General features: G+C 32.3%; 1 protein-coding gene and 1 non-coding gene across 2 annotated transcripts; both read left to right on the plus strand.

Moving 5' to 3' along the window:
* Positions 1-26317: 26317 nt before the first annotated feature.
* Positions 26318-28303, plus strand: LOC139904551 (LOB domain-containing protein 19-like). The gene is made up of 2 exons (XM_071886474.1): positions 26318-26623; positions 28022-28303. The coding sequence occupies exons 1-2, from the start codon at positions 26318-26320 to the stop codon at positions 28301-28303; spliced, it is 588 nt and encodes a 195-aa protein (XP_071742575.1).
* A 15217-nt stretch (positions 28304-43520) lies between these two features.
* Positions 43521-43627, plus strand: LOC139887367 (small nucleolar RNA R71). Its single transcript, XR_011773202.1, has one exon. It is a non-coding gene; the product is annotated as a small nucleolar RNA R71 (small nucleolar RNA).
* The last annotated feature ends 17321 nt before the right edge of the window (positions 43628-60948 follow it).

Below are 60948 nucleotides of genomic sequence, written 5' to 3' on the forward strand. Positions count from 1 at the left end.
AGAACGCTTGTTTAGTACTTCGAGGTTAACGGAACGCACTTGATTCGGTGCACATATTATTATAACCCAGGGGTACACACTCTTGTTAAGGCTAGTTACCGGGTGCCCACTGCTTGGAATGCTTTTCATACACTTGCGAGTGTTTTATGTTTTTAAATATGAAATCTTGTGGTCCATGTTATTACGCTGCTAGCATCAAACCTATATATCTCACCAACTTTATGTTGACTATTTAAAGCATGTTTATTCTCAGGTACGAATTAAGTCTTCCGCTGTGCATATGCTCATTTATGGATATTTTTGGAGTCGATCATCGCAATGGGACCAAATGTTGAACATTTCGTCCAGATGGATAAGGACGGGTCTTTACATAGACGGTCTTAATGACCAAAAGTTGATGATAAAAGGAGGAAGTGTTAGAAACGCTCGATAGAAAATTTGGTACTGAAAACCGGATTGAGCAAACCGTGAAGGAGACTCTGAATAAATTACAAGAACTAAACTTGTACATAAAGAATCATGACGATTCTGTAGCAAACACCTTGCTTCTGAATCTAAACCCTTACGGGGCAATCTTCATCATCATCCTTCGACATTAGAAATTCCAAGATATTATCATATCTTTCATTATAAATATCCTCAATATTTCTGAAGATGTTTTTACAACTATCCTTATCTGAAATCATTTATTCCTCCGTAATATCCGCGTTACGATATAAAAGAAACTGTGTTAGTTTATAGGTTCTGAAACCTTCGAGTTTAAAATAGGAATGTTTTGAAGTAGTGTTGGGAACTGATACATGAATTAGTATAATATAATGAAACTTGATCAACTTCATTATATTACAGTAAGTCATGTTAAGTTTCTAATGGAATATGATGATTCACAGTACCATCATCATGTGCCATGTTACACGGCTCTTACACTCTATCCAATCTCCAAACATATTAGGAATATATCATCTTGATAGTTCTATTCTTCCAGGGTATTCTGGTAATTTAACAAATCAAAATCATTCCATTACCATTTCTTTCTTAGAACATTAGCTATGCTCATTTTGAATTTCATACCTACGAATTTCGAATCATTGCTCGCTTGATTTGAAGATGGGAAGAAGAAACGAAGAGACAAAACCCCAAAATAGAAATTGGAATATAAAACACAGCAAATAAAAAAGAGTATTAATTATGGATGACAATGATTATGGAAGTAAGGAAGGGAAAGAGGTGGATTTATAGTATCCGACAGAGAAATCGAAACAGATTCCCGTATTAAATCAAAGAGGATCTTGATTGCCAAAGAAGCAAATCTTATTACGTAAGATTTTCTTTAAATCCCTTAAATTCCGGAAATCAATCCTAACCACATCATTGGTTAAAACGATTCCATACTTACTCATTTCACTCTTTTGTGATAGCTTCACTCGTACGCTTCACATGATCAAATGTTTTATCTATATCTTCCAATAATGATAAAACTCTATTATTACCTCATATTCGTCATAAAAATATTTCTATTGTTATTTATGACAACCTCTACCAAATTTCGGGGACGAAATTTCTTTAACGAGTGGGTACTGTAACGACTCGGAAATTTCCGACCAAATTTAAACCTTAAACTCTATATGTTTCCGACACGATAAGCAAAAACTTTAACATTGAGTCTAGAAAGTTCGAAATCTATATTTGGATAATCAGATACCCTTTGACCATGCCGACGATTCACGAACAACTATTTGTAAATAGATATGTGTGTATATATATATAATTAATTATTGAAAATATAATCTGGTATCTGTAACTTATATTATCTTGATTATTAGTTGTATCATCATTGGATATTATTATTACCTTTATCATTAATAAGTATTATTTTTATTATTTTCATTATTAATAATAATTATCACCTTTAAAATTATAATTAAGAATATTAATAAAAATATTATTATAATTATTTTCTTTATTAATAATTAATGATTATCATAATATTTGATGTTAACATTATTAGTATTATTTTCAATATTAATGAAAGTGTTATTATTATTATTATTTGTATTACTTTGGTAATATTATTATCATTATAATTTATATTACTAGTATTTGTATTAGTATTATTAACTATACTATTATTAATTATATATTTAGATTTAGCCATTATTAATAACAATTATAGTTATAACCATATAATAGAAAACAGATTTATATAAATACATATAATTTATATATATAGATAAATTCAGATATAAATAAAAATTTTTAAAAAAAAAACTAATTATATAAATGTAACAACCGATATTTCACGCATAGGATCTTTTTCTTATCACAAGTCCTTATCATTTCTTTATTTAATTTTTTTGTAGTTGTCTGCCTGTTTCTGTTTATCTGTGAGTGGTGGTCGGCCCATACTCAGTTATAAAAATCGAATTCCTTCGTGTGTTGAATGAGGGATCGAATTCACTATTAGATATCAACAAATACGTTTGCAATTTTCCCTGAATGATTTAAAAATAAATAATTAAATAAATAATATAGAGAAACAGATTCATGACCTGTTCGGAAACTCAATTCACCATGAATTGATTTCGAAATTAGTTTGAAAAAGTAAGATTGCAGTGTGGCTAGCAATCCCTTATGTAAATTTCCTGTAAACTATCAAAGTCCAATTCTTCCTAACAAAGTTAAATTTGTGATTCAAAGTTAATTTTTGTAAAAAGTTAACATTTGTTCTTGAGTCAAATTCGATTGTTCTGTTTTGAGTTGAGTTAAATTGAGGTTTCTAATAGCTTTTACTATTGATTTGTAATGAGATTCATGTTATAAGCATAGTCTAAAACAGCTTCGATATTCGGAAGTAATGTTGAGTTCAAAACGGGTTCGAAGTTCAAACGGTATCTGCTACTGCAATTGTTCTGTTCTAATTTTTTTTTAAAAACACCTCGAATGGTTTCTGTTTTAATCTAAAAAAAAAAGAAAACAAACCAATTATGAAAATTATCACTTTGAAGATGGGATAAAACTCTGGTCGAATCAAATGGAGCTGAAGAAGAAGAAAATGGAAACATAAATAATACGGGGTATATTGTTAATGTTGGGTTTTAGTCAGTAAAAAACGAGGCAGATCAATGGTTGGGTACTTGAAGGTTTAGCGGGAGGTCGGGGGTTCGAGCCTCACACAAGATTTTTTTTTTTAAATCTTTTTCTAAGGTAGCTATCTATTTTATTATTATTATTATTTTTGTGTTATTTTTATTATTAAAATTTTTGATATTGTCATTAGTGTTATTGTTAGTATTAAGATTAACAATATAAGAATTATTATGTAGCATTTTAAGTGAAAGTACTATAATGATTAAGATTAATAATATATCATTATTACAAATAACATTTTTATAAAATTATCATTAGGATTATTATTGTTATTAGTATTATAGACATATTTTTTTTCTTACTAATATTATTACTACTAAATTATTATTATCATCTGTATGAGTATTATCATTATTATTATTATTATTATTATTATTATTATTATTATTATTATTATTATTATTATTATTATTATTATTACTATTATTATTATAATCAAACACAACTTTTATTACTATTGACGTAAAAATATATTTTTAAGTAACATGATATATGAAATATTTTTTTTATCTTTAAATAAATATTCATATATATATATATATATATATAATCAACTAGGTACTTTAAGAAATATATAATATATATAAAAAAAAGTTATAATATATGAAATTGTTTGACTACGCGTACAGTTTCTAATAAATATATGAATAATGTAGGTTCGTGAATCCGAGGCCAACCTTATATACTTGATCAAAGATGTTATATATATTTTTACTACAAAATACAGTATGGTGAGTATATAGTCCCTTTTTGAAAGGATCCGAAACTAATCATCCGGACGTTGTCCATATTGATTACAAACGAATTACAATAGTTGATAACATTGCGAGGTACTTGCCCTCTATATGATACATCTTACAAACGTTGCATTTATTCTTAAAAGGCAATCTATAGTTACATCCAGATTTGACATATTCGCCTGACATTTCATAATATTCAAATGACCTAAACCGCCATTTACTTAATAATAGTTTCTATGAACTTCAATAACTCGAATGCAACGCCTTATGATATAAGTCCTTAATGGCCTCAAGTAGTATCCTTAGTACGAGCTAATGCACAGCGGAAGACTTAATTCATACCTGAGAATAACATGCTTTAAAATGTCAACATAAAGTTGGTGAGATATAGGTTTAATGCCGGCAGCGATATAAATATAGACCACAAGATTTCATATATAAACATTTTCATAAAAATATTCTAAGCGGTTGAGCACTTGGTAACCATACTTAACATTTAATCACGTCGCATATTCCCTTTAATATGAAATCTTACTACACTGTACCAAGTGTAGTCACGAAACGAAGTACTGTGCAACCGTTGAATACTGGTCGTCCAGTCCGGTTGGGGTTGTCAGGCCCGATAGATCTATCAACAGGATTCGCGTTTACAATACCGCTGTAAATATTAGTTACCAAGCTACAGGGAAGTATGCCAGTGGTACAACTCAACGTAGAATATATTTTTCAGTTACTTGTGTCCATAACGTAAATCATTTATAAAAACAGCGCATGTATTCTCATCCCAAAATATTTAGAGTTTAAAAATGGGACTATATACTCACTTTCGTCTTGAAGATATATATAATTTGACTTGGTCTCCGGTTGATATCACGAACCTATCCATATATTATATATCAATATATTTTCATTTTTAAACAATCGTCACATATATATACTTATAATACTTTTAATACTTTGAATAATTCCTTAGTCCGTAGTTAGCAGTTCGATGTTAGTAATTCTATTTTAATGGTTCATTTTTAGATGTTTAATAAACCCCCAACGAAATAATAAAACCCCCATCGTATATGTATTGGTCGAGATTAATCTTGACCCACGGTACCGGTGTTGTCAAATGACGTGTTGCGTACATAAAGTACCGGTGTTGTCAAATGACGTGTTGCGTACAATCATGGGATCTTATGATTAATCTTCTCGTATTGTTTACGGGTGATCCTGAACCATATAAAATTGAATTATAAGTACATATATATAAAATATCATGTTATCTTAGAAATATGTGATTTATTTAATTTTTCCCAATTAATCCCGAAGTTAAACAAGTCTAGGATAACCAATTTTGTTTCGGTCATAGTTTCTTCGTTACAAATCCGTTTTCGTTGATTCAACTTGCCATCTCCTTGGATCGAGTCCCTCTTTAAGACTATGAACTGAAAATACCTTGGTTTGTATTCAAAATCACACGGCATAGGTGAAACTTTAGTGAAACTTATGAAGTTAAACATTTTTGTTACAAAAAAATAATACTTAATGACCATTTTTCTAAAAATACTTATACTTTGAATTAAATCATGAAATTTTTATGTGTTAACATATTTATAGTAAAAATCATTTTTCCAGAACATAAACCTCCAATTCAAAGTTTAAGATAGTTTTTAATTATCCAACCCAAAACAGTCCCCGGTTACACTCCGACGTCGTAAAAACAGTTTTTAAGATATTCTTTGAAAAACCAAGTTATACCTTGTTAAGTTAGCATATATTTAAGTTATATTACAGGTCTTGAAGTATTTTAAAAGTTAAGTTAGAAGGATCTATTTAGTTTGCAAACAAGTTTGAAAACTTTCAAACTATGTTCTTGTTGTTAAAATTGTATACCACAAAATATGATAGCTATATATATGAATCGAATAAGGTTATGAACATAGATACTACCTCAAGTTCCTTGGACAAGGTTGCTGTAAAAGAGGAGTAAAAAGCTAGAACCAAAAGGGTGATGGAATTGGATGAAAGATTGGAAGTAAGTTTGTGTTCTTGGAAGGATTTCTTGAAGTGTTTTTGTATGGTTTTCTTATGGTGTTTAAGTAAGGTTTTTGAAGCTAAATGATGGGGAAAATGCTTGGAGATGATCAAGTATGAAGTTAAGAGTATTTTGAGAGAGAAATGGAAGTGTAAGTATGAGAAAATGGGGTGAAGAAATGGTGTGCATGCATAAAAACGTTTTTAGGTTATAAAGGAAAAAAAAGATACCTAACTTTGTTTTCTTGCTAAATAATTCATGCTACTTGACAAATGGTTGGTTCCACATGTTTCTTAATCATTTAAGGCTGCTAAGGAGCAGATTTTTATTGGTATATACCAATAGTAAATACATCTAGAAGCTGCGTATGATACGGGTATATATACCCTAGGTATACGTATAGAAATCTTTGAGAAAACGGAACGAGGATTCAAATATAGCTATCTTTTGTAAATATACTTATATTGTTTTATGTATTTAAGTTTTTAAAAGTGATTAAATACATTACTTATACGATATATGTATAAACATTATAGGTCATAAGTATTTAAGTCAAATAACGTTACGTATGGTTATCGTTTTGAAAACTTAAGTTAGTAGTTTCAAAATATACTTATAACTTATTGTTATTAATACAAAATGAGATATTAAAACATTCTTAGATCATGTTAAATATGTATATATACATATATATACACAAACGTATAATTATCATATATTGTATAGTTCGTGATATCATCGGTCAAACTAGACGGTCAAACGTTGTGTAAAACTCTTTTCGAAAACATAAGTCTCAACAATTTGGATTGCTTATCATGTTGGTAAGGTTTAATTTATGTAAATATTAATCTTATAAGTATAGAACGATCGAAAAAGTGCGGGTCAACTTTAGGGTTTTTGCTTATCGTGTCGGAACCATATAGAGATTAGAGTTTAAATTTGGTCGGAAATTTCCGGGTCGTTACAGTACCCACCCGTTAAAGAAATTTCGTCCTCGAAATTTGGTAGAGGTTGTCATAAATAACAATAGGAATGTTTTCATGACGAATATGAGGTAATAATGAAATTTTATCATTATTGAAAGATTTAGATAAAACGATTCGGTTATGTGAGACACACGAGCGAAGCTATCACAAAAGAGTGAAATGAGTAAATATAGAATTGTTGTAACCGATGACGTGATTATGATCGATTTTCGGGATTTAAGGGTTTTAAAGAAAATCTTATGTAATAAGATTTAGTTTTGCGGCGATCAGGATCTTCTTTGATTTAACGCGGCAATCTGTTTTGATTTCTTTGTCGAATATTTCACTATAAATTTACCTCCTTCCCTTTCTTTCTTCCCACATCTTCTATTCTTTCTCTTTAGTTCCTACTTTAAGACATTCGCTAATATGCTCCATCCCATTCTAATCCTTGTTATATTTCTAACTTTCATATCTTTCATTCTTCTTTTTCATCTATCACCAGAAGAATCTATTCTCTTTTATCCTTTCCTTGGAATTATAATGTTTTTAATTCTCCCGTGCCTTTACGTTGCAATACGTATTGATATGCACGGTTTGTAGTTTCGGGGTTGTTGTTAGGTTTTATACCTTCCCTTATATTTCGATGTTCCTACTCCCGTCCCTTAAAATCATTGTCATCCACAGTTAATGCTCTCTCTTATTTGCTGTGGTTTATGTTCCTATTTCTATTCTGAGGTTTTGTCCCTTCATTTCTTCTTCCCGTCCTCGAGCCAAGCGAACAATGGTCCGAAATTCGTAGGTAGGAAATTTGGAATGAACCTAGCTATTGGTTTTAGAATGAAATTGTAATGGCACGATCTTGATTCGTTAAATTACTCGAATATTCCGAAAAAATAGAACTATCAAGGTGATACGTTCTAATATGTTTGGAGACTTGATAGAAGGTAAGAGCCGTGTAACATGGCACATGATGACGGTACTGTGAATCATCACATTCCATTAGAAACTTAACATGACTTACTGTAATATAATGAAGTTGATCAAGTTTCATTATATTATACTAATTCATGCATCAGTTCCCAACACTACTTTAAAACATTCATATTTTAAACTTGGAGGTTTCAAAATTTAGAAATTGACACAGTTTCTTTTATGTTGTAATGCAGATATTACGGAGAGATAAATATTCTCAGATAAGAATAGTTGTGAAAATATCTCCAGAAATATGGAGAATATGTATAACGGAAGATATGAAGATATCTTATAATATCTAAGATAAGATGATGATGAAGAATATCATCGGGAGAGGTTTAGAATAAGGGGTAGGGTTTTTACTAATGGTTTCAGCAGGCACTGAATCGTTTGAATCCTTTGAAAGCAGATTCAGTTCTTGTTATTTATCCACAACCTCTTTCATACTTTGCTCAAACCGTTTTCCGGTTCCAACTCTTCTCTTTTTCTGAGTTTTATCGACACACTGTGCTTCTTCATCAAACTTTTGACTGTTTAAAATCGTTTACAATTTTCGCTGCTTCATCAGCATTTAAAGAACTACTTCATAATTCAGGGTGTTTTTCAGAAACTTCACCTTCGGAGTATGAAATCCTTAGGAATAGACGTTATAGGTATGACTGAGAAGTTTTGCGAGATTTTTAAAATACTAATTGCGGATTCTGCCAAAAAGATGACAAGCTGCTGGTACATGATGTCGTGGAATATGGAAGGTTCTCCGGTAACAATGGTGAAAGGACAAGGTATATATATCGAGGTTATAATAAGAGTGGTCCTACTGAGAAATCAAAGTGGAGCTGTGACAAAATTGACTTATATTGAAAAGAGAAATGTAAGGTTGTTTAAGGAATTTGACGCGGATAAGTTTTAACGATAACTTCGGTTTTGAAAGTTTCAGGTGTATAACTGTATGCATAAATCTTTCTTCCTTAAACGAGGTGCGGCTGGTTCAACTTCTCGATTGAAGTGTTTTCAAGAATCATGAAAATATTTGAACGAGGATTATAATTGTCGAAGTACAAATGAGGTTTAGGATGAAATCAAGTGGCAAACTTGAAGAATTATTTAGTTTCATATGTTATAATCAATATTTTAATTTAATTCATTTTAATTGTCTAAAGTTAGCAGTCCAATAGTCCGATGGTTCAATGATTCATATATAATTTAATATATAATATTCGAATTAAATAATACGTATCGTAACCCGTATACCGGTCTCGGTGTCGATCACAACTCAAAGTATATATATTTTGAAATCAACTCCGACCCTGTATAGCCAACTCCCGCCTTCACATATAGAGTGTCTACGGTTGTTCCGAAATATATATATAGATAGGTCGATATGATAAGTCGAAACCTTGCATACGTGTCCCGTTATTTAAAGTGCGTAAAAGTAAATAACAGAAATTAAATGATGATAAATAAAATTGCGAGAATGCAAATTGCGATAAATTAAATGTTAATCAGTTAACTGGGAACAGTTAGCCGGAACAGTTAGCGTGAAATCCTATCACAATTTCAATTAATTAATTCGTTTGTTTCTAACACTTTTTATTTTTGTCCAATGTTTTCTTCATTATGCCACTTGTTGGATTCTGATAGATCAAAATCCAAATATGAAATTTGAATAGAAATGGTTATTCGGTGGTGAACGGATACGTATATCGGTAGTTGTAAGTAGGATAGTAAATGACCGTTGAATCAGATTTAGAGAATGTACAACGTAACTTATTAATGTGAATTCTAAATATTCCTCGGGTACTACCCACCCGTTAAAATATTTTCATCATTAACAGTTTGTACGAAAGAATTTTTAATTACAATCTTTATAAAAATATACTTGCATATATATTTTCTTCAGATGTAATCATAGATTCAATGAGTCAATGAAGTATTAAACTCATTTGATTTATCGTTAATACTAGATTACATAACTTCTAAAGCATTAGAGATTACATAATCGCCAGGTCGAACGAAGATAAATGAGGTAAAACGATACGTAAAGCGAAGATAATCGATGTAGAACGATATATAGAACGAAGATCATACTCGAAGTTCCGATGAGGTTTTTGAGGTATGTGATGTTGATATCCAAGATACAGTTTGTGATGTTGAGATTTTGGGGGTGACAAGAGTACTGTCGGCATTATTGATAGTGATACAGATTATGCTGCTGGTGCTGCTGCTGGTGTTTGTAACCTTCGCACCGTATTTTCTAAAGCCACTACCCGAGCGCGAAGCTCGTTGACTTCTTCTATTATACCGGGATGATTGACAGTTGGAACGAGCGAATGAACAAGATTCGAAATATGGGATAGTATGTAGTCATGACGAGATACTCTAGAAATGAGCGAGAAAATGGTGTTTCGAATAGGTTCGCCGGTAAGTGCTTCAGGTTCATCGTTAAGAGGACAATTTGGTGGATGGAATGGATCACCTTCTTCTTGCCTCCAGAAATTTAGTATATTACGAACCCATCCCCAATTCATCCAGAATAGATGATGGGAAATTGGTTGATCCATTCCGGTAACGCTGTTCTCGGAGCTCGAATGGAAATCCATATCGGCGAAGCTATCGAAGTCGGAGGAATTTGAGCTGGATGAAGAATCCATCTTGTATGGTCGGAGAAATGAATTTTTGGTTTGGAATAGATTATAGGAGTTGGGTTTGGTACTCTTCAATACATAATTTACATATGTATATATAATATCAAAATCCCATGAATTACGGAGAATCTTTGAAATACGTCAGGCAATGTCTATAGTAACAGATACGCTAGGATATGAATTTTGTCTATACACTATCGATGCACTAAATGCAGTAAGACGTGTCTAGACTTAAGAATGATAAGCAGGCAGTTCCCTAAGGATGATAAGCAGATGATTTTCGACTAGGATTGATAAGCAAAACTTTTGACAGGCAGACACGGTCAAAGTCCAGACTCACTTAATGTATCCTAACAACTACTAGTTAGACACACTAATGCAAGGCCTGGTTCGCTAAGACCAACGCTCTGATACCAACTGAAAGGATCCGAAACTAATCATCCGGACGTTGTCCATATTGATTACAAACGAATTACAATAGTTGATAACATTGCGAGGTACTTGCCCTCTATATGATACATCTTACAAACGTTGCATTTATTCTTAAAAGGCAATCTATAGTTACATCCAGATTTGACATATTCGCCTGACATTTCATAATATTCAAATGACCTAAACCGCCATTTACTTAATAATAGTTTCTATGAACTTCAATAACTCGAATGCAACGCCTTATGATATAAGTCCTTAATGGCCTCAAGTAGTATCCTTAGTACGAGCTAATGCACAGCGGAAGACTTAATTCATACCTGAGAATAACATGCTTTAAAATGTCAACATAAAGTTGGTGAGATATAGGTTTAATGCCGGCAGCGATATAAATATAGACCACAAGATTTCATATATAAACATTTTCATAAAAATATTCTAAGCGGTTGAGCACTTGGTAACCATACTTAACATTTAATCACGTCGCATATTCCTTTTAATATGAAATCTTACTACACTGTACCAAGTGTAGTCACGAAACGAAGTACTGTGCAACCGTTGAATACTGGTCGTCCAGTCCGGTTGGGGTTGTCAGGCCCGATAGATCTATCAACAGGATTCGCGTTTACAATACCGCTGTAAATATTAGTTACCAAGCTACAGGGAAGTATGCCAGTGGTACAACTCAACGTAGAATATATTTTTCAGTTACTTGTGTCCATAACGTAAATCATTTATAAAAACAGCGCATGTATTCTCATCCCAAAATATTTAGAGTTTAAAAATGGGACTATATACTCACTTTCGTCTTGAAGATATATATAATTTGACTTGGTCTCCGGTTGATATCACGAACCTATCCATATATAATATATCAATATATTTTCATTTTTAAACAATCGTCACATATATATACTTATAATACTTTTAATACTTTGAATAATTCCTTAGTCCGTAGTTAGCAGTTCGATGTTAGTAATTCAATTTTAATGGTTCATTTTTAGATGTTTAATAAACCCCCAACGAAATAATAAAACCCCCATCGTATATGTATTGGTCGAGATTAATCTTGACCCACGGTACCGGTGTTGTCAAATGACGTGTTGCGTACATAAAGTACCGGTGTTGTCAAATGACGTGTTGCGTACAATCATGGGATCTTATGATTAATCTTCTCGTATTGTTTACGGGTGATCCTGAACCATATAAAATTGAATTATAAGTACATATATATAAAATATCATGTTATCTTAGAAATATGTGATTTATTTAATTTTTCCCAATTAATCCCGAAGTTAAACAAGTCTAGGATAACCAATTTTGTTTCGGTCATAGTTTCTTCGTTACAAATCCGTTTTCGTTGATTCAACTTGCCATCTCCTTGGATCGAGTCCCTCTTTAAGACTATGAACTGAAAATACCTTGGTTTGTATTCAAAATCACACGGCATAGGTGAAACTTTAGTGAAACTTATGAAGTTAAACATTTTTGTTACAAAAAAATAATACTTAATGACCATTTTTCTAAAAATACTTATACTTTGAATTAAATCATGAAATTTTTATGTGTTAACATATTTATAGTAAAAATCATTTTTCCAGAACATAAACCTCCAATTCAAAGTTTAAGATAGTTTTTAATTATCCAACCCAAAACAGTCCCCGGTTACACTCCGACGTCGTAAAAACAGTTTTTAAGATATTCTTTGAAAAACCAAGTTATACCTTGTTAAGTTAGCATATATTTAAGTTATATTACAGGTCTTGAAGTATTTTAAAAGTTAAGTTAGAAGGATCTATTTAGTTTGCAAACAAGTTTGAAAACTTTCAAACTATGTTCTTGTTGTTAAAATTGTATACCACAAAATATGATAGCTATATATATGAATCGAATAAGGTTATGAACATAGATACTACCTCAAGTTCCTTGGACAAGGTTGCTGTAAAAGAGGAGTAAAAAGCTAGAACCAAAAGGGTGATGGAATTGGATGAAAGATTGGAAGTAAGTTTGTGTTCTTGGAAGGATTTCTTGAAGTGTTTTTGTATGGTTTTCTTATGGTGTTTAAGTAAGGTTTTTGAAGCTAAATGATGGGGAAAATGCTTGGAGATGATCAAGTATGAAGTTAAGAGTATTTTGAGAGAGAAATGGAAGTGTAAGTATGAGAAAATGGGGTAAAGAAATGGTGTGCATGCATAAAAACGTTTTTAGGTTATAAAGGAAAAAAAAGATACCTAACTTTGTTTTCTTGCTAAATAATTCATGCTACTTGACAAATAGTTGGTTCCACATATTTCTTAATCATTTAAGGCTGCTAAGGAGTAGATTTTTATTGGTATATACCAATAGTAAATACATCTAGAAGCTGCGTATGATACGGGTATATATACCCTAGGTATACGTATAAAAAATCTTTGAGAAAACGGAACGAGGATTCAAATATAGCTATCTTTTGTAAATATACTTATATTGTTTTATGTATTTAAGTTTTTAAAAGTGATTAAATACATTACTTATACGATATATGTATAAACATTATAGGTCATAAGTATTTAAGTCAAATAACGTTACGTATGGTTATCGTTTTGAAAACTTAAGTTAGTAGTTTCAAAATATACTTATAACTTATTGTTATTAATACAAAATGAGATATTAAAACATTCTTAGATCATGTTAAATATGTATATATACATATATATACACAAACGTATAATTATCATATATTGTATAGTTCGTGATATCATCGGTCAAACTAGACGGTCAAACGTTGTGTAAAACTCTTTTCGAAAACATAAGTCTCAACAATTTGGATTGCTTATCATGTTGGTAAGGTTTAATTTATGTAAATATTAATCTTATAAGTATAGAACGATCGAAAAAGTGCGGGTCAACTTTAGGGTTTTTGCTTATCGTGTCGGAACCATATAGAGATTAGAGTTTAAATTTGGTCGGAAATTTCCGGGTCGTTACACTTTTAAACTTTAAATATTTTTGGGCTGAGAATACATGCGCTATTTTTATAAATGATTTACGTTATGGACACAAGTGACTAAAATCACGTTCTACATGGGTTTGAATCAAAAATCCCCTAGCTTGGTAACTTTAACTATTGGTTTATGAACTGGTAGGCGCGAATCCTAAAGATAGATCTATCGGGTTTTACACCCCCACCCAGATGTTGTTCTAGTCACTACTAAACTAGAAGAACGGGTGTTTAGTACTTCGAGGTTAACGGAACGCACTTGATTCGGTGCACATATTATTATAACTCAGGGGTACACACTCTTGTTAAGGCTAGTTACCGGGTGCCCACTGCTTGGAATGCTTTTTATACACTTGCGAGTGTATTATGTTTATAAATATGAAATCTTGTGGTCCATAGTTATAACGCTGTTAGCATCAAACCTATATATCTCACCAACTTTATGTTGACATTTTAAAGCATGTTATTCTCAGGTACGAATTAAGTCTTCCGCTGTGCATTTGCTCGTGTTAAGAACATTATTTGGAGTCGATCATCGCAATGGAACCAGATGTTGTTGATTTCGTCCAGGGGGATAAGGACGGGTCATCACATATCTGCTATGCAAACCTATTTATTTGCTATGCGAGACTATTAACACAAGTTATCTCTTACACAAAACTATTTAATCGGGTGATTAAAATATATTTCGTTTCTTCATTCCGAATGTTACATCTTTTTAACATTACGGAGTATTTGATAACTTACACATGTGAACTACTTATTTTATGGTGTTTGTATAAAGTTATTGGTTTTATTTATTGCATGTAGATATAGATTACGCACCGTTACCTTGAAGTGGATTCAAAGTATACTCATAATAAAGCACACGAATTACGATCTCCATACAATTCATCAAAACATTAAGAGATTAGAATTATGGAGTAGACTGTGAAAAACTCGACCTAAAAATTAAGGATATATTATGGTTTATAACTTTGTTTTATTTCGTTTTGCAATATTAATACACCATTGATTCTAATATTGTTTTGCTTTCTAATCAAACTAACAATTACTATACAAGATGCTATTAATGGAAAAAATAAAAAAGGATTTTTCCCATAAAAAATTCGCGAATTTGCGGGTCTTAAGCTAGTAGTAGTAGTAATAATAATAATAACAATAATAATAATAATAATAATAATAATAATAATAATAATAAGAAGAAGAAGAAGAAGAAGAAGAAGAAACAATCAGTTGGATGGTTCTTGTGTTTTAACTTAAATTTCACGTATAGTCCTTGTATTTCTAATTTGATTTGAATGGTCCCTGTGATTTACAAATGTTACGTGGGAGGTCCCTCCCTCCCTCTAACAGTTGTTAAAAAAAAGTCCGTTAATTTAAGGGTATTTTCGTCCATTCAATTATTTCTCACCCATTTCTATTTACAAATGTTACATGAGTGGTCCTTGTGATTTATAATATTATATACATAATATTTATATTATAGTTATATTTAAAATTATTAAATACGTATTTATATTTATCATATGCGTAGCTATATTATTTTTTATATTTATTATATACGTACTTATATTATATTCATATTTATATATACGTATTAAATTATTATACATGTTTATTATATTTATATTTGTGATATACGTATTATTATATTTATATTTATTATACATTTAATTATAGTATATTTATATTTATTATACACGTCATAATTTCTTCATCTCCTTCTCGATTTTCTTCCTTTATCGCAATCTTTGAACATATCTACCCGACATTTTACTAACTAACCAAAAATACCCCTTCAAAGACTAATTGGATGATGAAAGAACTCGCTTGGTTGGCAAAATGTCGGGTAGATACATCCGAAGATTGCGATAAAGATATGAAGGAAATGAAGAAATTGTGACGTGTATAATAAATACAAAATAAATATATGTAGAATAATTTTAAATATAAATACGTGCTTAAATAAATATAATAATATGTATCTAATAAAAAATAGTTATATACTATATATAAATATAATATAAACACGTATAATAATTTAAATAAAATATAATACATATATATAAATATGAATATAATATACATATATTAAGGGCATAATAGAACTTTATCTTATTATTCTTATCAATATATAAAAGTGGATTATTAATTTGGACAGCTCAAAGTGAAATATTGAACCATTAGTATGGGACGGAGAGAGTATAACTATAATATAAACTAGTCCGGTCTGGCCCGCGCGATGCGACGGGGTCTTTCGGTCCGCGTATTCATATTTAACGCAGTTTTATTTACAGAAGGGAAAACAGTCCATGTGTTATGCGTCATTGTTGTTACCGTCGTCTTTAGTATTTTTTTTAAAATTTGTTCGGTTCAAACGTAGTTAGTTTCTTTTTGTTGATAAAATTATTTCGAGCCTTATGGTGTTGGCGAATAAATTTAACTCGCGGGGAGCAGTAAGATACGGGCTGTCGTTATGTTTAGCGTTTTTTAAAAAGTGGCTATTTCGAACGTAGTTAGTATCGTTTTGTTCATAAAATTATTTTGAGTCTGACAGTGCTGTCGGAAAAATTTAGCTCGCGGCGAGCAGGAAGATACGGGCTGTCATTGTGTTAGCGTTTTTTACAAAGTGTCCGTTTCGAACGTAGTTAGTTTCGTTTTGTTCGTGAAAATATTTCGAGTTTAACAGAGTGTTTGGTGAAATTTAAATCGGAACGAGGAGAAAGATACGGGTTGTCGAAGGGTTAGAGGTGAACTTTTTATTTTAAGTTAGGGAATTGACAGTTTACCCCCCCCCCCCCCCCCCCCCCCCCCCGCCCCCGCGGAGTACAAGGTATTTTTTGTAAGTGTGCAATACAAAAGTTGGGGGTGTTTTGCCTTTTTTGAGTTTGGTTTTGGTTGATTGTCGTTTCATATGGTGGGGGTGGCCAAAACAACCACAAACCCCACCACTTTTAGTGTATATATATATATATATATATATATATATATATATATATATATATATATATATATATATATATATATATATATATATATTATTTTTTTAATATGTATATTAATATTAATATGTATATAACATTTGTAAATCATAAGGACCACCCGCGTAACCATTGTAAATAGAAATGGATGAGAAATTGTTGAAAGGACGAAAATACCCTTAAATTAACAGACTTTTTTAACAGATGTTGTAGGCAGGGACCACCCACGTAACAGTTGTAAATCATGGATCATTCAAGTCAAAATAGAAATACAGTGACACAACGTGAGATTTAAGGTAAAACACGAGAACCACCCAAGTAATTTACTCTAATAATAATAACTAGTTTTCGAACCCTCGCTTCGCGCTGGAGGTTCGGTTTTCAATGTATTTTATTGCGTTTAGTTTATAAAATTATTTCGTGGCTAACGATGATGTCGTTGAAGCGCAACTCGAGTCGAACTAAAATGTATAACCTGTGAAAGATTTAAATGTTATTTTAAATTAACAATATATGTGCATCTCCGCGTTTCGCTATGGAATTATCGACTTTTAAAAATTTAACGCAAAATCAACGTGTATGAAAAGTACCCCAAATATTTAGCATTTTTAAAAAGAATCCGTTTTGCGTATAGTTAGTGACATTGTGTTCGTAAAATTATTTCGAGTTTAACGATGATGTCGGAAAAATTTAACTCGTTGCGAGCGAGAAGATATGGCCCGTTGAATATTTTGGTAGAGTTTATTTAAGTTTTTTTATGAAAATGTTGATTTGGCACTTTACCCCCTGTTTGGGGGGCCGGTTTTAATGTTTGAACAAAGTGTGGGGGGTTTGTTGAAAAAGTGGAAGTTAATTAAAAAAAAAGACAAAATGACGAAAATACCTTTAGCACTATTCATTATTTTTTTCTAATAGTTAACAAGTATTTGGGCCGCCCGCTTTGCAGGGCCTGGGAGAGTTATTGGGTCTGGGAAATAGGGTGTAAAAAAAAAGAGTTCTTAGTCTCGAACTCTTGACCTACCAGTAAGGTACTGAGCGCTAAACCACTAAGCTAGCAATTCATTTGTGAACGATATTAGATGACTCTGTATATATATACATATACTCCATTCCGAGCTGTTACAAAAGACAAAATAGATGGAACAACTCTACCCCTGAATTTGGGTTTTATTACGGATGTATCCTAATTGAATAGTAACAATTGTGATTTTCTAATTAAATATAATAAAAAAAAATAGTGGTAGAGGAGTCCAATGAAAGTATCGAACTTGCACCCCTCGAGATATAATAAAGGCCACTAAGCCACCCAGCCACCTATATATTTGTGTCATTATAGTACAGCTAATTTTATCTATTTACTTAAAAACATCGCTATCAAAGAGGAAGTCAAAATGGCACAACAACTTTACCCCTCAATTTTGATTTCATTACTAATTTAGCCTAATGGAATAGTGCCATTTTTTTGTCTTTTTCTGTCTTCCAAATGAATCTATACAAGTTTTTTGGGTTAGCCGCGCGTTGCGACGGCGAATCCCTTATTTTTATATTTATATATAACATAATTTTTCGTTGTACACAACTTATCTTTTAAATTAAATACTTAAACGTTAATAACCATAAAAAAATCAAAGAGAAAGTATATTTCAAATAAATAACTAAAATAGTTAAAACTAACATAATTTGAATATTCTTATTATTGGAGTAGTAAAGTGTGCGAGTAAAAAAGAAATTGTAAAGAAAAAGATGAGGTATAATAAAAGATTTTTAAAAAATATTTAAAAAAGGTGGTAAAGAAAAAATAAATAAAGTCATGTACAAATTGTAAAAAAAAAGTTAGATTGAAAAAAGAATTTCGTTATACACAACCTATCTTTTAGATTAAATATTTAAACGTTAATAACTTACAAATAAATAACAAAAATAGTTAAAATGAACATAATTTGAATATTTTTGTTATTGAGTAGTAAAGTGTCGGAGTAGAAAAGAACTGTAAAGAAAAATAGGAGGTAAAATAAATGATTTTAAAAAATATTTAAAAAAAGTGGTAAAGAAAAAATAAATGAAGTTATGTATAAATTATAAGAAAAGTTAGATTGAAAAAATAATTTAAAAATAATAGAATGTAAAGTAAGAGGACTGAATTAGGAAAAAAATATTAAGGGGTACATTATGAAAAATTTAATACAATGAGAGGAATAATTGGTAAAATGTAAAAAAGAATAAAAGGGAAAAATGGGGAAAGGGAGTCGGGGCTTAAACCTTTGACCCATTGTTATATAACATGGACAGTTAGCCAATAAGACAATGATACTTTTGTTTTAAATTCACATTGTTTAGTATTTAACCCCTTAAAAAAGTGGTTTCAAAAGAAGCCAAAAATAGCAAGTTTTTCACCTTAAATGTGATTGTTATTACAAATTGGTCCTAATTCAATAGTAACTTTTGTGATTTTCTAATTGAATATATTTACAAGTTTTGTGGTTAGTCGCGCTTCGCTGCGGCCGAAGCGCGGTTAACCAATTAATAGTTGTTTTTTTATTTTTCTAGTGACGTGTTATATGATATATAAATTAAATATACACATAAAATTTCATGCGTACATACTTCTATGTTCTATGTTTGTTGTTTCTTGTTTTTATTGCGTTATCGATACTGTAAAATAAGGCTACATAGTTCTACCAATCATGTTATACATTAATATATATTTATTAGTTCGTTAATAATTTTTATATTCTCATATCAAATTTCAAAGTAGCACAATTCAATCTAAAATATCTTGCTGGAAAATGTTTGTAAAGGAAAAAATGGTTATCATATAAAGAAACGGTGAGTCAAAAGCTTTATAAAAAAATTGTAAAAGCATTGAGAAAATATGAGATAAATTTAAAAAGGTTTTAAAAGAAGAATAAAGGAAAAGTAGTAAAAGAAATATTGTAAAAGAAGTTAAGAAAAGAAATAAAGAAATAAAGAAATAAAGAAATAAGAGGGTTTAAATCAACAAAATTAAATGAGGTAGGAGAGTGTGAGGATTTACTTAAAAATAAAAATAATGGAGGGTGACATTTTAAAAATATTAGAGAAAATGAATGGGGTAATAGTAGAAAAGTAAAATAAAATTAAATTGGTAGAGGAGTGGGGAGCAAGGATTGAACATGGGACTTGCTGATTTATCAAACAACACGCGCAACGCTCAACCAAACATACTTTTGATATAACTATCAATGAATATGTATTTATTTGCTAAAAAAAGTCGAATTCAGTTTGCAACACTAGTTTTTTAGCATGGGAGTTGATGTGTATTACACTTGGATCCCAATTAAACAGTGCCAATTTTTTTGTCTTTTTCTCTTTTCTATTTGAATATATAGATAATATTATAATATAATAATATATATAATATATAATATGGTAATAATAAATTTATTCTTGTATATTTTTTATACTACAAAATCGAATATGAGCAAAAATCACTGTGTGTGTTTGTGTGTGAATTTGTTTAGTGATGGAGTTGACCGGGACAAGATCAGACGATATGTGAGAGATTTCTGTGTTGGCACGTGAGAATGTATTTGCACGTGGGTGTGTGGCGGTTGGGAGCCGTTGTTCTGTTGTTGTACAGTACAATAGCAACAACGTAACACTACTAAACAAAAATTTGTACAACAAAAGTTATAATAAGGCCGTCTATTTTACTCTACGCATACTTTGCCCCCCTTAACTTTTTTTCACTTGTCAAGCTACCCTACCTTCGCTTTTAAGTTTTCAGTACTAACCATTTAAGCAGATTTAACGTTTTCTCTAAAACTTAGATCAAAATGTCCATTATTAATTCGATCAACTTTCTTTTGGAAGGCAAAAGAAAACCCTATTCAAGATAAATACGTAACGATAATTATTAACCATTTGACATTGACTTGCATTTAGTAAAAAAAAAATTTCAATAGGTGTCTTTCAACTATACACAAGGTTGCAGAAATCGGTTCTCGGGGAGTTCTCGGCAGGGTCTTCAAAACGAGAACTCGGGGAGTTATCGGCAGTTGACTTTCGTTAACTTTTGAGATTTTACCGAGTTTTTTTTCGAGATTTGACCGATTTTTTCGAGATTTGACCGATTTTTGGTCGTTGACCGATTTTTTGTCCGATTTCAAAACGAGTTCTCGGCAGGGAGGTCAAACCGATTTCTCCCCGAGAAATCGGCCGAGTTTTCCGATTTTTGCAACACTGACTATACATATATGGTATAATGCGCTCATGCGATTAATATTACGGACGATCGTGTTGATAATGTACTTTTAGGTGATGATCCGATCCCAAAGCTCATTGAATGGAGTCAAGTAAAGAAAGTGTTAGAGGATAATAAGGGTATGGCCGTATGGGGCTTAGGGTCCGTTAGGGTTTATTTAGGGTTCATAAGGCTCAAGTAGGGATGGTAATGGGCGGAAAAAAAATCGTGACTCGCGGGTATCCGTGTCTGTGATGGGCGGGTATTTATGAAAAAATGTACATGCGGGCACGGGTCTAGTAACTTGTACTCGTTGGTGGGTTGCGGGCAGGTCGCGGGTATTTATTACCCGTTGCGGGTAAAACCCGACCCATGAATCTGTGATGCCCGTTTGAGCTACCTGCGGGTATACCCGTTTACCCTCATACATATACTAAAAGTTAGTTAAAGTGCCCATATTATAAGCCCGCGGGTTTACCCACGGGTCGCGGGTACCCGCGGGTTGCGGATACCGGCAGAAAAGTTTACCCGTTGATGGGTAAACGGGTACCCGCAGGTAAAGAATAATCTTTACGAGCGGGTCACGGGTACTAAGTATCCGTGCCCGTCGCCCGCGGGTGCCATCCCTAGGCTCAAGTCTGTATCCGAGTCATACGATTCTGATGGAACCACCTCTTCTCTTATAGCAATCACCACCAGTCCACCGTAAATAGTTCTATCATCTTCAAATCTACTGTATTCTTTTTTTTTTTTCCTTTTAGTTTTACCTTTTTTTTTTTTTTTTGTCTTTCGGGGTATCGTATGTTTAAAAAAGAAAAGGTCAAATATTGGGGCAGCTTTCCATGTATTCATTGGAAGCTATAAGTTTTCGTTTTGGTTTAAAGAACAATTCACATCATCATTCCTCACTCTATCTAATTTTAATACTCCGTATAATACGGTGTAATTTTATTTTTGATGGTTTGAAGAAATCCAAAATGTAAAATAACAAGCCGTTCTAAATTATGTATTTTTTATTTCTTTCTTTATTTATCGTATTGTCTTTTTTCATATTAATATCTTTTCCGATCTCCTGCAATAATAATCGGCGTGCGGACAAGATTCCAAACCTCGAAAAACAAAGAATACAAAAAAAAAACTATTTTTTCGCAGCTTTGATGAAGATTGGTATTGTCAACAAAGTTACTTGCCCAAGTCCTGCTCAATCCTTAGGCAAAGCAAGTCACGACGTAAAAAAACGTTGCGGAAAAGGAAACGCAGTCAAGCAACGCAACCAATCAACGATTATCAGTCAATTCTGTTTACTTCCAGTTCGAGCTTTCGCGATTTCGCCGCTTGGCCTGAGGGGGAGTGTTGGAGGATAATAAGGTTCAAGTCCGTCTGCAGGCATAGGATCCATTAGGGTTTATTTAGATTTTCAGGTTGTTGTACTTTATAAATACTGCACTATAATGAAATAATATTTACGGGTGTTTCATTATTCTAACAGAATGCAACTAAGACTTTCGTATCTTTCGATACGACGACAATATCTTGTTCAACAAACTCTTCAAAATTTGAGGAGTTATGTGAACAAGTTAACGCGTACAAGAACGGAGTCGTACACAAAAAGCTTCAACAAATTGATACAATCGTCAAAGCGGAACGTATGAAAGCCGTACTCGAAACTACAAAATTTATGTCGTCCTTGGACCTCTCAAACATATTGAACCCGAAGGAAAGGAAACGTTCCCTGATGATGAACTTGCTCGAAGAGTACGATGACTTAATTCAGTGGTCGAATGAAGACGACAAGTAGTTTTAATATTTAGTTTTCTAATTTTTAGGACTTTTTAAAAACAAGGTAATTAAGACTTTTAGTTATTGTATTTTCCATTTTTGGACTTTTTATTAAATGTAATCGTATTACTAATTTTAATTTTAGTAAGTTTTATTAAATTAATTTGTTATTATAATTACAAAAGAATAATTAACTAACTAAACAAAATAAATACCAAAATCAATTTATATAATAAGAAAAAAAATTAAAAGAAAAACTTCACCCCTACCTACTAACAAGACACTCAGCACGCCAACCATTATTTAACAGTTTACCAACACGCCCGTCAAGCACCTTACCCATACCCATAAACACGTCAGCACACTTGCCATTGTTAAAGATGGTCTAATTATATTATATACTCCCTCCGTCCCAATTTAATAGTCCACAGAATAAACATACAATTTAAGAAAAAGTGACTGTCACATGTATTTTTCTCTACTTTTTCCCTACTTTCTAATTTTACTCATTACTTCTTACCTATACTTTTGTCTTACTTCAATAGAGCAAGAGTATAAAAGTACTTTAACCAATTATTCTTTTTCCATTTATGGAAGTGGACTATTGATTTGGGACGGAGGAAAAAGAAAAGGTGGATTATTGATATGGGACGGAGGGAGTATATACTATTTGACGTGTGGACTCTGGTCGTTTCATCAGGGTGAAAACGACATCCCAAACCAAATTTAAAAACTCGCCCCATTAACTATCGTCCAAACTACAATTTTTCAAGGGTATAAACCGTCAAATCATTATTCTATTAAAAAACTCTAACTAAACTTCACCAAAAAATTTACCGGTCTGTATCTTCCTGCTCGTAAAGCGTTCAATTTTTTCGGCACCACCGTTCAATTCGGAATGATTTTACGAACACAACGCAACTAACTATACGCGAAACGGACATCTTTTTAAAAAACGTTAAACACACCGACATCTAAAACAGGGCTTAACACATGGGTCGTTTTCGCTTCTGTAAATACATAGCGCTACGTTAACTATGAATATGCAATCCGGAAGGCCCCGCCGTAACGCGCGAACTGATTCGGATCTAGTTACAATAATTGTAATTAAAATATTCAAAAAATTAAGTATCCCATAAACTCTGAGAAAATATCCTTGCAATAGACACGTGAAGATAAATGACAAATGAAAGGCATGAAAGATGAATGTATAACGACGAACAAAGTGGTCTTATTAGATTCGTTATTATGTCTAGTTAGTTGACATTCGTTATTTTTTTAACGCCGATATCGACATCGAATGCTCTCATTTGTCACCTACACACGCGTTATGAGGAAATCCAAATCGCGACGATGTTGGTAGTACCATCGAAGGTTGAGAAAACCTCTCAGAGACTTTCCCAAATCGGATTGATGTTGGCAGTATCATCAAAGGTTGGAAACTCCATGCTTGAAGTGGGCAAACATGAGTTGGTAGCACCCCAAGTTGGATCCCACACACATATCACTCAAGCCAAGCTTCGGTGGTAATTGACACTTTTAAGTGTTACAAGTGTTTGACAGTGACGTAATAATGTCATGGAGTCAATGTAAATAATGGTGAGTGCTAAATTTTGGTGTGAAATGTTTTTTGTTATGTGATAAAATATGATTGAAAAGTTTGGTGGGAGAAAATTAATAAATTAATAATATATTTAAAGAGTGTTAATTATGATTGTTTGAAAATAAACAACGCTTCAAAAATATTTTCAGGATATGATCTGACTAACGCCTTTATGGCGCTAGTCTTGACGCTCCGTTAATGGCGTTAACAGATGTTATATTTGTCCACTGTGTTCGACACCATACCATCTGACGCCCTTTAATAGTAGTCTTAACTTCAAGATTATTTATTTCAATACTATCAACACTATTAACATAAAACTGTTTTTAACCTTGTATGTCACGTGAAAATAGATTTGATATTTTTTAATTAAAAAGTGCAAATCTGTTTGGTGACATTGCAATGTCATTTTTTGAATTTTATTAATCCAAAATGTCAAATTAACGTGTTAAATTTTTGTAAGGTCCATATGATTTTATTTTCTTTACATTTTATTATATAATATTAATACATTATCTAATTAAAACTAATAATTTAATATTCATTGAAAATTAGAATAAAATAAAACTTACAAAATATTAAAATAAATAAAAAAGTACTTAAAAATAAAAAAAATACAACAATTAAACTACTAGATTGATGAACAGACACCTAAATAACTTCTTTATGCCATATAATTGTTAAAATCATTTGAATTTGGTGGTCTTAATTCAGGTTAGACATGATTGTTGGATGAATATATGAAAATACAAAGACGAATATGAAAGTTGAAAGATGAATTTGGTAGCGAATGAGGAAGAGATATAAATTGTATGTGTATATATAAAGTTACAATTATTGAAGATTGAAGTTGTGATATGGTTCAACGGTTGGTGACCTGCCTCCTTTAGGAGAGGTCAGGAGTTTGACCCCCGTTGGCTACATATTAAAAGCACAATTTCATCTCTGCCATGAAGTATTCCCATGACACTTTTCCCATATCGTTTGGGGGTAAAGGAGATGGGGTTTTACTTGGTCGTGCCCTTGGATCGTTTTCAAGGTTTCCTCCCGGGCAGCGATGGGGGCGGGGTTATTATCGCTGCATCGGCATAGTTGAAACAAGAGATGATCGCAACGGGTGGTTTAGTCCCCCTCGGGTGATCCCAATCGCTGTTCAAAAAAAAATAAAGTTACAATTATTCAATTAAAATGATTTTATAATTTAAAAATAATAAAAAAATTCAAATGTTAATGTTATAGTTGAATCTAGTCCAACAAAATAAAATTATTACACGTGTTGCTGACTTGCTGACGATCTTTTTATTCCCATTCAGTATGTTAACTGACGCTCATGGTGTGTTAGCTGTGACACCGTGTTAACTGGGCAAGGAGTGTGAGACTATCAATTTGTGTCAGCTTGTTTGACGTGATGCTTTTTATGCTCGGTTAACTACGGTCTAAACCAACTAGATTTACTGGTAGCACGTCAATACTTCTACCATAGCTCCGCTTTGGATTACATTGAGTTCTAACTTCCCCTGTCACCAACCCCAAATGACTCATCACCAATACTTTTAAAATTAAATCAATAAAATTTCAAATCAAACCCCAAACTATAACATAATCACGAACTTACCCTCATCAAATGTCATGCATATGACATCCATACATAACACATGAAAAACTTCCACCAAGTCCCAAAGTGACCCACCACCAATACCTTCCAGAAGTTTTTTCAACAGCTCAATACACCTTCATTTTATCTTCTCTCCCTCTAAATAAATAAACACCATCATATTCATTTATCTAAAAATAGAAATATTATTATAGGTAACAATATTAGATCATGAACACCAACGTCATCAGCAGTAGCAATGGTGGTTGTGGGCCTTGTGGAGCCTGCAAGTTTTTAAGAAGAAAATGTGTTAAAAACTGTGTGTTTGCACCATACTTTGACTCGAACCAAATTGGTACAACTCATTTTGCGGCTGTTCACAAGGTGTTTGGTGCTAGTAACGCCGCCAAGCTCCTCCTTAGGGTTCCGCCGCACCGCCGGTTAGACGCCGTCGTTTCACTTTGCTATGAAGCTTTATCTAGAGTTAGAGATCCTGTTTATGGTTGTGTTGCCAACATTCTCACCCTCCAGCAACAGGTTTAACCCTTACAAACTTCCTTCGTTATTTATTATTCATTACTTATATTTGTACATAAATAAATACTAGTACTAGTAATTTAGTAAATAAAATGTAAACTTTACATCAATATCAGAATTATGAATATGAAAATTATTAGTGTCCGACAATAACAATTCAACTTAAGCTAGATTTACTGTGTAATAATTAACTTAATTTAAATGCTAACATCATTTTTTATCCATTATGTATTTGGAAAAGTTGATATATTGCCGTTATATATCTGAAGTTTACATGATAAATATTTCAAAACAATTTTGTTTTGGTCTTTTTTTGGTGAAATGAGTACTCAATTAACATATTTAATCATAAACAATGACAAATATATTTCAATGCTTTCACTATATATGATGACATCTTATTCAAATTAGCAGACTACTTATTAAATGTATTTGAAATTCTTTTATGTTATGTTTAATTATTTAAGTAATATGAAATTAATTTTTAAGTATTTATAATATAAACTTAAAGAATAAAAATTCTTCATGATTAAAAAAACAAAAAAAAAAAAAAAAATTGTTAATGAGAGCCTTAAGGTTGTCTATAATGTGCATAATAATATTATACAATTCAGTAACCGCATCATTTTCAACCATTTCATATTAGAACAATCCTTTAAGCTTAAATGAAAACACATTATTCACATTATCTTATTAATTTAGGAGATTTGTGCAATATATTTCTCGACAAATTATATCAATTTTCTAAAAACGTTGAACTTATGAAAAATGGTTACATTTTTTCCCTTGAGATTAAATAATGTAAAGTAATATGGTTTTATGTGCAATATTAGTCAAAGTAAAAAGGGAATAAAAGTAAAAAAGGGAATAAAAGTTATGTTGTTACTTTTTGAAGATAAGTGATCAGATATTTTGAATTGACAAGAGTTGGGTCTTTATTGGTATTATTTTCATAATTTTGGTTTTTTGCAAAATTTGGAAATTAAATTTGATGTTGGTAAGAGAAAGCAGTTGGAGATGGTTGAAAGTAACATATTGTCAAATATCAGTGCTTCTGTAGTTCTGTTCACTACTGACATCAAAATAAAGAACATAGGAACTAGGAAGTGATGTGAAAAGAGTTGCCAAATATTATAAAACAAATTTATTTATATATATTTATATAACTCTACACAAATTTATTGTTCATTGACATTGTACATGAACGTGACTACTTGTAGGCTAGACATGAAACTTTAGGTATGTACCCCGTCTTTTTTATTCCTACATTCGTGCATTTTAATGTCTTCGTTACTATTTATCCCCTTTATAATTGTTTATTTTAATTTTAATTTTATGGAGTATTTCATTATTATATATACTATCAATCCTTTATGACTTCCACTTTATATATTTCAGGTGGTTAACTTGCAAACCGAGTTGGCATACATTCGCGGTTTAGTTTCGATGCCGCAATGTCATCCTCAACCAAAACTATCATCAATCAACTTCGCCCCGTCCCCTAAATTCGTCTCTAGTTCAAGTATATCATCGATATATTTGGAGCATACCGAACCTGAACATACGTCACATATACCAAGATCTTGTCCCGGTGACGACATCCCAACAAGCCAAAAACTCGAAGATAATGAACTACAAATGTTAGCTCGAGAGTATGTATCGAAGTACATGCCTTCATGAGTTCAGGACCCATTGTGTAATCCTTGATTTGTTTTCATCAACTAAGACAAATGTAACGTTAAATTGTTAGTTCTAACACGTAACATTAGCCATCGCACTTTTAAGGTGCACCAAAGTAATTCCTAATGCAAGTAGGATCAACTTTCTAATACACGTTACTTTAGCTTATTTTTAAAACGAGTAGTATTTGGTATGAATGAAAGGTTTGGAAATAATATGAACAAAAATATGAAGAAACTAAATGTGTTGAATTGTTTTCAAATGGTTACAATCAAATCCTTTATATAGAGGATTAAAGCAAAACATAATCATAACACACCAACAATTAAATCTACTAGTAAAGTTATATGACAACTAGCATACATGTCAACACACCAACAAGTAGACATAATAAAACAAGATAAAAGACAACTTGTTTATGCAAATATGTCATAATAGATAATGTCAAGTTGGCCACTAAACACCTAAAGTAGCAACTTGAGCAATAAAATGTGGAATCAAGTTGAGCAAGTTGAGCCACTTGAGCAATAAAGTCCGGAATCAAGTTGAGCAAGTTGTGCCACTTGAGTTGTGCACTAACATTTTAATACTCCCCGTTAGTGCAAACTCCCGATCAAAACTCCCCAACGCCTCTCGAAATTCCATGAACTTGACTTTCATTAGAGCTTTTGTAAAGATGTCGACTACTTGATCATTTGTCCTTACATTTGCTAGCTCGATTTCCCTGCTAAGAACCTTTTCACGAATGAAATGATACCTCATTTCAATATGCTCAGTACAAGCATGAAATACATGATTCGAAGAAAGTTTGATTGCATTTTCGTTGTCACATTTCAATTTGACAACATAATCTACTTCTTCAAGTATGTCACCAATCAATCTTCTTAGCCAAGTACACTCTTGAGCTGCCATAGTTGCTGTTATGTATTCCGCTTCCATGCTAGACAAAGCAACAACATCTTGCTTCTTGTTACACCATGAAATAACTGCGGAACTCATGTTAAAACAACCACTCGAAGTTAAATGGCGATCATTTGCGTCTCCCATCCAATCTGCATCTACGAAACTATTTAACAAAGCATCATCACACTTCTTATACCACAAGTCGTGGCCCATTGATCCTTTCACATAACAAAGGATCCTTTTAGCTGCATCAAAAGGAACTTTAGTTGGACATTGCATAATTTGTGAAACAATACCAACCGAGTAAGCAATTCCGGCCTTGTGATGATTAGATAAATCAAACTTCCAACCATTTATCGGAACAACTTCACATTCTTGAGCTCTTTTCCTTGATATTTCTTCATTTTGAGGTTTCGTTCCACTGGCGTAGTCATAGGCTTTGACTCCCCCATGTTGAAATGTTCCAAGGGACTTCTTGCATAGCCCCTTTGAACGAGAGATTTCTAACTCGTCTCCTCCAATGATAATCATGTCATCAACACATAGTAATACCAAAACATGAATACATGATTCTTTCTTCACAAAAAAACTAGAATCCGCATCAGAAATTTTAAAACCACAAAAGACAAGGTATTGTGCGACCTTACCATACCAAGCTCTCGGAGCTTGTTTCAAGCCATAAAGAGCTTTCTTCAATCGGCACATATATTCTGGAAATTGATATGAAGTGAACCCAATAGGTTGTTCCTTGAACACCTCACGATCAAGCTCTCCATATAAAAAAGCATTCTTCACATCAAGTTGCCACAATTTCCACCCTTTGTAAGCCGTTAGTGAGATTATTGTTCACACCGTCACTAATTTAGCCACAAGGCTAAAAGTATCTTCATAATCAAGCCCATAGCTTTGACAAAGGCCACGAGCCACCAAACGAGCCTTGAACCTATTAATGGTTCCATCTGAGTTCTTCATCAAACGGTACACCCATTTGCAAGTAATTGGTTACATGCTTCGGGTTTCTTGACAAGCTCCCAAGTTTCAAGCTTTTCCAATGCATCAAGCTCCTCTTGCATTGCTTTTCTCCAATCCGGATAATCTTTTGCTTCTTCGTAACATGTTGGTTCTTCGATTAAGCCATCTGAAAAGAAACAAGTTGTGATCATGTTCACCTCATACTCACTTAGGTGCCTTGGTTGTCTCTTCTCTCTTGTTGACCTTCTAACTTGAGTTGGTACTTCTTCCCTAGGTGCTTCTTATTGTTGAGTTTGAGAAACACCATTATTCTCACTTTATTCTTGAGTGTCGAAGTTAGGAAACATAAATTTGTAAACCCTATTTTCTTCACCACTTTTGTTTGATTCGGAAAATTGAGAAGACACTTCATCAAATACCACATCTCTTGAAGTTGTAAACTTTTTTTTTCTAGATCCATACACCTCCAACCTTTCATGCGAGAATCATAAGCAACAAAAATACACTTTCGAGCCTTGGGGTCAAGTTTGGTTTGGTTAACTTTTGGAATATGAACATAACGAATAGAACTAAACACCCTAAAATAGCTTACATTAGGCTTTTCACCATAAGCTAGCTCAAAAGATGATTTTTTTTTTGTACCTGGCCAAGATGGTAACTAATTAGACACGTGGCAAGCACATTGAAGTGCTTCTACCCATAGCTCCCTAGGCAATCCTTTGTCATGCAACCAAGATAAGCATATTGAAACAAGGTAAGCAATCTTCCTTTCCGACACACCATTTTGTTGAGGGGTATCCGAACAAGTCATTTGACGAGAAATACCATTTGCTTTGCAATAATTAAAGAAATCATTAGACATGAATTCTCCACCGTTATCAGTCCCAAGAGTTTTCACCTTTCTCCCAAATTCAGATTCGGTCGCTTCTTGGAACTCTATGAACTTTAATAAGGCTTCACTTTTCTCCTTTAGAAATTTCACCCAAGTGAATCGAGAATAGTCATCAATTAACACCATGACATAGCAATGACTGCTATAACTTGGTGCTCTTGTTGACCCCATCAAATCCGTATGAATTAAGTCAAGCAAACCTTGTTTCCGATTTGTTGACTTCTTATATGGAAGTCGGTGCGACTTTCCATTTATCATCCTTGGCATATCACCTCTCCACGGACATTCTTCAATTGAGGAATTCCACCGACTAGCTTATGTGACAATATCTTGTGCAACATTTGATATCGCACATGGCCTAGAGTCTTGCATGCCAAATAGCTCCGTTGTTGGTTTACTTGTTTTCTTCACATAGGCTTCACTCGCGGACAATACAAACAAAGAAACTTTCTTTTCACCCGTGAAAAGAACATCACCTACAATCTCCTTGACATTCTCAAGGACTTTCACATTCGTTAGACCAAAAAAAAAACATGCTTTCTTGATTCGGTAACTTGAGGTAACGAAACTAGATTCTTTGTCAATTTCGGGACAAGATAAACATCTTCCAAGGTATATGTATCATTATTAACATCAATAATAGAATTACCTTCCTTTTTAACCAAATGAGTTGAGTTGTCAGCCGTGATTACAACTCGATTTTGATTGTGTTCTTTATCGTCATGAAGGAGAGTTCCATCACCGGTCATATGATGAGAGCAACCCGAATCAACAATCCATTGATTTTTTTGACAACCGTATCAACGATAAAACATTGCTCACATTTTACTTCATCATCATCATTGCTTGAACAAGCCATGTTTGCTTTTGTGACTTTAGAACGACAATATATCTTTATGTGACCAACCTTTCCGCACTTGTAACATGTGGGAGGTTCCTTCTCATAGTTACCTTTGTAACTAGTTTGCTCCTCTTCTTTTTCTCTGCTTGAAGAACCTTTCTTGAAGTTCTTCCATTTTGAAAACAATACCGCATCATCTTCAAATCCTTTAGCCATTTTCTTGGCCAAAGCTTTTTGATTAGAGAGTAAATTCTCTAATTCTTCAACCGAAGGTTGAGTAGCCCACCCCTAAATAGAGGTTATGAACGGGACATACTTATTCTTCAAACCGCAAATTAAATATCTTCGCAAACGAGCTTCATTAATTTTCTCGTTGTCATCAATCTCTGATATTTCAGAACAGAGATTTTGACTCGTAAGAAATATTCAGAAACCATCATACCTTCTTGTCTTAAGATTGCTAACTCGTTTTCCAAGAATTGTAACCTTGCGGTATTTTTCTTGAAAAAAAGTTTCTCAAGAGTATCTCATACTTCTTTTGGCGAAGTAATATCGCGAACGTGTTCAATGAACTCTTTGCTAATTGAATTTCTCAATGCAAAGAGAGCCTTTCCACATCGTATCTTCCATTTTCTTCGAGACTCTACATTCTCTAGAGTTTCTACGGGAATTATGGCATTACCTCCAGCCACAAATTCCCATAGATTATGACCTTGAAGAAAAGCCTCCATACGCATCTTTTAATACTTGCAGTTGTTACCTACAAGTTTCTCCATTCCATTGACCATACCACCATTATTTCCTTTTGTGCCTTTCATTTTTTATAACAAGATAACTAGTTTGGAACTTTGAGTATTTGCATACAAAGGTTTAACTTAGAACCAAGCTCTGATACCATAAAACAATGAGCGGTCCTTATTTGACACGATCGTTTATGCTTAACAACGCAAAAGTAACCAGTTGAGTGAAAAAGATACTTTGATGTGGTTTTGTGTTTTATAGTTGAGAAAAGAGATTGGTGCGAAACAAGATAGAAAACAGCGATTAAAGGCGAATTGGGGACAAGAATGGAGAAATCAAAAATGGAACCAGAATGTAACACTGGCGTAAAATACACCAGTATTGGCGTAAATTATGCCACATCTCAGGTACGTCTCAGGGAAAAGTTAAGTTTTCGGCGTAAAAATACGCCATATTGGAATTAACACTAGCGTAAATTACACCAAGCTTGGCGTAAATTACGCCAATACAAACTTTCTGATGCCAGGAACTACGAATTTTAGCTTTGTGATCAAGTTATCCAACCCCTATATAAAGGGAGCATTAGGGTTATGAAAAGAACACTTTCCCATCAGTTTTTGCAGCAGAGATCATCCCCAACCACACAATAACACTCCAAAATCATCATTGCTCAAGGATTCAAGTGGTGTTCATCATGCAATCTTCAAGAATCTTCATGATTATCATCACCAACATGTTTGGCTAGTTTTCTTAACTTTATCATTTCCATGAACAATTAAATATGTACGATTTCATTCAAGTTGTGTGGTTTATGATGTTTTAATACTTATTGTAGCGACCCCGACAAATCGTCAAGTGACGGCGTCGGCTACGTGGGTCCCATTACCTAATTATAAGTCTTTAAGATAACGTTTGACCAAAATATGTCGCCTTCATTTCAAAATAAAGATTGTTTCAAAGTTTACAAGAATTGTTCAACCAAAAGTTAAGTTACAACGTTATAAGTACGATTGAAGTCTAGGCGACACGGTCTAAAGTAAAGTCAAAAGACGCTCCATGAAAAGCATGTATACTCGACATCCAAAGCAAGTATCAAATAATGAGCGGAAGCATGTATCACATATCGTGCAAGACCTGAGAAAAACATAGAAATCTGTCAACGAAAAACGTTGGTGAAATCATAGGTTTAGTAAGTAAATTGTATTGAACCCCAAGGTTCTTTAAGAATTGTTCAACCAGAATCGTTCACATTCCAAAATAGTATTTGTATCACGAGCACCCAATTATCAAGGCTTAACCGAATTTTCCCTCTGAATTTTTGAATTTAGTGTTAGAACTTACACTATACATTGTTGAAATTATATTTCATTCACTAACGGTAGCGAACCGTCTGAATGAGGGTTTGTTAAACCCGTATGGCCACACAACATAATTACACGCTTACACTTACACCCTGCAAGTGGAACTAATGATAATTGGATTGAGGACTTTTGTTCAAACTCGTATGCATCTTTGTATTCGTATTTGTTCACAATGTAAAAGCATGAAAAGTAAATAAGTATGAAATGTATGTGTTTCTCAGCCCACGATGTAAAGAGTAAAAGTGATTGAAAAAGTGGGACTATGATCTCACCTTGAGTGCAAGAGTTAATAAAGTACTTCAACAAGTAGACGCGTGCAAAGACAAAGCTAGTCTTGACCTAAACATATAGGTTATATCAATAACGGTAAACACAAACGGTCAAAGATGTTCAATTAGTCCTATGGCTCGTTACGACTCGATTATATTAGCATGTGAATCAAATTGTCAAGTTTCATGCAAGATACTAGTAAATAATTATGTTAGAAAGGTTGCATAAGTATTTGGTTAGGTTTGACAAAAAGTCAAACTTGGTCAAAGTCAACGAAAAGTCAACACGTTCGGGTCGGGTCCCGAACTATTTTTCTAAGCTTAGAAGTCATATATGAGCATGTTGGCCAAGTTACATGTTAATCGGAGGTGCGTAGCATAGCAAACATTTTTCGAAATTTGACAAAGTAGGTCAGAATCTGACCACGGCATATGCCGCGCCGCGGCCAGAGGTGTCGCGCCGCGACATAACACGTGGTCTGGCACCAGGTCAGTTTCAAGGTTCAAGTCTTGGTCAAAACTTCAAACAACCATAAAACGCAAACCGTAAACAACTAGAAGACGTATCTTATACCGTTGGAAAGCTCTTTTGACAAGGAACACAACTAAGCACTTATCATCAAACGACAACATCATTTACAATAGCCGAAAACTCATCAAGTGATCATTAAACGTTCATTTCAAAGTTTCAAGTTCATCAAATGCAATTTGAGTTTCGGGAAACCAATTCACACATATGATATGCCGTTTTGAAGGTAATGGAGCATACATTACAACTAAACACTAACAATTAACATTCCATGGCATTCAAGCATCCAAAAATTCATGTCAAGAACCATCAAACCCTAGTCAAGAATCACAAAATCATTAATCATGTTTTTGAAGTTTTACAAATCAACCTACACATCAAAATGAAGCTAGTGATACTAGTAACACAATTAAAACATGCACTTTAACAATCTAACAACATTAACTCATCCAAAATCAAGGATTTAAGCACACCCATTTTCAAGTTCATGCTAGTTACTCCAAAACAACAAATCGAGCAAACAAAACATATATCCATGTTAGACTTGAGCCATAGACACTAACTAACACCATTTCAAGTCAAAAACACGAATTTAGAGAAATCTAGAGTTTTAGAAATGTTACCCAAACGAGATGAAGTTGGTATCAAATTGTAGAGGATGAAGAGAGGATTCCAAATATGTAATCGGATTTGTTGTGAGCTTCCAAGATTGAATTTAGATGATGAATGAATGGAATGGGTTTGTGTGTGTGTTCTTGAGATGGAGAGAAAAGGGATGGGGGAGGTGATGGAATGGATGAAATGGGTTGACTAGTTGACCTAGTCAACTAGTTTGCCCATTTGGCAACTCCGGTCCCTCGTGTTTCAAAGCGGGTGCGGGATTTAACCGATCGAATATTTTTAAAACGCAAGTTAACGAGAGATGTTATAATTAAATGACGGAATTATTATGAACGTTAGTCAACGGAAACTGCGAATTTAAATAACGAAAGGTATTATTTAAAAGAAAAAGACGGTGTTAAAAATAAATTTAACGGAAAAACGCGGGATGTTACACTTATGGATTATGATATTGTGAACCAAATCAATTGTTGATTAATGCAAGTTCTTTGCTTTGTTATTGCAAGTTGAATTATTGCCATTTAACAGTGTGTTCTTGATCCAACTTAGTGTTAATTAGATTAGGGATAAAGACATATTGTCTAGGTTTCATAGTTCAATCCCACGATAATAGAATTGATGAACTTAAGAAGTCTTGTCTATGAGATTTGATCAACACTTGGTAAACATAATACTTGTTTGAATGAATACATGCTAGATTGGGATTGTGAAAGGATAAAGGTTTTACTCTCATTGTTTACTTTTCGACATTTTCAATTGCACTTCAGTTTAAATTTTAAGCTTTAAATTAGTTGATTAATCTTAGTAGCTCTTAGTTAAACCAACAAACCAGTCTTGAAATTTCTTTCAAGTTAACCATAACTTCTCGTGGAACGAATCCTGCTTACCCTATCTAAAGTAAAGTAATTAGGCTATTTTTGATCGGCCCTTCGATACCGATCAAACAACTAGTATTTGTTATGAATGAAAGGTTTGGAAATAACATGAACAAGAATATGGAAAAACTAAATGTGTTGGATTGATTTCAAATGGTTACAATCAAATCCTTATATAGATGATTAAAGCAGAACATAATCATAACACACCAACAACTAGATCCACTTGTAAAGCTAGATGACAACTAGCATATAGGTGAACACACCAACAACCAGACCTAATAAAACAAGATAAAAGGCAACTTGATTATGTAAGTATGTCATCAAAGATAATGTCAAGTTGGCCACTAAACACCTAAAGTAGAAACTTGAGCAATAAAATCCGGAATCAAGTTGAGCAAGTTGAGCCACTTGAGCAATAAAGTCCAGAATCAAGTTGAGCAAGTTGCGCCACTTGAGTTGTCACTAACATTTTAACAATTTTTCACTTTTACCGATTTGGCCATTTGTGCTATAATCTTGTGTGGGTTTTTGTTACTGGATTATTTGTTTAAATGCGTCTCCTTTAAAAAATTTTTGTCTTAAATAGTCCGTAGATTTTATGTGTGTACTCTAATCACCATAATATATTCATAAATTGGTCATTTATTTTTATTAAAAATATATGATGGGACATATAAAATTATTTAGGATTATATAATTTCATGTACATATATATCATTAGAAGCGCGATATCATTTATTAATAAGTTAACATAATAGTAGCATAACACGTTTGTAGAAAAGATAACTAGTGACTTTTTTTACTTGACACAAAAGTTGTACTCTCAAAGCTTTTTTCTTCTGAGAACACGGCCGATAGCATATTCACTTCCCCAAAGCTTCCTCACTTCTTCACCCTCACTTTCTTCATTTTTCAGAAGAGTTGGTGACAGTAAAGGTATGTCAAGTTTTTGGCCTTATCTTGCTGGTGACGACGGCGTTGAGTAAAGGTATGTACATATAGGCAGTTCAAAAAAATGTACTTACATATAATGTTTACATTTGTACCTTCACTTAAACTAAGGGGCGGAACTAGCTAGTAAGAAATGGGGGCAATAGAACCCAGTGCCGAGATATTCTTTAGTGTTATATAGACGCTATAAGTAAACATTGAATGTAAATAAGAAATACCTCAAAATAATGTTAGAATAATGTGTTAGGATATTAGGATTCTTAAAAAATTGAAATATAAAACCCTAACTATTTTGAGAGAAAACTAACTAAAAAGGTATCAAAAGTTAATTGAAAACTGATTACAAACTCTACATGTTGTCCCTCTATTTATAGGGCAAAACCCAAAAACTCGGATTACTTTCGAGTGGGCTGTTGTTTGGATAGGCGACGGTTCTTTTCCAGTTTAGCCGGCGGCTAGCGGTGATAGTTGGCGGCCCTTCTAACCTTCCAGAACCTTCTGTGCTAAGTTGGCGGCTATTTCAACAGTTGATAGGTTAAAATGTTTTCTGTCAAACTTTTTGATCTTCAAACCTTCTTCATGATTGATGTGTAAAGCGAAGGGGTACGAAATAGTAATTATTTTTATTACGAAAAGCGATACAAATTTGACACAAGTTTTATTATTTATTTATAGAATGGGATATACCTAAACCTTGCTACAACACTTATAGGCAGTGTAACTAATCGTATAGTAGTATAGTTTTTAGTAAGTCCGGTTCGTTCCACAGGGAGCTCGTGAAGTTTAACGCTATATTTTTATAGAATTATATTTGTACAAAATATATATATATATATATATATATATATATATATATATATATATATATATATATATATATATATATATATATATATATATATATATATATATACACACAAGTAGTGTTATTATTATTATTAAAGGGGGGTTTTACCGTTTAATGACCGGTTTGTCGATTTTATAGAAAGCGTAAAGATAAATGACGATAATTAAAATGCGTAAAATAAAATGACAGTAAATAAAGGTACGATGAGAAATACAATAAAACAATTATGCTTATTTAAACTTCCGTAATCATGATGTTTGACTTTTTTGATTTTAATTAATTTTCCTGGGTTAATCGTCCTTTGTCCTGGAGTATTTGAAACCTATATGGTTTTTGTTCATAATAGTTCATCGGTCATAATTATAAAATGCTCGGCAAATTTAACCTTATTCCCTAAGTCAAATATTCCAACTAATTAGGGATTCGAACTGTAACAAGGTCTTAATACTTTGTTTAAAGAATACACCAAGTGTCCTTAAATGTAATCCACCCCTGTTTTATTAGTCCATTAATATTAATTTATCCACTTGGCCGTAGTGAATAATAAATTACCCAACCCGAATAATTAATTAAATTATTGTAAAGGATGTCGTATAAACGTCACTAAATAGAACATTCATAATTAATTTAATAATTATTAGATCAATTAATTTGAAGATAGGTTCGACAGGCTCCATTGAGTTGTCGCTCAAATTAGACAATACCCCCCATCTATTAATAGTCCATGGTCCAATGTCCACAAGTGTCGGTCTTTTGTCCATACCCTAATTATGGTCCAAAGTCCAATAATCTCGTCTTAATTTTTAGTCCAACATCACGATTACTTCAATTTAAATAAGCATAATAATAACCTAGTTACGAGACATTAATGAAAATAATTTAAACATAACTTACAGTGATATATAGCGTAGTATTACACGGACATAGTTCGGACTTAAAATCCGTAAATCATTTGTTACAATACTAAACTAAACCATAATTTATTATTAATATTAAAATTAAAATTATATATATATATATATATATATATATATATATATATATATATATATATATATATATATATATATATATATATATATATATATATATATATTATACGAGAGAGTGAGATAGATAAAGGGATATATAAAACTCGATCACAATGCACGAATTTATAGGGGATTCTGGATCTGGATTGCTCCGCGACTCACGGGAATATCTCCTTTCCTGCTCTGCGACTTGCGGTGAGAGGAATACAGCTCACACTCTTTTGTCATTTATTTTGCCGACGTTTAAATATAATAAATAAATATAAAATATAAATAATTTATATAATTATTTATATATTATATTATATTCTCGTGCATAGTTGACTCGTAATTTTAGCACCATTGCGTCGAGCGTTGAGAGTTGACTCATGTCCCGGTTCCGGATTTTCGAACGTCTTTTCGTACTATTTTATATCGTGTACTTTGCGTTTTGTAACTTGTACACTTGTCATTTTTAGACGTTCCTCATCAATAAATTGAACCTTTTTTATTGTACTTTGTACTTTTTGGCATTTTGGTCGTTTACGTCTTCAATTTGTCGTTTTCGCCTTTTGTCTTCGCACTTATTAAATATAAACGAATATTACTTGAAAATGGAACAATTGCAATTAAAATCTTGTCTTTCTTGAGGGATAATGCTATGAGATATATGTTCATTTTTAGCATTATCAATATCCCCACACTTGAACGTTGCTTGTCCTCAAGCAATACAGTCTTGAAATAATATAATACGTCACACGAATCACTTCTTTATTCTTCACACCTTATACATCAGTGATTTTGATATGGCGGTATAAACAATGATAGTAACAATAGAACCATGGTTAAATGTGGGTGTGTCATCCACAGTTGCCTCGGGTTTAGGTCAACGACACTTGCAATCAAATAGCCGATTTACTTTCTGTTTTCAAAGCAAAGTGCACATTTGAAAGGCGGTTTACAGTCCCACATGACTATAAAAATGTAGATCCTTAAGGAAATTGGATCTTTATGAAAACATTTGATCTTTTGAAAATTCAATCTAGCTTTTACCCTAGATATGTTTTCTGATTTGACCCACCATCGGTGTTGCAAAATATATTTGTGGATCAATATTTTGGCTAAAAACTTTTAGGTTCGTGTAATCCACTGCTATCCTGGTATCGGAAAGCACACATCCAGTTTACTTGTCCCGTATATTACCTTTCGGTAAACTACCGTCCGGTTGTAAAGGAAAGCGATGAACAAGAAACTGTTAAGGCAATGTCCCGTGAATTGCTTTTAATTATGGTCTATATCGTGTCGGATGCTAGTACTATCCTTGGTAAGAGCAATAGTAAAGATCATCCTATAATTTTTCGGTCTGGCACAAGGTCCTGTCTCCGACCATGCTATGCAACCACCGTTCTTACGGTTGACACCCGATTTGGTTCAGGTGACCTAATGAATTCCAGGTGAATTCCTAGGATTTTACGTTCAATGGTAATGAACGCATTGAAAATAGGTTTTCAGAAAACAAATCGATTTGTATTTTTGATCAAAATATTTTCTCGTTCAAGCTCGAGTTTAGATATCATTGAATTCCATGAGTTTGAATTCTCAATCTTTAAGGTCAATCTCAAGGATTAAGTAATATCAGGCTTAAAAGCTGATTTTTGATCTTTTAAGGAGATTATCCTTTCTGGGGATCTGATTCATTAGTCTTATCAAGCTAATTTGCACGGTGCCCCCCATTGTACGAGATAAATCCTTCTCATGGTTAGGATAAATCTGACCACTTGGCGACCCTGTTTGATGCTGAGGTCCGTGGATTTCCTGCTGATTTTAGTGATGACTTTTCTAGATTTTTCGTCAACCTACAGCTGGTCTGGACGACAACTTCTTGACCTAAATCAAGAAGCGTGTGTCTTTTTCGGAAGACTTTACTTTCTTTTAATGATGGAATTGATTCATCGTGTAGATCCATCTTTCTTTCAAATATATTACAGTAAACCGGGTAAAACTGATTAGTATCGTCCAAAACAAAAGTACCTGCAATAATCTTTACAGAAACATGTGATAGATAGTTTTTAATTGAATAACTTGGTACATTCTCCCCACACTTAGTTTCTTTCTTTGCCTTTTTATTCTACTTTATTCCATTTTAAATGAATTCAAGCGTTTTGGGTTGTTTCTCAATTTATGTCCTTTCCGAGGTAACAATAATTTCGGTATTAACACCTAGTTTTCATCGTTCATAAATATGTATAAACATAATTTTGAGTTCATTTAGTTGAAAATTTTTCAAATTTTCACAAAATTTGACAATTAAACCAAGCGTAAACCCGATAGAATTTATATCCCTTCCCCACACTTGAGATCTTGCAATGCCCTCATTTGCATGAAATCAGACTCTAATTATAAATTCATGAGGGTGATTAGTGTAGAAAAATGATTAAAAATACCGAGTTTGCAAACATATTGTTGTTATATCACATTTGATATTTTGCGTCTTGTCGTCAAAATTAGTAGCTTTTGCTGAACTTAATGATAGTCTTTGAAAGTGCGTTGTTTTACCCTGTTTTGTACATAAAATACAAACATATATATACATATTTTTGAAGTTTGGTATATTACCCCACATTCAAAAATTTATAAAATCTAATTTTTTTTTTGGCATACTTTAGATCAATAAAATTAAAAATAATGATAACAAAATTTGTCGCCCCGCCCTTGGGTAAAGCAATTTTGGCTCAATGACCTAGTGTTCAACTCACGACGAATTTTAGAAATTACTTTTTTAAACTTAATGAAATAAAGTAAATTTTTGTTTTTAAAATCACACAAAACTTAAATTTAAAAAGCATATTAATTTCATATAAAACCTACAAAACAAAAATTCAGAAAGGAGGGAGAAAACTAGTTCTTTAGTGTCTGCTAGCGGAAAAGACCAATCGGGTTCCATTCTCGGAACTACACGAGAACAGAACAACTAACTCTAGACAACATTTTCTTTTAGAACATTTGAATCTCCCCACACTTAGGTAGCTGTGGTGTCGAAATTGTGATTAACTTCATCGTCAATTTCTCTTGGTCCATAATCAACTTGCATATCGGTGACTTTTTCTTTAAGCCAGTGACCAGCTTCTTCCGTAATATCCACAAATTCAACTAGTTTCGCCTTTTCTTTAGGTGACAGATTGGATACTAACCGGTTACATAACTTAAAGTTCCCCTTACTTCTAGCATCAATAACCCGTTTAAAAAGTTTCTTCATTGAACTGTTAATAACGGGGTCATTTAATTTCGTATCAACAACGGGGTTCTTTGTTATCAGGTCATCATTAGGTGTTACTTCATCTTCCCCACACTTAAGCGTTTTATTATTGTTAAGCACTACCGCTGGAGTTGGTAAAACAACATGGTTTTTACCAATTGTTTTTGCTGGTTCAACGGTTTTGGTTGGTGGAGATTTAGACTTTCGAATCATAAAGGTGATCGATTTCTTATCATTACTAAGTGTCATTCTACCATTTCTTACATAAAATAACGCCCCGATGGACGTTAAGAATGGTCGACCTAAAATTAGAGGAATGTTTGGGTCCTCTTCTATGTCAATGACAATGAATTCGACTAGAAAGGTTAAATTACCTACTTGAATGGGTAGGTTGTCAGCAATTCCAACTGGGTGCTTAATGGTTTGATCAAGGAGTCAAACACTCATATCCGTTGGACTTAACTCACCTACTCCTAATCTCTTATATAATGAAAGAGGCATAACACTCACACTTGCACCTAAATCTGCTAGTGCATCATACATGACACAATCACTAAGTAGACAAGGAACAATAAATTCACCCGGATCACCTACTCTAGGTGGAGGTTTTGGTGGAACTGTCTTCACCGGGTTTACTTCAACTGTTTTTGTTTCTTGCACTTTCTTATTCTTTTTCTTCTTCTTATTTCCAAGGGTATCACAAACTTTATTATCTATTACTTGCTCATGCTCAACTCCTTTTCTTGAAAACGGGATGGGTGGTCTGTATGGTGTCACCACTGGCTTTACATACTCAGGTGGTGGTGGTGGTGTAACTTCTTCATTGTTACTCACATCTAAAACCTTCCCATCTTCTGATGCTGGTTTTCAGAGTTTGTTGACACCATATTAACATTCTCATTTCGAGGTTTTACTTCAGTATCACTTGGTAGCTTTCCTTGTTCCCTCTCACTCATCATGCTAGCAAGAGTACCTATGTGTTTTTCTTGGTGCAACTCATGAGAGTGGGAGGCTATGTTATCAATAATCTTGTGAGCTTCGGTTGCGGTTTTCTTCATAATGGAACCACCAGCTGCTGTGTCGATGTCTTTTCGTGTAGCAACGTTGACACCTTGATAGAATATTTGTACTATATGGTAAGTGTCTAAACCGTGTTGAGGACATCCTCTCAACATCCTTCTGAATCTTGTCCACGCCTCATATAATGTTTCATTTGGCTTTTGCGCGAACGTAACAATTTCTCCTTGAAGTCTCACGGCTTTGGATGCCGGAAAGAATTGTTTAAGAAAATTTTTAACTAAAACATCCCATGTATCAATCGCCCCTTCAGGTAACGATTCTAACCAATCTTTGGCTTCTCCCTTTAAAGTCCAGGGAAATAACATGAGATATATCTGTTCATCCTCAACTTCTCGGATTTTGAATAGTGTACAAATCCTGTTAAACGTTCGAAGGTGTTCGTTTGGATCTTCTTTTGCTGTACCACCGAATTGGCATTGATTAGTGACCATGTGTAGGATTTGTCCTTTGATTTCATAATCTGGAGCATTAACATCTGGCTTAATAATGGCGTGACCTTGGCCAGTGCGTGTAGCTTTCATTCGATCTTCCATGCTTTGAGGTTCCGTTACTTCCATAATTGAATTTGTTGAATACGAATCACTAGAGGATTCTGATTTAACGGTTTGTGGTTCAGGAGGAATAATTAGTGGTTCAGGATCTTGGAATTGTCCTTGAATATCCTCCGGGTTCTTAGTTGTGAAGTCGGGTTCAAAAGATGGATTATCGGAAATTTGAGTTGGAGTTCTTGTTTGACTAGATTATGATTCTAAAGAAAAATCAACGGCGATAATATTGGCTAGATGTCTTGATCGAGTTACAGGTGGTGAACGTATGAAAGGTGGTGAACGTTTTGCTCGGTGCATTCACTGAATATCCTATTAGTTATAAAAATAGAAAAACTTATATAAGTTGTCCAATTAATAGACTTTTCTGATTTTGCCCACGTTTCAAATAGCCAAAAGATGTAGCAGGTAGCCAGGACCCTTTAAATCGGAAGCCTACAACCAGCCACTAACAAATCCAACTATTACTACGAACCAAAAAATTGTCAACGTCTATTAATTTAACCGCTTAAATAATTTTTCTTTCCGTTTGGAGAATTAGATAAGATGTAGAGAAAATTCTAAGTCCTAAAAACTAGAGCGTCGAGAAATAAGAAAGAAATAGATTGCGCGTCGAAAAACGTCGAAAAATAAAAGGTCGAAAAGTAGGCGTCGAAAAATAAAAATAAGAAAGTATCGCGAAAAATGGCGTTGCAAAATTCTAAAGCACCTAAATCTTAGTCTAAAGAAATAGCACTTAAGGGATTTTACGGCAAAGCCTAAAAATCTAGAAATAAAAATAACTACGGCAAAAACTAATCTTAAAACTAATTACGAGTGAAAAAATATAAAAACTACAAATAAATGATTAAAAAGGTACAAAAATAAAAATAAGCTTAAAATTGATAAAATTATTTATTTTTATAAAAATATTATTTTTTATTTTATAAAAGTATTAATTTTTATATATTTAAAACTAATTAAAATTTAAAATACAATTTAATTTAAAAACTTAAACTAATTATAATAATAATTAAGTAAAAAGGGTTAAATAAATAATAATTACTCCGTAATAAATGCTGAATTAGGGTTCTGTCAGGCGCGTCAGGTTAAACTCCGCGAGTTCGGATCCACGTGCTAGATAAATCCCTCGAGTCGCGGAGTTTAATATTACCGGGCTTGTATTGGGCTGAAACAGTTCGGCCCAGTTTCGTTTCTTATTAATATATGCTTTGGGCTTCGGCCAGACTTGGCCCAATTCGAATTTTATTATATATATATATATATATATATATATATATATATATATATATATATATATATATATATATATATATATATATATATATATATATATATATAAGTTTTATAAAATATTAGTTATATAATTTTTATAAAATAAAAATATATTTTAAAACCTTTAAAAAAATACTTACTAATTTTAAAAATCTTAAAAATAAGTTTATATTATATATATATATATATATATTTTCTTATATCGGTTTTTTAAATTTTTTATATTTTTTTTATGTGTGTTGCGTTTCGCTTCGGCGTTCCCCGGCAGCAGCGCTAAAAACTTGATGTGTAAAGCGAAGGGGTACGAAATAGTAATTATTTTTATTACGAAAAGCGATACAAATTTGACACAAGTTTTATTATTTATTTATAGAATGGGATATACCTAAACCTTGCTACAACACTTATAGGCAGTGTACCTAATCGTATAGTAGTATAGTTTTTAGTAAGTTCGGTTCGTTCCACAGGGAGCTCGTGAAGTTTAACGCTATAGTTTTATAGAATTATATTTGTACAAAAATAAAAATATATAAATATATATATATATATATATATATATATATATATATATATATATATATATATATATATATATATATATATATATACAAGTAGTATTATTATTATTATTATTAAAGGGGGGTTTTTACCATTTAATGACCGGTTTGTCGATTTTATAGAAAGCGTAAAGATAAATGACGATAATTAAAAGCGTAAAATAAAATGACAGTAAATAAAATGACAGTAAATAAAGGTACGATGAGAAATACAATAAAACAATTATGCTTATTTAAACTTCCGTAATCATGATGTTTGACTTTTTTGATTTTAATTAATTTTCCTGGGTTAATCGTCCTTTGTCCTGGAGTATTTGAAACCTATATGGTTTTTGTCCATAATAGTTCATCGGTCATAATTATAAAATGCTTGGCAAATTTAACCTTATTCCCAAAGTCAAATATTCCAACTAATTAGGGATTCGAACTGTAACAAGGTCTTAATACTTTGTTTAAAGAATACACCAAGTGTCCTTAAATGTAATCCACCCCTGTTTTATTAGTCCATTAATATTAATTTATCCACTTGGCCGTAGTGAATAATAAATTACCCAACCCGAATAATTAATTAAATTGTTGTAAAGGATGTCGTATAAACGTCACTAAATAGGACATTCATAATCAATTTAATAATTATTAGATCAATTAATTTGAAGATAGGTTCGACAGACTCCATTGAGTAGTCGCTCAAATTAGACAATACCCCCCATCTATTAATAGTCCATGGTCCAATGTCCACAAGTGTCGGTCTTTTGTCCATACCCTAATTATGGTCTAAAGTCCAATAATCTCGTCTTAATTTTTAGTCCAACATCACGATTACTTCAATTTAAATAAGCATAATAATAACCTAGTTACGAGACATTAATGAAAATAAATTAAACATAACTTACAGTGATATATAGCATAGTATTACACGGACAGAGTTCGGACTTAAAATCCGTAAATCATTTGTTACAATACTAAACTAAACCATAATTTATTATTAATATTAAAATTATATATATATATATATATATATATATATATATATATATATATATATATATTATACGAGAGAGTGAGATAGATAAAGGGATATATAAAACTCGATCACAATGCACGAATTTATAGGGGATTCTGGATCTGGATTGCTCCGCGACTCGCGGGAATATCTCCTTTCCTGCTCCGCGACTCGCGGTGAGAGGAATACAGCTCACACTCTTTTGTCATTTATTTTGCCGACGTTTAAATATAATAAATAAATATAAAATATAAATAATTTATATAATTATTTATATATTATATTATATTCTCGTGCATAGTTGACTCGTAATTTTAGCACCGTTGCGTCGAGTGTTGAGAGTTGACTCATGTCCCGGTTCCGAATTTTCGAACGTCTTTTCGTACTATTTTATATCGTGTACTTTGCGTTTTGTAACTTGTACTCTTGTCATTTTTAGACGTTACTCATCAATAAATTGAACCTTTTTGATTGTACTTTGTACTTTTTGGCATTTTGGTCGTTTACGTCTTCAATTTGTCATTTTTGCCTTTTGTCTTCGCACTTATTAAATATAAACGAATATTAATTGAAAATGGAACAATTGCAACTAAAATCTTGTCTTTCTTGAGGGATAATGCTATGAAATATATGTTCATTTTTAGCATTATCAATTATAGTCGTCGGCCCTTCAAAAAGCCGGGAACTATTTTCCATCACAGCTGGCGGCGAAAAGGTGACATGCACAGGAAGTTCTTTTTTATCTAGGAGTCCTCATACGTTTTGGTTTCTAACTTGTTTAGCACTATGAATATAACCCTAAATATATAAAAAAAAATCCCTGGTTTGCACTCGTAGAGTAAACCATTTTCTGTGTTTTAGAGTTCGATATAACCACGATAAATATGTGTCGTTTATGCATTTATTTATTGTATTTATGCTTTAGCTAATTCGTCTATCGTTCGTGGGTTCTTTGTGATTGATGATACCACAATCACATGTCTTGTTTGGTCCGTAAATCCTAACATCTTAATATTATTCTATTTATTTGTTGTCGATTGTTTCTAACTGAAGGTGATGGGTATGGTCATTTCTTGTAGGGAAGATTTGAAATTCTTTCTTTATCTGGATCGTTTACACTTGGAGAGGATGAAGGGGTATTATCGGAAGAAAGTAAAATAAGCATAACTTTGTCCAGCCCCTTGATGGGCGTGTCGTTGGGGGTCAGCTCGGAGGAATTCTCATGACTGTTAGTCCTGCTCAGGTACAATCGTGCTCGTTATTACCAGTATAATACAATACGAGTAGAATATGCTCTGTTTGACTTTTATGTTTGACTTTTACGGTCAAATAAAGGATATATTGAACTTTTAAAACAATACTACTGATAGACCCCATAACGTCGATCAAGCAAAAGAATTAAACAATAGCTTAGTGCGGAAACGAAGAACAAAAGAAGTTTCTCAAAGTTTAACATTTTATTGAATACATGAAGAACATAAACAATGAAAAACAGAGGATAGACGATCTCAAAGTTATGAGATCGGTTCTTGCTGCAGGCAAAGACAACTAACCTCACCCCAAGACCTCTTTATTTATAGAGTCTTGGGGATAAGAATTAGGAAACTAAATCCCTAGATAAATGCAAATCCCACTAATTAAGGGATTTATACAAACTACCGATTTTATCCAATCAATTCTAATAAATAGGAAATATTTTCCTAACAATAGGAAATCTTTTCCTAACAATCTCCCCCAATTGATTAGGATAAAAAAATCGGTTACAAGATGTAAATATAGACTAAAAATAAATCTAATCTTTGTCTTCAAAGCTTTAACCATCTTGTATGATCTTCATAACTCTTGATAAACTGATCTTTCTTTAATCTTGATTCTCCTCCTCTTTATTTATCATTGTTGTACACATAGCCTCAACATCTCATCCGCACTTATGTATCCCGAAGACAAATCATCAACTAACATGAACATAATCATGACAAAACTGCATTTGAAAATATGCATGAAAAATCGCGTTCACCACCGCTTAACCACTTGCGTATAAATGTTGAACATATTTGTTGAATCTTCATCTTCATAAATGTTGATTATGTTGAGCTAACATCTGGTCTTCTTATTAAGGAATAACCACTTCAAAATCTGAGTTCAAAAGAGATGAACTCAAATGGGTCTGACCTGATTTGAGTCTGGAGTCCTAGAGTCTGAAGTATTCTGAGTCTGACCTCGTATAAGTCTGACTTCTACTAAGTATAAGTTCACGCGAAACTGAAGTCTAAATATGTAGTGATCCGGAAATTTCCGATCAAATTTAAACTTTAATCTTTATATGTTCCCGACACGATAAGCAAAAATCTGTAATGTTGAGTCTCGAAAAGTTTTGAAATCTATAATTCATGTAATCAATTACCCTTTAACCATGTCTGACGATTCACGAACAAATAATTGTAATTAGATATGTGTGTGTATACATATATATATATATGTATATATATATATATATATATATATATATATATATATATATATATATATATATATATATATATATATATATATATATATATGAATAATAATTGAAAATATAATATTATATGATATTATAATAATTATTATCTAAAACATATCTATCTATATATATACAAATGAAGTATATTGAATATATAAATATAGTTTCGAATTTATTTAGTAAACGATCGAAGTACTCGTTTATCACCCGATAGTTATTTAAATAAGTTAAATGTGATTTAAAATAAACTTAATTATTATTAGGATTACTAAAAGTATTATTACTAACTTGATTACTAAAAAGTTATCATGTTTTTTTCAATTGTTATTATCATTGTTCCCATTAATATTATTATGATATTAATATTACTAATATGATTATTATATCTATTATTAGTATTACTAAGTTTTATTATTATTACTAAAATTACTAAAAAAAAATTTAAAATTTCTGATATAAAACAACTCATTATTATTATTGATATCATTATTATTAATAACTATAAATGTACTTCATATTAATGTTAGTGTTATTATTTTTAATATTATTATTAGTAAAATTAAAAATAATATTAATACATTTATATTTACTAATTAATAATATTAATTAGATATATCAAATCTTACAGATAGATTCCAGGTTAAATTGCAGTTCACTGTCAACTATTTTGATTTTTGTTTTTGGTGTGAAAACTTTGAAAAACGGATATCAAATTGTACAAAATCTGTTTCCTATCTCTTTCAACTTTCAACTTTTTCTTCCTTCTTTCTGTACATCCGTGAACCATGTTATTATTGATATTTGATTTTGACACTGAGGGTGTTTGTCTCTTCTCCCTTCTAATCAAATATTCTACGAGTAAATATCTTTACTTATGCAAAATAATGCATATAGAACACACACATACACTAGCTCAATTCTTTCCCTCTTCTTCTTCTTGGTGACAATAGCCACCTTTGACCATGAAACCCACCTATGATCACAACCTTCTATCACCTTGAGATACCATCACCAAACCCATTTATATCTATTGAAGTTCATTTGATCACCACCTCCATCACTACCTCCTTCAACCAATAACTAATCATTATATATTACTCTAGTTGAACTAATCTTTCTTACCTGGAAACAATTGTGAAGTTCCATTGAGATACATCAGGTTCAGTTTCAGTATGATACTATGGGTAACATATCTATCTATTTATCTGTATTTTTTTTCCTTTTTCACATTATGATCTAGTTCATCTCATAAACAAACACATAAATTCACCCCAACCATCCATAAGGCTATCGATGCATCTGCTTCTGTTTACTTCTGTTTTCTATTCGACCGCCACCATTAGCAACCACCCATTACAACCATACGACCACCGGAACCATACCTTCACCTCTAACCATCATACAATTCACCACCACAGACCCCATTTAACTGCCACAACTAAGCATCATAACCATCGTCTCCCACCAAAACAACCCATCACCTTCGTGACCCAAAATCACCTTAACCAAATCATATTGTTGCTGTATAAAGTCGCTGTAACAACCACAATCATTTTTTTTTCTCTTTTCTTTTCCCTTTACCATTTGTGGATACTGCCGTCTTTCTGTTTCCATGAAGATGATGAGAAGGGTTAGAAAATATATTACAATCTAATACGATTACCCACATGTGTTTATATGGCGTTTCAATTAATAAGTATGGGGATATGTTAAAACTTCATGGCCGACAAATTCATGTCCCCACTTGCCCAAATATTTCGGTGGTGATAAAAACCCAAATGGAACTAACTATTAATTATGGCCTACATCTCTATATGCATGCGTGTAAACTCCAAAAGGAAAAGAGTTAGTATCCAAGCAATGATTTTAGTGGAGGGCCAACATATATTAGTTTTAGTGGAACTGGTGCCTCGTTTATATCCTCGATAATTTGGATGGTAGAGTTATTATAATCTAATGCTTATCAACTTGTTCATACAATCAATACTTGTGGGACAAACTAGCTCATGGCCAACCCAATTGTTTTGCAAGTTGAAACGTGAAAACATATTCTATGATAAAGAGGTATGATGGTGGGGATATGAATAATGATAAAATAAGTTGTTAATGATAGTGCTCGATGAAATTGATGAAAAGGAATCGACTTGTTTTAGCAGTGTTAATATTTTTTTTTGTTTTGGACGGATGACACAACCCACCCATCTTGGATTCTAAACGCCACTTACAAACCTATAGTTTGAACCGAAACCTCTGTAATGCTTTAAAAACGAGAACTCATACCCACTCACAATTCTAAACTAGACTTTTGGACTTAGATACTTATTCTTGGGCCAAAAAAATCAAAGTTGTTTGTTGGGCTTCGGTTTCTTGATTGGGCCGAGAGCTTTTATATCCTGTTGGGTCGATGTATGTTGAGCCCAATAATCATCTAGTGACAAATTCTAATATCCACATATGATAACGGTTAATAGATAATGATATGTATAGATTAGGGTATTGGTGAAAAAGGGATGATATTAGTTAGTAATGTAAATGACGATGATGATTAATGATTTTAGGATGAATGATGTTATGATTATATGGATTGTATATTTAAATGTGGATGAAAGGGAAGGTGATGATGAAAATGGGGATACATACATGATTAAGGTGATGATGAAAATAAGGATAGTGATTATGATAACATTTGGTATAGAATAAAAGAAGATCATGATATTGGATCATGATAGATGATGATGATGTATATTGGTAATAATACATAAAATATTAACACGATGATAATACATGAAGAGATATCGAGGAGGAGTTGTTTGGATATGTTTCGGGTCAGCGGGACGTCGCGGGTTCAAACCCGGACTTGGGCATTTTCTTTTAGGACTACATCCTTGAGGTAGTTACCTATTACTCATTATTCTTATTATTATTATTGTTATTGTTATTATTATTATCACTATTATCACTATTATGGTTATTATTACAAATAAATATTGTTTTACAAATATACATTACAAATATATTAATATTAAATATTACTAAATTTTTATACTAAGTAAGCTATATATTTAAAATATATTAATAATATAAATATATATATATTCTTATGATATATAAATCTTGAAATAAAATTCTATTTTTAACAGATTATGATAAATGGTAAATATTATATTATTAAATTACTTTAATAAGTATTTATTATATTAATATTAATAAATGTATTATAGAAATAAATATTTACTACTTAAAGTATATAGGATAAATATAACTTAATATGATATGTAGATTATTTATATATAAACTTATTAGTTGTTATTATATGCGTTAATATACGTAACTGATATAGGTTCGTGAATCCGAGGCCAACCCTACATTGTTTAGATGTTCAATGTCGTCATATGTATTTTTACTACAAAATACAATACGGTGAGTTTCATTTGCTCCCTTTTTAAATGCTTTTGCAATATATATTTCTGGGACTGAGAATACATGCGCTTTTATAAATGTTTGACGCAATAGACACAAGTACCTTAACTGCATTCTATGATAGAATTATCTGGGATTGGGGTTGATATGAATGATTTTTATCTCTGCCGTTTGCGAAATGCCGGATTTTGAGATAGTTGATATGAATGATTATTGGCACCGGTTGTCCTATATTTTATATACATGTGTTCAGCCGTGGGGGAGTAAAGACCGGCACAGAGGTTCTATATTTTGAAGGCACGTGTATTCAGCCATGGGGTGAAAGACCGGCACAGATGGTTACTATTATATTTTGGGATCCTCACCAGGTGTTCTTCATATGAATGATATTTTGTTTGTGCAGTTGGAATGGGACTTCTGCACGATTTTATAATACTTAAAATCTTGTGGTCTATTAAAATGATGAAATGAAATGATTACTATGAACTAATGAACTCACCAACCTTTTGGTTGACACTTTAAAGCATGTTTATTCTCAAGTTTGAAAGAAATCTTCCGTTGTGCATTAGCACATTTTAAGGATATTACTTGGAGTCATTCATGACATATTTCAAAAGACGTTGCATTCGAGTCGTTGAAGTTCATTAGAGATTATTATTAAGTAAATGACGGATTAGGTCATTTATAGATTTGATATTATGAAATGGTATGCATGCCTGTTAACTTTCGATGAAATGAAAGGTTGTCTTTTAAAAACGAATGCAATGTTTGTAAAATGTATCATATAGAGGTCAAATACCTCGCGATGTAATCATATGTAATGTTCTCGTCCATATGGATTTGGTCGGGGCACTACAGGTGGTATCATAGCGGTGGTCTTAGCGAACCAGGTCTTGCATTAGTGTGTCTAACTGATAATTGTTTAGATGCATTAGTGGGTCTGGACTTCGACCGTGTCTGCATGTCAAAAGTTTTGCTTATCATTTAGTGTCGAAATTATTTTCTTATCATCCTTAAAGTCTAGACACGTCTTACTACCTCTATTGCATAGACAGTGTATAGATAAGTTCATATCTTAGCGTATCTGTTATTGTTACCTTTGCCTGACAGCTTCCGTAGATTCCTCCGTAATTTATGAGATTTTAGTATTATATATGCATATGTAAATTATGTATTGCAGAGTACTAATCTACATTCTATCATCTATTTCTTATCAAAAATCCTTCATCTGATCGTACGAGATGAATCCCTCAAGCAGTTCGAATTCCTCGGATTCTGACAGCTATTCCGATATGGAGTTTCACCTATCAGCGTCACTGGAATGAATCAATCAATCAGTCATCCCCAACTAATCCGATGAGTTCGTAGTCGACTTAATCAATGGAGACGCGAAGAAGGCGATCCTTTCCACCAACCTAATTCACCTCTTGGCGATGAACCTGAAGCACTTACCGGCGAACCTGTTTGTAATACTATTTTCTCTCTCATTTCTCGAATATCTCGTCAAGATTATATTCTATCTAAAAGTTCAAAACCTTATTCATTCTCTCGTTCCAACCGTCAATTACCCCGAAATAATAGAAGAAGTCAACAAACTTCGTGCTCGAAAAATAAATTTGGAGAATATGGTGCAAAATTTACCAGCTTCAGCAACATCACCGGCACCAACAGTACCATCAACAATCCATGCCTCAACATCTCACTCTGTACCTCAAGTATAATCATCGTTCTACGTATTGTTCTACATCAATTATCTTCGTTCTTCATGGCAATCAATTAATCTCTAATGTTTTAGAGATTATGTATTCTACTTCTAACGGTAAATCAAATGAGTCTAATATTATATTGACTCATTAAATCCATAATTACATCTGAAGAAAATATATATGTATATATATTTTCATAAAGATTGTAATTAAAAATTCTTTCGTACAAACTGTTAATGATAAAAATATTTTAACGGGTAGGTAATACCCGAGGAATATTTAAGATTTCACATTAATAAGTTACATTGTACATTCTTCAAATCTGATTCAACAGTCATTTCCTATCCTACTTACATCCACAGATATATGAATCCGTTCACCACAGAATAACCATTTCCATTCAAATTTCATATTTGGATTTTGACCTATCAGAATCCAACAAGTGACATAATGAAGAAAAACACTTGACGGAATAAAATTTGTTAGAAACAAAGAAATTAACTATGAGAAATTTTGTTAAGAAACCACGCTAACAAAATCCTAGCTAACTGTGGACTAATCAACTGAGGACTACCAACAGTGGACAATTAAAATGAATTAAAATATTGATTATAATATATGAAACTAAATAATTCTTCAAGTTTGCCACTTGATTTCATCCTAAACTTCATTTGTATCTTGACAATTACAATCTGCGTTCAAACCTTTCATAATTCTTGAAAACACCTCAATCGAGAGGATGAACCAACCGAACTTCATCTACGAAAGGAAAGATTTATGCGTATAGTTATGCACCTGAAAACTCTCGGAAGCTGAGTAAATGTTTAACGCGTAGCTGTGCCAATTTCTTTAGCGTTATTAATACCGAAAATAACTTTTCAATCTCTTTCCAAATTAGCCAATTTTGTCACAGCTCCAGCAAATCAACATCGACCTTTCGTTCGAATAAACTCTATTATAACCTTGATATATAAGGTTGCCTTTCGTCAACGTTACCGGAGAATCGTTTATATTCCACCACATTAGCATTAAACTTACCAGTAACTTCACTACTCATTGACTTAAGTCTCTCCGAAGAATCATTATATTTGTTCATTAAAACCCTATCATATACTTATCCGCATCTTATAACGAGAGTTGTCATATCAAGTACCGAGAATCCGCAATCAGTATTTCGAATCTCGCAACGTTCCTACATCAACAGTTATATGTATACATATAACCTTTAGAATTATGATTTTTCATTTTGAAATTCTGAAAAGCACCCAGTCTACAAATCAATACTCCAAATTCTGAAAAAGCTGAATACAGCAGCAAAAACTGTATAAGCTGAATACAGCAGCAAAAACTGTACAAGCTGAATACAGCAGCAAAAACTGTACACGAACCTAACCGTCGAAGGTATAAAGATAAAGAATAGTATATTGGCAAAGCTCAGAAAAGTTGGAACTGGAAACCGAATTGAGCAAACCATGAAGGAGACTCTGAACAAATTACAAGGACTAAACTTGCACATAAAGAATCCAGATGATTCTATTTCTGATGAAATCTTTAGCGAATATCTTGCTCCTTAATCACTCTAAATCATCGTGAATGAATTTCTTCATCACAATTTGATTATGAAATCCTAAGATATCACCGTACCTTTCTTTATCAATATCCTTAATATTTCTGAAGATATCTTCATAAATATTCTCGTTCGATATTAATTATCTCTCTGCACTATCCGTATTATATCATAAAAGGAAACTGTTTTAGTTTCTATATTCTGCGAACCTTCGAACTTAAATTATGAATGTTGTTGAAGTAGTGTTGGGAACTGATGCATGAGTTAGTATAATATAATGACACTTGATCAACGTCATTATATTACAGTAATTCATGCTGAGTTTCTAATGAAGCATGATGATTCTCAGTACCATCATCATGTGCCATGTTACACGACTCTTACATTCTATCTAATCTATAAACATATCTAGAACATATTATGTTAATAGTTCAATCTTTACTCGTGACTTCTGATAATTTGACAAGTCAAATCGAGTTGTGAAAATAAGAAAACAAATAGGGTGGATTTATAGTGAAATATCAGACAAAGCAATCAAGACAGATCGTCGCTTTTAATCAAAGAGGATCCTAATTTCCTTAATTATTGAAAAATCAAATCTTATTACGAAAATTTTCTCCGAATCTCTTGAACTTGAAATCAATCCTATCTACGTTAAAAGATATGACGAATCTGCATTTACTCATTTCGCTCTTTGGTGATAGCTTCACTTGTACTCTTCACAAAAATCAAATAGTTTTATCCATATTACTCAATGATGATAAAACTCTATTCATCAACTCATATTCGTCATGAAAAAAATTTATAGTTAGCCATGACGACCTTACTCAAATTTCGGGACGAAATTTCTTTAACGGGTAGGTACTGTAGTGACCCGGAAATTTCCGATCAAATTTAAACTTTAATCTTTATATGTTCCCGACACGATAAGCAAAAATCTGTAATGTTGAGTCTCGAAAAGTTTTGAAATCTATAATTCATGTAATCAATTACCCTTTTACCATGTCTGACGATTCACGAACAAATAATTGTAATTAGATATGTGTGTGTATACATATATATATATATATATATGAATAATAATTGAAAATATAATATTATATGATATTATAATAATTATTATCTAAAACATATCTATATATATACAAATGAAGTATATTGAATATATAAATATAGTTTCGAATTTATTTAGTAAACGATCAAAGTACTCGTTTATCATCCGATAGTTATTTAAATAAGTTAAATGTGATTTAAAATAAACTTAATTATTATTAGGATTACTAAAAGTATTATTACTAACTTGATTACTAAAAATTATCATGTTTTTTACAATTGTTATTATCATTGTTCCCATTAATATTATTATGATATTAATATTACTAATATGATTATTATATCTATTATTAGTGTTACTAAGTTTTATTATTATTACTAAAATTACTAAAAAAAAATTTATAATTTCTGATATAAAACAACTCATTATTATTATTGATATCATTATTATTAATAACTATCAATGTACTTGATATTAATGTTAGTGTTATTATTTTTAGTATTATTATTAGTAAAATTAAAAATAATATTAATACATTTATATTTACTAATTAATAATATTAATTAGATATATCAAATCTTACAGATAGATTCCAGGTTAAATTGCAGTTCACTGCCAACTATTTTGATTTTTGTTTTTGGTGTGAAAACTTTGAAAAACGGATATCGAATTGTACAAAATCTGTTTCCTATCTCTTTCAACTTTCAACTTTTTCTTCCTTCTTTCTGTACATCCGTGAACCATGTTATTATTGATATTTGATTTTGACACTGAGGGTGTTTGTCTCTTCTCCCTTCTAATCAAATATTCTACGAGTAAATATCTTTACTTATGCAAAATAATGCATATAGAACACACACATACACTAGCTCAATTCTTTCCCTCTTCTTCTTCTTGGTGACAATAGCCACCTTTGACCATGAAACCCACCTATGATCACAACCTTCTATCACCTTGAGATACCATCACCAAACCCATTTATATCTATTGAAGTTCATTTGATCACCACCTCCATCACTACCTCCTTCAACCAATAACTAATCATTATATATTACTCTAGTTGAACTAATCTTTCTTACCTGGAAACAATTGTGAAGTTCCATTGAGATACATCGGTTTCAGTTTCAGTATGATATTATGGGTAACATATCTATCTATCTATCTGTATTTTTTTCCTTTTTCACATTATGATCTAGTTCATCTCATAAACAAACACATAAATTCAGCCCAACCATCCATAAGGCTATCGATGCATCTGCTTCTGTTTACTTCTGTTTTCTATTCGACCGCCACCATTAGCAACCACCCATTACAACCATACGACCACCGGAACCATACCTTCACCTCTAACCATCATACAATTCACCACCACAGACCCCATTTAACTGCCACAACTAAGCATCATAACCATCGTCTCCCACCAAAACAACCCATCACCTTCGTGACCCAAAATCACCTTAACCAATTCATATTGTTGCTGTATAAAGTCGCTGTAACAACCACGATCATTTTTTTTTTCTCTTTTCTTTTCCCTTTACCATTTGTGGATACTGTCGTCTTTCTGTTTCCATGAAGATGATGAGAAGGGTTAGAAAATATATTACAATCTAATACGATTACCCACATGTGTTTATATGGCGTTTCAATTAATAAGTATGGGGATATGTTAAAACTTCATGGCCGACAAATTCATGTCCCCACTTGCCCAAATATTTCGGTGGTGATAAAAACCCAAATGGAACTAACTATTAATTATGGCCTACATCTCTATATGCATGCGTGTAAACTCCAAAAGGAAAAGAGTTAGTATCCAAGCAATGATTTTAGTGGAGGGCCAACATATATTAGTTTTAGTGGAACTGGTGCCTCGTTTATATCCTCGATAATTTGGATGGTAGAGTTATTATAATCTAATGCTTATCAACTTGTTCATACAATCAATACTTGTGGGACAAACTAGCTCATGGCCAACCCAATTGTTTTGCAAGTTGAAACGTGAAAACATATTCTATGATAAAGAGGTATGATGGTGGGGATATGAATAATGATAAAATAAGTTGTTAATGATAGTGCTCGATGAAATTGATGAAAAGGAATCGACTTGTTTTAGCAGTGTTAATATATTTTTTTTGTTTTGGACGGACGACACAACCCACCCATCTTGGATTCCAAACGCCACTTAAAAACCTATAGTTTGAACCGACACCTCTGTAATGCTTTAAAAACGAGAACTCATACCCACTCACAATTCTAAACTAGACTTTTGGACTTAGATACTTATTCTTGGGCCAAAAAAATCAAAGTTGTTTGTTGGGCTTCGGTTTCTTGATTGGGCCGAGAGCTTTTATATCCTGTTGGGTCGATGTATGTTGAGCCCAACAATCATCTAGTGACAAATTCTAATATCCACATATGATAACGGTTAATAGATAATGATATGTATAGATTATGGTATTGGTAAAAAAGGGATGATATTAGTTAGTAATGTAAATGACGATGATGATTAATGATTTTAGGATGAATGATGTTATGATTATATGGATTGTATATTTAAATGTGGATGAAAGGGAAGGTGACGATGAAAATGGGGATACATACATGATTAAGGTGATGATGAAAATAAGGATAGTGATTATGATAACATTTGGTATAGAATAAAATAAGATCATGATATTGGATCATGATAGATGATGATGATGTATATTGGTAATAATACATAAAATATTAACACGATGATAATACATGAAGAGATATCGAGGAGGAGTTGTTTGGATATGTTTCGGGTCAGCGGGACGTCGCGGGTTCAAACCCGAACTTGGGCATTTTCTTTTAGGACTACATCCTTGAGGTAGCTACCTATTACTCATTATTCTTATTATTATTATTGTTATTGTTATTATTATTATCACTATTATCACTATTATGGTTATTATTACAAATAAATATTGTTTTACAAATATACATTACAAATATATTAATATTAAATATTACTAAATTTTTATACTAAGTAAGCTATATATTTAAAATATATTAATAATATAAATATATATATATTCTTATGATATATAAATCTTGAAATAAAATTCTATTTTTAACGGATTATGATAAATGGTAAATATTATATTATTAAACTACTTTAATAAGTATTTATTATATTAATATTAATAAATGTATTATAGAAATAAATATTTACTACTTAAAGTATATAGGATAAATATAACTTAATATGATATGTAGATTATTTATATATAAACTTATTAGTTGTTATTATATGCGTTAATATACATAACTGATATAGGTTCGTGAATCCGAGGCCAACCCTACATTGTTTAGATGTTCAATGTCGTCATATGTATTTTTACTACAAAATACAATACGGTGAGTTTCATTTGCTCCCTTTTTAAATGCTTTTGCAATATATATTTTTGGGACTGAGAATACATGAGCTTTTATAAATGTTTGACGCAATAGACACAAGTACCTTAACTGCATTCTATGATAGAATTATCTGGGATTGGGGTTGATATGAATGATTTTTATCTCTGCAGTTTGCGAAATGCCGGATTTTGAGATAGTTGATATGAATGATTATTGGCACCGGTTGTCCTATATTTTATATACATGTGTTCAGCCGTGGGGGAGTAAAAACCGGCACAGAGGTTCTATATTTTGAAGGCACATGTATTCAGCCGTGGGGTGAAAGACCGGCACAGATGGTTACTATTATATTTTAGAATCCTCACCAGGTGTTCTTCATATGAATGATATTTTGTTTGTGCAGTTGGAATGGGACTTCTGCACGATTTTATAATACTTAAAATCTTGTGGTCTATTAAAATGATGAAATGAAATGATTACTATGAA

The sequence above is a fragment of the Rutidosis leptorrhynchoides genome, chromosome 1 (assembly GCF_046630445.1).
Source record: "Rutidosis leptorrhynchoides isolate AG116_Rl617_1_P2 chromosome 1, CSIRO_AGI_Rlap_v1, whole genome shotgun sequence".
NCBI classification, from domain to species: domain Eukaryota; kingdom Viridiplantae; phylum Streptophyta; class Magnoliopsida; order Asterales; family Asteraceae; genus Rutidosis; species Rutidosis leptorrhynchoides.

What these genes read in the sequence shown, in the direction of transcription:
- LOC139904551 (XM_071886474.1), top strand. Translation starts at nt 26,318, where the DNA reads ATGAACACCAACGTCATCAGCAGTAGCAATGGTGGTTGTGGGCCTTGT. An exon ending in TTCTCACCCTCCAGCAACAG is followed by an intron (nt 26,624 to 28,021) that starts GTTTAACCCTTA and finishes TATATATTTCAG; the next exon opens with GTGGTTAACTTGCAAACCGA.